The sequence below is a fragment of the Lotus japonicus genome, chromosome 5 (assembly GCF_012489685.1).
Source record: "Lotus japonicus ecotype B-129 chromosome 5, LjGifu_v1.2".
Lineage (NCBI taxonomy): Eukaryota > Viridiplantae > Streptophyta > Magnoliopsida > Fabales > Fabaceae > Lotus > Lotus japonicus.
Window position 1 is genome coordinate 40,779,061 of NC_080045.1, and position 71,519 is coordinate 40,850,579.

General features: G+C 36.7%; 5 protein-coding genes and 1 long non-coding RNA gene across 12 annotated transcripts; 3 read left to right on the forward strand and 3 right to left on the reverse strand.

The window, feature by feature from the left end:
- Positions 1–222: 222 nt before the first annotated feature.
- LOC130719549 (uncharacterized) lies at positions 223–957 on the reverse strand. Its single transcript, XM_057570169.1, has one exon. The coding sequence runs from the start codon at positions 955–957 to the stop codon at positions 223–225; it is 735 nt and encodes a 244-aa protein (XP_057426152.1).
- Positions 958–15,464: 14,507 nt separating this feature from the next.
- On the forward strand, positions 15,465–24,034 carry LOC130719551 (uncharacterized). Its single transcript, XM_057570170.1, has 3 exons — positions 15,465–15,651; positions 15,736–16,011; positions 23,987–24,034. The coding sequence occupies exons 1-3, from the start codon at positions 15,490–15,492 to the stop codon at positions 24,032–24,034; spliced, it is 486 nt and encodes a 161-aa protein (XP_057426153.1). The 5' UTR covers positions 15,465–15,489.
- A 690-nt stretch (positions 24,035–24,724) lies between these two features.
- On the forward strand, positions 24,725–27,571 carry LOC130721541 (uncharacterized). 3 transcript variants are annotated; one of them, XR_009013501.1, is made up of 7 exons: positions 24,725–24,886; positions 24,994–25,138; positions 25,472–25,511; positions 25,670–25,758; positions 25,852–25,918; positions 25,998–26,458; positions 26,635–27,571. It is a non-coding gene; the product is annotated as an uncharacterized LOC130721541 (long non-coding RNA). The 3 variants fall into 3 exon arrangements; XR_009013500.1 differs by having other exon boundaries at positions 24,999–25,138; positions 26,635–27,570; XR_009013502.1 differs by lacking the exon at positions 24,725–24,886 and having other exon boundaries at positions 25,124–25,138; positions 25,472–25,584.
- Positions 27,572–30,113: 2,542 nt separating this feature from the next.
- On the forward strand, positions 30,114–39,838 carry LOC130717628 (uncharacterized). Of its 5 annotated transcripts, XR_009012372.1 has the most exons (25): positions 30,118–30,372; positions 31,824–32,041; positions 32,144–32,249; positions 32,342–32,443; positions 32,706–32,765; positions 32,903–32,981; positions 33,096–33,243; positions 33,864–33,987; positions 34,101–34,281; positions 34,410–34,438; positions 34,599–34,747; positions 35,161–35,263; positions 35,416–35,511; positions 35,597–35,649; positions 35,734–35,860; positions 36,215–36,277; positions 36,383–36,442; positions 36,527–36,688; positions 37,399–37,472; positions 37,561–37,654; positions 37,821–37,957; positions 38,047–38,127; positions 38,725–38,830; positions 38,960–39,144; positions 39,486–39,838. XR_009012372.1 is itself a non-coding variant. In XM_057567940.1 (24 exons), exons 1-24 carry the CDS (start codon positions 30,196–30,198, stop codon positions 39,029–39,031), a joined length of 2,601 nt encoding a protein of 866 aa, XP_057423923.1. In that variant the 5' UTR covers positions 30,118–30,195; the 3' UTR covers positions 39,032–39,359. The 5 variants fall into 5 exon arrangements, 2 of the variants coding, with proteins under 2 accessions (XP_057423923.1, XP_057423924.1); XM_057567940.1 differs by lacking the exon at positions 39,486–39,838 and having other exon boundaries at positions 38,960–39,359; XR_009012374.1 differs by lacking the exons at positions 37,561–37,654; positions 37,821–37,957; positions 38,047–38,127; ... (1 more) ...; positions 38,960–39,144; positions 39,486–39,838 and adding an exon at positions 36,837–37,089 and having other exon boundaries at positions 30,114–30,372.
- Positions 39,839–42,205: 2,367 nt separating this feature from the next.
- Positions 42,206–45,623, reverse strand: LOC130717630 (heterogeneous nuclear ribonucleoprotein 1). The gene is made up of 2 exons (XM_057567942.1): positions 45,213–45,623; positions 42,206–43,785 (listed from the first exon to the last, which is right to left on the reverse strand). Exons 1-2 carry the CDS (start codon positions 45,432–45,434, stop codon positions 42,568–42,570), a joined length of 1,440 nt encoding a protein of 479 aa, XP_057423925.1. The 5' UTR covers positions 45,435–45,623; the 3' UTR covers positions 42,206–42,567.
- A 16,725-nt stretch (positions 45,624–62,348) lies between these two features.
- LOC130719552 (putative F-box/LRR-repeat protein 9) lies at positions 62,349–63,849 on the reverse strand. The gene is made up of 2 exons (XM_057570171.1): positions 63,512–63,849; positions 62,349–62,868 (listed from the first exon to the last, which is right to left on the reverse strand). Exons 1-2 carry the CDS (start codon positions 63,847–63,849, stop codon positions 62,349–62,351), a joined length of 858 nt encoding a protein of 285 aa, XP_057426154.1.
- Positions 63,850–71,519: the final 7,670 nt, after the last annotated feature.

Here is a 71,519-nt window from a genome sequence, read left to right on the forward strand (position 1 = left end):
AACCCTATGATCACATAAAATTTGGCAAAATCATGACAATATCTACATTAAGGCAGACCAGTGACTAGAAGGCAAAAGCATGACAAAAATCTAGAGAAATTATACAAAAGCATGACAAAGAAAGAAAAAAAAATTACCTTTTGTTGATCTGAGATAAAGACCCATCTTCTTGATCTTTCAAGGTCAATGTCATCCATCAACAGCTCCATAAACCACATCCAACTATCTTGTTTCATACTCAACCACAGCAAAGGCTAGTGGGAAGTACTGCTCATTGGCATCTCTAGCAACTGCAGCCAACAAGATTCCTCTATGTTTAGTCTTCAGATGGCATCCATCCAAGCCAATGAATGGCCTACACCCAGCTAGAAACCCTCTCTTACAACCATCCAAGCACATGTAAAATCTGCTGAATCTAGGAAACAAAGTGCTTCTTGGTGATTCAAAATTAATTTTGCATGTGTTTCCTGCAGCCCTCTTCCGCAATTCATTGCTAAATCTCCATAGAAGGGTATACTGCATTTCAATGGCTCCCTCAACCTCTTCAATTGCCAGCTGCTTACCCTTCCATGCTCTGTATCTGGTTATACCAGTGCCATGGTTAACTCTGAAGTCATCTGCTATTTCATTTGTGCTGATTTTATTCATTGTACTCACTTTATTCAACAGCTTGAGCTTCACCCACCTCACACTAGCTGACTTATTATCAAACACTCTTGCACAATTGTGCTCTCCAACTAGAGTTTTGATTCTGAAAGTCTCTTTATTGCCAACCTTGCTGCATAAGATGACAAATGGACAACCCTCACTTCTGCACTTTACCCTACACCTTAAGCTATCATTTTTCATGTATTTGAATTCTCTGCCATTAGTAACAAAGTGATCATGTAGAGCATCTTTGAACTGTAGCAGTGATGAAAAGTCCATTCCAAGGCTGAATTTGAAATCTAGGCCCATTTTTTCCTTAACAAACTTAGGGAATCTTCTTCTAGGAACATCTTGTGAGAGATATTTCCAAAATATATAAAACTGGATATGCATTCTATTATGAGTTATAATATTAGTGTTCAAAGTTATAGCAACATGTTGATTGTGGTATAGTGGATTTGTCACTAACCATGAACTTGCGTGTCCTTTGTTTGATTCCTCCTTGTGGCACTTTTTGGTTGTTTATTAATTTGAAACTAAAATTTTTAGCAAAAAGTCACACCTCTTGGATTCGAACTCACAACCTCCACCATGAGGGGAAGGGACGCGTTTGCCAGTTGGGCTACCACAACAGTTGTGACATTTTATGGACATTAATATTATATAACGGTTTTCTGGAAGTTGTTCCTCAAAGAGATATGTCTCTTCACCAAGGGATGTTAGTATCTCTATATAAAGAGATATTTGGGCAGAAAACTTGGACATAACATATGCACGAAATTGGTCTTCATTTTGGCCAATTTCTCTTCCATTTACTTCATACTAAATCATCCTCCACTTCACTAATGCATGAGTGAAGTGTGGGAATCATACTTCTGTAAACTATTATCAAAGATACGCTTGGTGTGTTAGTGCAAACCACATCAAGGAATTCAAAGTATCCTGAAGGGAATTCGCCGGTTTTCTCACTTGCATCCAATACACAGTAATTGGTGGGGGCGAATTGAACCTAAAGGTTAGTGCTTATGCACGCTTTGAATCTTCAAGTGCTTCCTTCGTCAACATCTTCATCAATCCAAGTGTTGCAGCATCTTCCCCAACAGATTATTTCCCAACAATCTTTAGGTTCAATTGTTCTTAATCAAGGGCTGCATCACTCAAAGTTATGGGGTTCAATTTTGTGAAATTGGACAAGTTTGATGGAGGCAATTTCAACCGATGGCAGAAGAAGATGCAATTCCTTCTTACAACCCTGAAAGTGGCGTATGTTCTGAACACCACAAGATCATTAGAGAAGGAAAATGAAACCATGACTGAAACAAGAGGAAGATCAAATGGGATCAATTACACTTATGAATAGAGGTTAGTACCCCACAACCATTGGTATTGTGTGAAGACTATGAATTCTTAAGATCTGATATATCTTCTACATGCTTTAATATGATTAAATTTACATGTGGTAGCAAAGCATGAGTTAGAGAATTTGTAGTTTTTCTTTAATGGTGATTTGATTCATGAATGATGTCTTAAAATTATTCTTCATGGTTTTAAAAACTTAACTATTAATTTTTCGTTGCATGAATATGATGATTTAAACAAATGATTGAGATTTTGTGATTGCTACAATCTAAATTATTGTTGTTCATGTTTGACTGCCTTGAGTTTCATGTATTATGCAAGTAATAAAGCATGTATGATATTTTTAAAATTAGAGTTAAGTATTTATATCATGAGAATCCTTATTTGTTATTTCCGTTTCATAAGGATGGTTCATTTATGTTCGTAAATATTTGATATTGAATGATAATAAATGGTGATCATATGCAAATTACTGGATTCAAGTAGGAATTAAGGCGTCATTGTTTGCATTGATTCACTGTATTTGTTGTTTGAATATTACCCGTTTCATTTTGTAAGAAACCATGACTGCTATGAGTATGGTTAATAACGTTTACTTTGAAACCTTCTACACAATGAACGATGGCAAGAATGGTATGGCCTCGCTAAAAGTGATGGGGGCGCGTGGGTTCGATCCACATAACGCACCTTTCCGTCTATTTTTTGAATTTGAAAATCATGTAGTTTCAAAATTTGAAAATGAATTAAAATGACAGCGAGATTCGAACTCGGCCCTACTGGGATAGGTGTGTGGACCGTCACCACTACACCAACTATTACATAGTGTTTAAATTACATTGAAATTATATATACTGCAATATCTGCGAAATATATTTTATATATATTTTGGTGAAAATAAAATAATGTTTTGCACATTGCATTATGTGGAATTACGGAAATTAGGATAAAATATAGTTTTATGTCTCTAATTGTTTATGAAACATTTATTTTTGAAATTATATTATGATTAATTTGGTAATCACTAGTGTGATCAAATTTGTATGTTTAATCAGTTCAAAAATTGTGTGATTATTATCCATTTACTCATAATTGTGATTTTATAAATGATATGAAAATATTGGTTTATGAGTAAATTGAATTTCATTATTATGAGACAGTTAATGATCGCTCAAATGTCGATTATTTATTCTTATATCTATATATCTAAAGATAGTAAATTGTTTATATGTGGATGATATGTTAATCTTTGGCACTGATTTAAATGAGGTAGAAAAGACTAAATCTTTCTAATCCAAAAGTTTTGATATGAAAGATTTAAGTGAAGTAGATGTGATTTTAGGAATTAAAATCATAAGAGATAGTGAGAGTATTGGTTTATCTCAATTTCACTATATTGAGAAAGTGCTTTAGAAATTTGATCATTTTGATTGCAAATTAGTTTCTACCCCCTAAAGGATGCCTTGTAGCACAACTTGAATATTCAAAGGCAATTGGATGTTTAATGTATGCCATGACCTGTACTAGACCTGATATGACATATGTTGTCGATAGGTTAAGTCGGTATACATGTAATCTAAGTAAAGACCATTGGCATGTTGTTAATAGAGTATTGAATTACTTGAAATGGACAATTAATTATAGTTTGACCTATAATGGTTATCCTTCAGTTTTGAAAGGATATACAGATGTCAGTTGGATAATTTATGTAAAAGATCATGCTTCCACTAGTGGATGGATCTTCAAGTGGATGTGCAGTTTCTTGGGGTTAAAAGAAACAAAATTGCATTGTTGACTCCACCATGGCTGCAGAGTTTATTGCTCTTGCTGCATGTAGTAAAGAGGTTGTATGACTAAGAAATTTATTGTATGAGATACTTATTTGACCAAAACTAATGAGACAAGTATCCATACATTGTGATAGTCAGTGCACACTATCAAAAAGCATACATCCAAGTATATAATGGAAAATCCAGACATATTGGTTTAAGACATAGCTATGTGAAGGATTTAATTTCAAATGGAGTAATCTCCATAGTGTTCGTAAGAACTAAGAAGAATCTTGCAGATCCTTTGACGAAAGGTCTGACAAAGGAAATGATGTTGAAGACATCATTGGGGATGAGTCTCAAGCCCATATCGAATTGATCACCAATAGTGGAAACTCAACTCACACTTAAGTAAAATTAAGTCTTGAGTTCAATGGTGAAAGTACACTATAAGAGTGATTGCAAGTACTTAATTATCGATACATCCCAAGGAATAGAAGTACTTGGACCATAAGAATAAAGTGGTAGGATGAAGGTTTCTTCTTAATGGACATATAACATATATTTGTTGGAATGCATAATTATGGGTGCATTTCTGATATAGTCTACCTATATGAGAATGAAGTGGGGCCGCTTCGTAGAGTTAAAGGGCTTGACTCTTAAATTCTCATGAAAAGGATATGTGACACAAGGCCTTATTGAATGTGTCAATTTTAAATTCTTTTGATAATACCGAGATTTCATGTGTAAGTTATGCACACTTATTCCATTGAATAGTTGGTTCAAAGCTTGTCTACCAATTTCTATTCGGGATGAGTGGAACCCATTTCTTACTAAGTAATGGTTCAAATCGTAAGATACCATTATCTGAAACCATGATATTTCCAGAAATATGGATTTAGATATATTTTGTAAACGGTGGGGGATTGTGAGAGATATTTCCAAAATATATAAAACTGGAAATATGCATTCTATTATGAGTTATAATATTAGTATTCAAAGTTATAGCAACATGTTGATTGTGGTATAGTGGATTTGTCACTAACCATGCACTTCCGTGTCCTTTGTTCGATTCCTCCTTGTGGCACTTTTTTGTTGTTTATTAATTTGAAACTAAAATTTTTAGCAAAAAGTCACACCTCTTGGATTCGAACTCACAACCTCCACCATGAGGGGAAGGGACGCGTCTGCCAGTTGGGCTACCACAACAATTGTGACAGTTTATGGACATTAATATTATATAACGGTTTTCTGGAAGTTGTTCCTCAAAGAGATATGTCTCTTCACCAAGGGATGTTAGTATCTCTATATAAAGAGATATTTGGGCAGAAAACTTGGACATAACATATGCACGAAATTGGTCTTCATTTTGGCCAATTTCTCTTCCATTTACTTCATACTAAATCATCCTCCACTTCACTAATGCATGAGTGAAGTGTGGGAATCATACTTCTGTAAACTATTATCAAAGATACGCTTGGTGTGTTAGTGCAAACCACATCAAGGAATTCAAAGTATCCTGAAGGGAATTCGCCGGTTTTCTCACTTGCATCCAATACACAGTAATTGGTGGGGGCGAATTGAACCTAAAGGTTAGTGCTTATGCACGCTTTGAATCTTCAAGTGCTTCCTTCGTCAACATCTTCATCAATCCAAGTGTTGCAGCATCTTCCCCAACAGATTATTTCCCAACACATCTTCCACCTCAGAATCAGTTGGCACACTCTCTAGATCCTCACTCTCATTACCTCCTTCAGAATCTGATTCATCCCCAAAAGCCAAACCCATACCTTCTTCACTTCTACTATTAAGCATCTGTTTGATATGCTCATTCAAAAGAGTCTCTGCCTCAGCAAAAGCTGTGTTGTCCAATACATCTTCATGCCCTAAGTCTCTTTCTTCATCACTATCCTGAAGCCTTTCTCTTTGCACAGAAACATCACTGTCAGAATTTTCACCATCTCCACCAAACATTGCATCAATAACTTCAGGAACATTGTTGTCAGGGCTTATGTTCTCAGGACCAACAACAACATCCACCTCAGGGACCTGCTTTGTACCAGGAACATTGTCATTTTCAGGACTTATGTTCTCAGGAGCAACATCTACCTGAGGAACATTGTTGTCAGGACTAGTGTTGACATTCACAGGCAGCTCAACTTCTGGAAGAGAATGAGTGTGTTCTACTTGCTGTTCTTCAAAAACATTCACAGGCAGCTCTAATTCTGGACCAGTAGGAGTGTGGTCTACTTGCTCAACTTGTTCATTTTCCATCTCATCATCGTCAGAGAGAACCACTAAGGAAGGCTTGCCCAAATTTTTTGCTTTAGTCACCACAGCTTGTATACAACTGGACCTTCTCACACATTTCATCTTTGTTGGTTGGACCTTCTTCATTTGTGCTGAAACCTTGTTATTTTGTGCTGGTACCTTGTTGTTTTGTGCTGAAACAGTGGGAACAGAGGGAAGCATGGCAATAGTGGGAACATTGCCAACACTAGGTTGCTCTTGTGATAGATTTTCTACAAACAACAAACCTTGACCAAGTGTGCTCGCATATTTAGTAAATTCAAGAGCATCAGCATCAGTTTTGTAATCACTGAAGACATGTCGTTCAACATCCTCAGCAGTGACCCACCATAACTTAAACTCCTTGTATCCCATCTCTTTCACAATGGCTACACTGTCAAAGTAGGGCCATATGTCTTCATCTTGATCAAGAAGCTCAGTTCGACCACCACCAAAGTAATGCAGGTAAGGGGCGGTCCCAAACAAACCACCATGACGAACAATCAGTGTAAACACCATCCTGCAACCCTAGAGAAGCCAAATAAACATTTATCCCTAAATAGCAACCCTAAACGAAAAAACCCACCCAAACAAACCATAAACCCTGAACCACACAAAACCAAAAGGCAACCCAAAGCCTCAAAGATAACAGCCAGTCGAACAAGCTTGTTCGTATTCGAAGAAGAGAGTGTGGGTACTTACTTAGTAATCGAAGACGAAGAGCCTTGTCCTAAACGGTGACCTTCTCGAACGAACAACACCAGCACAGCATAAGGAAGAAGCAGTGAGAGGAAGAATCAGCGAGAGGAAGAATCGGCGAGAGGAAGAAGATTGATTGCAGGGCTCGAAATGGAAGAAGAAGAAAGAACTAGGGTTCTTTACGGTTGATGAATTGGGAAATTGGGGTTTGATTTGGGAATTAGGAATAGTTGGGAAGTTGTTGAGTATGTTAATTGTGTGTAATTAGTTTAGGTTTAGAATTAGGTTCAGATTAAGTTTAATTAGGTTAATTATGTGTTTATTATATTAAGTTATATTAATTTTTAATTTTTTAAGTGCCACGTCACCTTTATTTAAACAGTCAGCATGCCACTTCATCCCTCGCCGGAGCTCCGAGCTCCGGCGAGGACTGGCTCCAAACATTTTTGAACAAGAGGGATTGATTCCACAAATTTTTCCGGTCAGGGACCTGGTTCAGACGGCGAAACAAAGACAGGGACTAATTTAAGAATTAAGCCTTAAATGTAAATTAACTAGTGTTTATTTACCCGTGCATATGTATATTGTATTTGATACATCAATTAATCATGAATGTAATTATGCGTGTTTGTTTAAATCTTAGATAATTAAGGCAAATCTTTTAAATTTTAATGGATTATAATCTCAACATTACATTTTTTTTGCGAGTTTAAATAGTAAAACTGAATTAAAGAGTTGCCTCATAAGAGAGGAATTTACCGCATTTGCGTCATGATTGTCAATGCCAGGATGCTTGTAACGGCTTTGAGGTAAAAGTCTATTCCTTGCACCAACTGCTTCCTCTTCAAAACAAAAACAAAGTTTGTACATTGATATGCTAGGGAACTCTTTTTTTTTACCTTCCCTTTTGAATAAAAAAACTGATTTTCTCAAAATTTGATCTCATTCAAAATAGGTTTGTCTTTTTTTTTTAACTAATTTAACTTAGAATTAAAATGGGCAAGATCTTTTTTTTTTGAAAAGGCAAGATCTTTTTTTCGATATAAGTCTACGTGATTACAACAATGAATGATTAAATGAGATAGAATCTTTTAATTTTGGTTTAAAGAACAATTTAATATTAAAGAGGTAGATATATATTAAAACAAAATCTGAAAATCACATTAAATATTGTAACATATTAAAACAAAATCACATTAAATATTAAATATTGTAACATAATCATTTCACATAAATGATAAAACGTATACATTTTTCAATCACTTAATTATATATGAAGTGTTGGAAATATTGCAATGAGAACACAATAAAATTACATTGGTATCAAACCAAATATTACAAATGTAACCACAATAGTTTGGGGTGTGTCACATGACACTGTCCTCAAGAGTCTATTCGCTCAAGATGCAATAACTCCCTAGGATACAACAAACTCTACTAACCAATTGATTAGGACTCAGAACTAAGAAGAACCACTGGAATATCAACTTCAGAACTTATGTGTTTTACTCTCTTGCTTTTTCTCTCCCTTTTCTGCAAAACACGTACATCCAATATATGCAGGAAAACTTCAACGTAACTCAATCATTTTTATGACCAAAATTCAAATAGTATAGGTAACTTACAATAGGCTTTATTTCTAATAATCAATGAAAAAAACGGTAAGAGGAATATTAAGAGCATTATAATATGCCAATGCATTAAATGGTTAGAATAGAAAACCTTTTACGTGTACATTATGAGTGGGAAGGTAACGTTTGGCACAAAGAAAACTAATGCAAGAACGGAGAGGGAAATATTGAATGGTAACATATTGACCATGTAATAAATATTTTAATTGTAAACATAAACAGGATATCAATCATAAATAGATAAATATTTTTAATTTAAATTGACTTTAAATCTTTTGAAATATTAATAAAATATACAACAAAAAGTTCATATGCAAACAAATAAATGTTCTCATGATTTAGCTGAAGCAAATAAGGGACCATAAAATTCTAAAGAAAATTCACCATTCCAGAAAAAAAAAATACAACCTAGTAATAGGTTTTGGCAATTCCAAATTAACACTAACCTATAAGTATTCAGTTGTAAAAGAATCCCACCAAAGCTATGAAAAAATCTAAATTGCAAGGTGAAATGAATCACACTACCTTTCCACATACCTCACATATTTGATAGTTCCCGAGGAGTACAGTAACGGTGAAATTCAATCAGCAGTTGACCACCCCATCCTACATTCGAGCCTTTTTATTTCTTTTAAAAATATAAATAGTTTAGGCCAACAAACAAAAGAAATCAACATGTTAAACTATAAATTTTGACACTTGCATACTCTAATAAAAATGTATTGAACAAACATCATAGAGAGGTCCTAATGGACACCCACCTTGCCTGAATACTCAAATAAAAAGTATTGAACAAACATCCTAGAGAGGTCCTAATGGACACCTACCTTGCTTGATGTTAAATCATCCATGTTATTTGGTTGGTTGCCTCACGGTTACTTACTCCCTTGTTACTCTTGTTCATATTGCGAAGTTTTCTCTGCAAAAGGAATTATACTCCGTGGAGCTATTTCTGTCACCTTATGTGTTAGGGAGGTGCTCAACATGAATATGAGACAGTATGAAATTTGGATAAACTTCTCAATAGATACTGATAGGAAAAAAATTGAAATTATTAGCCTTGTCCAACCCTTATTAATACACACCTTCACGCTCTCCAAGATCTCCATTGATCATGCTCCACCCACCTACACAAAACACAACAAACGAAAAAACGCACAATCTTTTTGGTAAAAAGAACAAAACTTTTTGAGTAAACAAACATGGGAGTTGCGACCATGGCTACTTACCCTGCTTGTGGGTAGAATTGAGTGAACTCAGTCTGGTGAGCCAATGAAAGTATCATCCTTCGACATGGAGATAAATCCAAGATAAAATAAGATAAAATAAGATAAAATCATGAAATAAACAACATAAATCCTAATCAAATCTAAAATTTAAAAAGGTACTAAATAAATATAGATAAAAACTATTAAAATATAGAAAATCACAATAAAAAACTCATAAAATCCTAAATTAATTAAAAATCTGAAAATTCAATAAAAATTAATTAATACTCTAAAAATAAATCAAATATAAATTAAGATAAAATAAAAAAATAAACAACCTAAATCCTTATCAAATCTAAGATTTAAAAAAATTATTTTTTTATGAGAATTAACCTGAGAATGACGCGTGGAATTTTTTTATGAGAATTAACGTGAGAATGACACGTCACTAAGAATTAACGTGAGAACGACACGTCACTAAATCAGTCTGATAGAAGTTCTTCTTTTCTAATATATATTGATATTGATTACAGTTTGACCATTAAAAACAGTTTTGACAAAAAAAAAGGCAAAATTAGAAAGAAAAAAAAAAGATTAACCGGTCCATCAAAAAACCGGTCGAGTCACCGGTTTATCCCCTGAATCGGTCGGTCCAAACCGGTTTATACCGGTTTGATTGCTTGACCGATCTGATTAATGGCTCGGACCGGTAAGGGGTCCGGTTCCAGGTTCAATCGGTTGAACCGGCCGGTCCGGTCCGAGTTTTATAACTATGCTTTTAACTGCAATTATCTTTTGAGGTGTGGAGAGGTGGAAGAAGAGAGAAATAAAAAGAAAGGAGAGAGAAAGTAAAGATGAGATAGGTGATTTGATTGATAAAAAAAAGAGAAATAAATAGAAATGAAAGTGGAAAAAAATGGAGAGGTGTGTATATATCATAACTACGGAGTACTAGAAACTGCGATTATTACAAATGTCAAAAGGATCAACCTAACTCAACCCGCCTTTCAACGGGCCAATGGCAGGTATGACCGGTATTGCCGCCTCTAAGTATAGCTAGTATATAGTTGGGCTCCTTAGCATCTAGTCAAAGGGTTTGATCCCAGTTCGGTATGTGTGGAGATTTTTTTTAAGAGATCTACTCAATTAATTTGATCTCTGAACATTGGGTGAATTAGTCTCGTGATTGTCAGTTGTGAGTACACTTTAGAATAAAAATTATTTAATGAAAATTTTAAATATTATTGAGTAAAAAAGTTCTAAATTTATTTTATGTTATTAGGTACATTAATATTTTTTTTTTGAGAAACGAGTACATCAATTATTAAATTCGTAAACATTAAAACAACTTTAAAAATAATTATTAAAAATAACTTGATAAAATTTAAATATAAAAATGGTCACTTTCAAAAAAAAATATAAAAATGGTCAAATACAATGATAAATTATATAATATTATTTATAAAATATATAGCTATTATATAATATTATTTATAAAATATATAACTATGGTGTATGATTAATATTTAAAAATATATTTGGATTAAAAGTTACAATAAATATAAATTTATGTTTTATAATATTTTTTCTATATATTTTATTTCTTTCACATCATTTACTTTATTTTCAAATTTTAAATTATTCAAAAAACATTGGTAGAAAATTATTCATCTTTGAATATGTAATATAAAATTTCAATGTTATATATCATAAATTTATTTTAATATTTAAATTTATTTATTTAATAAGGTATACATATAATGCTTGTTATGTAAATTCACCTGCCCCACACATGGGGCACGGGCATTAGTTTTAACACCCCTCAATTAATCCCCCACCCTCCTTTATGAACTAAAATGTCTCATATACCCTTTAAAATTTAATTTCATTCCAAACATATCCTTTTGCCTACCTTATCACTACCATCATTTTTGTTTGTCACACCACCCTTCCCTTTTAATCTCATCTCATAGTTTTCTTCATTGCCACTTTTCACACTTAATATATGTGAAAACATTTCATACTTTGTAAGTGTGAACTGAGGTATTTTCATTCTCTCTTCACCTTCTTCCTTTCGTTTTAAGTGTTCACACTCAGTGAGTGTGAAACATTTTCACACTCACTGAGTGTGAAAATGTTTCATAGTTAGTAAGTGTGAAAATTTTATTTTATCACTGTTGTTCGTATTTCACACTTTAGAGTGTGAATTTGGTTTGCAGTTCACACTTTGGAGTGGGAAGTAGTTGTTCCGTTCACACTCAAAAGTGTGAAATTTACTTGTTTGTGAATTTTTCATTTTGATTTTTACCATTTTCCATTTCAGGATAGCTAATCATGTCCCATGTGCTCATTGAGAAAGTCGATAATGTGGCTGAAGGGGATCATATCAAGGTGGATCATGTGAAAGAAGTAGATAATGAAGTGGATGATATGAAAGAATGGGGTCACATGTTGAAGGAGGATGAAGATTTAATGAATGCAATAGATGACATGAATGCATTATCTCATGTTGTTATGGTAGATTGTACAGAAGCCTTCACCACTGATAAAATATAACATATCTCATGTGCTTAATATGATATATACAATTTATTGACTTTATTAAATAATAAGCTAACCGTGTTTTTTGTTTGTAGAAATTCCAAAATCGGCATGAAAGTCTTTGATTGGGCTCAGTTGGTGGGGAAGAACAATGACATTGTTGTTATTATGATAAGGTCTGACTATGGAACCTTGAACGGGAAGGAAAGTTTGACATTAGGGTGTGAGCATGGTGGTAAATTCAAACCATACAAGGGAAAGTTTGACATTAGGGTGTGAGCTTGCATTTTTCGCACTCTTGAATGTGAAATTTAACTATAAAAAATGAAATATTTAAAATTAAAAATAAAATTCTTAACAGTTGGTTCCTTCACACTCTTGAGGGTGAAATTTGAAAATATTTCACACTCTTGAGTGTGAAATGAAAATATAAAAAAACAAAAAATTATTTTTAAAAATAAAATTATTAACAGTTCAATAACTCACACTCTTGAGTGTGAAATTTGAAAATGTTTCACACACTTGAGTGTGAAATTTAATTATAAAAAACGAAATATTTAAAATTAAAAATAAAATTCTTAAAAGTTGGTTCATTCACACTCTTGAGTGTGAAATTTGAAAAGATCTCACACTCTTGAGTGTGAAATGAAAATATAAAAAAACAAAAAAAAATTAAAAAAATTATTAACAGTTCAATAACTCACACTCTTGAGTGTGAAATTTGAAAATGTTTCACACACTTGAGTGTGAAATCTAATTCTAAAGAAACGAAAAAATTTAAAATTGAAAATAAAATCCTCAACCGTTGGCCCATTCACACTCCGATCCTGATCTTGAGTGCGAAACTGAATTGTGTTTCACACCCTTGAGTGTGAAACACAATTGTGTGAATCGAGTATGTTCATTCTCTCTTCACATTCTTCCTTTCGTTTTAAGCGTTTCACACTTAGTGGGTGTGAAATATTTTCACACTCATTGAGTGTGAAAAAAATGTTTCACAGTTAGTAGGTGTGAAAATACTATCACCCTTTGATTATCTCTTTATAAGAGAGGGTATTAAGGGAATTTAGAAAATAAAAGAGGGTGTGGGATTAATAAGGGGGTGTTAAAACTAATGCCCCACACATGTTAAACGAACCAGCACACTGTTTTCGTTTGGATGCACATGAAAGTGAAACAATTGCTTTTGGAGTACTTTTTTTTTTGCAGACAAATTTTGCTTTTGAAGTACTTTGCTGCCATTGATATTCAAAGTATGATTCCTTGAAGAATTAGCCAAAAAAACTCCAAGGAATTAATTGCAAGAAGCTATTCGCATTGGGCATTAGTTTTAACACCCCTCAATTAATCATCCACCCTCTATTTTTTAAGAAAATTCCTTTAATACCCACTTATATATTGCATTCATTAAATCTCCATCCTCCTTCAATATTTGACTCAATTCTTTCATAGCATCCACTTCATTATCTACTTATTTCACATTATCCACCTTGATATGATCCCCTCCAGCCACATTATCGACTTCCTCAATGAGCAAGAATCAAAAAAGAAAAATTTGCAAACAAATAAATTTCACACTTTAGAGTGTGAACGGAACAACTATTTCTCACTTCAAAGTGTGAACTACAAACCAAATTCACACTCTAAAGTGTGAAATACGAACAACAGTGATAAAACGAAATTTTCACACTTACTAACTGTGAAACATTTTCATTGTCACTTAGTGGGAAAATGTTTCACACTCAATGAGTGTGAAACACTTAAAACGAAAGAAAAAAGGTGAAGAGAGAATGAACATACATCGGTTCACACTTACAAAGTATGAAATGTTTTCACATATATTAAGTGTGAAAAGTGGGAACGAATAAAACCATGATATGAGAGTAAAAGTGAAAGGTGGTGTGACAAACAAAGATGATGGTGGCGATAAGGTAGGAAAAATGATATATTTGGAAAGAAATTAAATTTTAAGGGTATTTGAGACATTTTAGTGCATAAAAGAAGGTGAAGGATTAATTGAGGGGTGTTAAAACTAATGGCATTTCAGGTAATATTACTCATCAATTTGCGATTTTTGCTTTTCAACGTGGTGCTCCAGCGTATAAGATCAACATTGTTGCTTGATTAAATTTAATTATATGAAGTTTTTTGGAGGGGGAGATTTGATTGCCTCTAAATCCTGTCTCTTTGTCGATATTAAGGACATGTATTTTAGGTTTATTTTTTCAAGAAATTTTGATTGCCTCTATATGAAGTGTTGTTGCAGCCTTGTTGGGTTACAACTCTAACATTTTTTCGTCCATTATCTACATCTACTTAATGGGCTGTTTCAGCAGCACTATTCATAAGAGAAATTGCATCTTGGCCATTCATTCTTTATTTTTATCCTACGGTAGAGAAATTGCATCTTTTGTTACGATCGATCCAGCTCAAAATAGGGAACAGTCCGGCCATAACAAGAGAAAAGAGAAAATCATTGAATTCCAAAGATGAATATCAACCGAAATTCATTGAATAAAAAAATCATGCACAAAGGAGCTTCCTTTGCGAGATTGGAGACCGGATCGCGGCGGGTCTTGGCCGGAGCGTGGCCTTTGAGGCGGATCGGGTTGTTTGGTGGTGGACCGGGGCGTTTGGAGGCATTGGGACCGGAGATAGGAGCGTTTGGGGCCAGAGAGGTTGTGACCGAGAAGAAGAAGAGAGGAAGAAGAAGAAGAGATTCAAAAGAAGAACAGAGATGCAGCTCAGAGGAGAAGAGAAGAAAGGGTGGCTGCTAGGGTTTCTGGACCCTCTGTTTTTTTGTTTTGCAGCTGCTAGGGTTTCAGATGTTGTCGGCACAGCTCCCCTATTCACCCATCATCTAGGTTTTTCCTTTGCTTCTGAACGGCTCAATCAACTCTATTCCAGACGCGTTTTGGCATAGTGTATGTCAGAGAGATGGAGCGGCTTATGCGCAAGTACTTGATGCAGAATCAGTCAGCAGGTTTGAATTTTGATTGAAAATCACTAACAGTGTATGAGATGGAATTTTGTTTGATTTGTAGAAAGAGCTATCTTGCTCTCTAACTTCTTTGTTCAATCCCCTTGTCTAAATTGACTCATTGATTGATTGATTGATTGTACAAATAGTTAACCTATCCCTATTCCAATGACCATCTACTGGTAGAGTTATGGGTTCTTGATTTTTTATATTAAATCTCCATCCCAAGCCATCCATAAATACCACCATTGTTTTGTTATTTTTCCTCATCCTTGGTTGTTCCTTTGTTTGGGGTTGTAATATCCAAACTTATTTGTGCATTTTCATATTCTGTTGTGTTTTCTTGCTGGTTTTAATTGCTGGTTTTAATGGCTGGAGCATTGAATCCCCTTCGTTCCATATGCATTGGGATCGATCCTAAAAAAGATACTTGGAGAGTGAAGGTTCGGGTTCTTCATGTTTGGGATATGTTTCCAGTTGGTGAACCCTCAAAACCTTACGCTATCCATGTTGTGCTTATTGATGTAGAGGTTGTATATCATTACTGTCATTTGTTTGAAGTTAGTCATGTTATAGTTTCTACATGTATATGATGCTTGATTTCTGTTTTACAGGGTGTGAAAATTGAGGGCATCATTAAGAAAGGGATGCTAAAAAAGTTTAGAGGTGAACTGGTTGAGGGCAGTGTATACAGGATAACTTATTTTAATGTTATTTCAAACTCCGGTGCATTTCGTGCCACTGAGCATGGGTTCAAGATAGTATTTAATAGCCGGACAAAGGTTGTGCCTGATTCTGGTGAGACGATTCCAACTATTGGTTTATCATTGAAGCACTGTGCTGAAATTGGGATGACACTTGGTGAATCTGACTTTCTAATAGGTGATTTTGTATACTTATGTAAGACCTGGATTTACAGACAAGTTAATTTCCGACTCATGCGTAGAATCAGTGTAAGCGTGACAGGAGTTTGATGTTTGAGAAAGATTAATGAAGAAGAAAGTTCAGGAGTTGCTTGAGGAATGTTGCGTAGTTGTTTTAGGAATTAGTGCGAGTCGTCTGCACACCTGCCTTATGGCGAGCGTGTCAAGAATAAGCTAATTTCGCTTATAGAGCAACGTATTAAGTGAGATTTCAAATCCTTGGAAAATTTAAAGGTTCTCTTTATTTTTCCTTCGACCAGTGTTTCATTTCGGAACCCTGGACTGTACGCACGATAATATTCACTTTTCGGAAGTCCGACGACGCTAATTTCTTTGCTTCGAAACCCTAAATTCAAGCGCTGGATGAAGACTTTTTCTATTAGAGACTTCTAACGAAGTTTCCGTCCGCGTTGCCAGATTTGTTTCGACGTTTCCAATCTTTCTCCAGAACAAAGTTTTGTCGTCTGACCATCACAGCAAAAAGTAGTTTTTCGGGAAAGATTAACTTACACCGCTTTTGGGATTTTAGATATCGTTTTCCCCAAATGTCAGAGATTTGTTTTGAGTTCTGGAATTCTGTCGCCAGAATCTCTCTTAGAATTCATCGGTGAACGTGCTGCAAAAATCGGAATCGCGAAATTTTTATTTTCCCGCGATTTCACCTGCCTATAAATAGCTAAAAATTCAAAAATATCTCATTTTCTTTCCAAAGAGGGCCGCGAGTTAGGGAGAAGAGAGGGAGAAGATTTTTTCGCCGAAACTCGACCGATCTTCGCGCAGTTCATTCCTACTTCAAGGTACCGAGGTAACTAGCTTGATTCTTACCTCTGATCACTGTTTCTACTGCGTTTCTTTAGTCGTTTCTGTGCTCAAAGTTTCGAGCTTTTCGTAAAACTGTCCGTTTTTCTTGATTTTTCGCTTCGGATTTGTTCTCTACGTGCCCAAGAGGCTAAAACCTCCGTCAGTATTCGCCGATTGTGATCGAGTTGTCCAAGATCTGAAAAACTGTATAAAAACCCTTTTTGTCGCACATTTCGAAACTTTACTGTCGAAAAGTCGTAATCTGACTTCGTGCCTTTAGGATTAGTTCTTACGAATGTCGTGAGGATCATTGCTGTCAAATTTGTTTTCCGAACTGATAACTTTGAGGTTTTGAGCTTTTATTTTGGACCAAAATGCCCCTGAACAGCCGTATTTCGATCCGATTGTCCGAAAATTTTTCTGACAGTTTCTTTGCCTTAGTTTTACTCTAAAACTACCTTGTAAACAGATTTGATCGAAGAAAAAGAGCCGGAGCCCTTTTTCCTTTTTGGCCGAGAGCTTGTAGTGAGGGGGGGGGGAGTTTTCGTTTTCGAAAACTTGTCTTTTCGTACTCGATTGTTGTATTCTGAAGCTTTAATGCTTTGTCTATCGTTTATGAGTTGTATTGCGATCGAACTAATCGATTTTGTTTGGATTCTGCTTTGTTTTTCTCCGAGGTTCAGTTGAAGGAACTTTGGGAGTTTCAGAGCATTTGTGTGAAGGAGATTTTAACCACGAGACTGGAGCAGCTCGAGGTTAGGGCAACTTACTTATTAGCTATGACTGTATGATAGGCGTCGAGAAATTTGACTTATGCTTTGTGTTGATATGGATTATGATGATGAACTGATGTTATGATGTTGTCTATAACTTATGATGTTGAGATGTTGTTGAATGGTGCGTTCTGACGCGACTTCGGAGTGGGGATTCATTGATCTGGTGATCTTTGATATTTCGGGTTGGATTAACAGCCCTAGGCAAGTTCAAACTTGGGTTTTGAGACTTAGCCATTTGTTCGTATTCTTAGACTTTCCCCGGGAAACTTCTTTTGGTGGGTTTTTGGAAAACCTAGAATGAATAGAATTTTGAAAACTAGAGACTTTGGGAAACCTAGACTTTGAGAAATAAACTCATAACTTGACTAATTCAATTCGAAACATTTTTATTTACGAATAATCATATGAGAACTAAAGGGGGAAAATGATTGCGAAAGACGGGGAAAAGTCGTCAAGTCTTGAAGTTACTGGGAATTGGGGAAAGCCACTAAGGTGAGCTATGGTGATGATTGATAGTCACCGAGTACTTTAGTACTCTTATTGTTGGGGTTGTGTTGTATTGACCGACACTAACCCTGGGTTTCGACATTGGGTTTTGTTGTTGGAGTTGTGTTGTATTGACCGACACTAAACTCCCGAGTACTTTAGTCCTGTTGTTTGAGTTGTGTTGTATTGACCGACACTAACTCTAGGTCTTGTTGTTTGAGTTGTGTTGTATTGACCGACACTAACTCTAGGTTTTGGTTGTGGGAGTTGTGTTGTATTGATCGACACTAACTCCGAGTTGTGTTGTATTGACCGACACCAACTCTTGGGTTTTTGATATTGGGTTTTGGGCTAAACACTTGTGTTGTGAGGACGATTCGATGTTTGGCTAACCATATTGCATCATGCATTATTTGGTGAATAACGGGAATGGTTCACCAATGCATTATTTGGTGAATAACGGGAATGGTTCACCGATGCATATTCGATGAGGAACGGGAATGCTTCATCGATGGTGAATAACGGGAATGGTTGTAAGACCCAAGTTTTTAAGCTTAGAATAAGTGGAAGAGATTTCCATTTACGATTAGGCTTGACGTATCATGAAGGAAAAACCTGAACAAGAGTTTATCGAATGGAATAAATTTATGAAGGAGAAAGTTCAGGAAAAGTCTAAGGATTTCATCAAAGTCGATAAAAGGTATAGCACGATCGATATACGCTTAAACCTAGGGCAGAAACCCTAGTAAATAGCTAGTTTACACTTAAAGTCGCGATGGAAACTAATTCCAAAAATCTTCAGAGAAATGTTAGAACTTCTCTTTTTCCATATATCACAATCGTTTCGAGGCTAAACTCTAGAATCTACGAACGTCCGATTCCAATCATCGGAAGTTTGCCGAAACCAAAACCCTGGTATTTCAAAACCCTAGAATCACCCGACGATGAAGACTTTTTCTATTCAGAGCTTCAAATGAAGATTCTACACGCATACACCCATTTCTCTCGATGATTTCAATCTTTCTTCAGAAGGAAGTTTTCTATTCCGACATCCGATGCAAAAAGCAACTTATCGGGTAAAATAGTTTTACACCGACTTTGCATTAGTTACCAAAAATACAAGGAAACCTTTTCTTAGTTTTGGATTTATGTCGCCAAAACCTATCTTAGAATTCATGGAGAATGAAGCCGGAAAAATCAGATTCGCGAAACTTTCATTTTCCCGCGTTTTGCCAACCTCAATATATAACATTAAAAACAAGCCTCGAAAACAAAAAATCATACCGATATTTCTTTGAAGAATTAGAAGATTCAGCGGGGAGAATATCGTGTCTAGAATACCTTGGAATCAGTAGGAAGAATCGGAAATCACTCTCATATTTTTATCTTAACTCTATGAGCTAAATCCTCCGATATCTAAACAAATCTGTACCGGTTTACAAAATATCTTCTCAAAAATATCTTCACAAAATATCTTCTCAAAATATCTTTGATAAATATCTATCCATCCTTATCCAATCTTTACAAAATATCTTCCATTTCATTCCCTATATATATATATATATGTTGAAGCTTGAAACAAAAACCTCACAAAACACAAAAACTCACCCATTTTCTCTCTTGAAGCCACGAGTTGCTAGGAGGAGGAGGAGAAGAGATTTTGTTCATTTCTTGCTGGATCGTCGATTAAACAGTTGCTACTTCAAGGTTTCGAGGTATAGTCGCTTTCCTTACCTCTGATCGTCTTTTTCCATAGCTTTTCTCTATGTCCTTCTGTGCTCATAGTTTTGAGGTTTTTGCAAAACTATCCTGAATACTTCATTTTTGATTCTAAACATCTTCCTTACGTGCCCAAGAGCACTTCTGTCGGATTAGTTTTTCCGTTATGTCGCCGGAACTCCGCCGGAATCAATTTCTGCTTAAAATACCCATTTTTAAGCAAAGTCTCAACCTTTGGGCTGAAAACTATCGCCTTAGCTTAGTGCTAGTAGGATTAGTCGTCATAATCGTCGTTAGTGTCAACCCCATCTAATTTGTTTTTCGAAACTCTGATTTTGGAATTCTGAGCTGAAAATAATGACCAAAATACCCCTGCGACAGTTTTCGATTCGATATTTTTTCTGAGAGTTTCCTTGGCCTAGATATCGCCTAAGAATACCTAGGAATCGATTTAGATCGAAGAAAAAGTTCGGAAACCCTATTTTACATAGTGGCCGAAACCTATTGCTTAGAGTACCGTGTCCAAAAATAATTTTTGGGTCTCTATGACCTGAGCCATTGCGTAGCTCTTCCGATTGTCGAAATTTTGGCGCTGGTTTCGTGTCATTCCGAGTTCTGTAGCTCGAGTTATGCTCGTTTTAGCGAACGAGGTTCTGTCGTCTATTCATGCTTAAAAATTGTACTCTGAAGCTTCTTAAGCTTTGTCTAACGCTAGTTAGTGTTGTATTGACCGAATTGACTTGTTTTGATTGACCTTCGCTTCGTTTGCTCAAAGATTCGTTTGGAGGAACACTTGGAGCAGGAAAAGAGGATTGTGAAGGAGCCTTGCTTGAACACACTGGACGAGTTCGAGGTTAAGGCAACTTACTTGCTAGCTAATGCTTTGTAGGCGTCGATAAATTCGACTTGAATTATTGTCTATGCATATGAATTGTCTAGATTGAAAATGTTTTCTGAAGGCTTCGGCAGAGTGAACTGATTGAGACGTGTGTCTTCGTTTTCTGGGCTTCGGCCGACATGGGAGATTAGGATTTATCGCATTGATATGTTGATAATTGACTCGCATGCTTAATTGTTAAATGGTTAACTATAGGCTATGTGATTATTTGTTCACATGATATTTGGATTATATTGATTATATTGTGTCTTTCTATTACGCACTTGAATTGCTGACTATATTGAATATACCGTGCAATTGTGCGAATGAGTGAGGAACGTCAAGATAGTGGATAACGGGTAGTTATGCCAGACTCCTGACGAGTTTTTGGATAAAGTTTGATGGGACAGACCGAGGTTCGTACCCTATTATTGTTTTATGGATCGAGACCTTCTCAAAGGAAAATTGAGTTTGAAAATGATATTGGAAAAACCCCATTTGAATTCACGTAAGAACTTGGGTTGTTCTCAAGAAGGGCTTTTAATGAGGCATTGTGCCCGGCCAGCTTACCTGGGAACTTCTCGGGCCATTACTTGGGTGATGATGGACCTTTTGTTTTGAGACCTTCTCCAGAGAATCATTGGAATTATGGGATCTTTGAAACTAATAGGAGTAGAGACGAAACTTAAACAATTTCATAATGAACCTCCATAATGTATTAAACAACCTCAAAACCCTTAATATAATGATAAAAGACTCAGACGAAAGTTTAGGGCTTGAACATTAAGTTTTGAAAATGAGAAGTGTCGTCGGATCCAGGTTTCTGGGGAAACCATTGTGCGTTGGCCCTTTGCTCGATGAGCACGTTTTATTGGTTGGCCAATCCAAGGGATAAGCCGGGGAACTAGTCAGTTCTGAGTATGTTGATACTCTTTTACTCGTTGAGCAGTTCGTTTGGCCATCGAGATGGTGAGCCATGGTAAGTTGAAAGGTCACTGAGTGCGAGATGCATTCTTTTGCTCGTTGAGCAGTTTGGTTGGCCATCGAGACGGTGAGCCCAAGTGACTAGGAAAGTTACCAAATGCGATTAGCACTTCTTTGTTTACCTTAGGGTATTGTAGAGACAATGTACTCTAGCTAGACACGCGTACCTTGGTGAGGACGATTCGTTGTTTGGCTAACCATATTGCATTCATGCATACAATTCTTGGAAAGTGTGCTGCTTTCCAAAGGACGATCTCAGATCGGACTTCATCGGAGCGAGATGCTTCACAGGAGCGTGCAGCTTCATAGGAGCGAGATGCTTCACAGGAGTGTGCTGCTTCACAGGAGCGTGCAGCTTCATAGGAGCGAGATGCTTCACAGGAGTGTGCTGCTTCACAGGAGCGAGATGCTTCATAAAAGCGAGATGCTTCGGGTCATCGTGAGGGTGACATTTTATCCGGATCATATTTTGAGCATGACATTGCATTGACATACCATGCATTTAACTATATTCGTTGATATATTGCTTATCGAGTTTTCGAGATATAACTTATTGAACTGTTGAGATATTGAATATTGAATTGTTATTAGAAATCTGATAACATGTTATGTATATACCTTAGGGTAGACGATACAGAACTTATATGTATATATACAACCTATATATATATACCCCTTTATTCATCACATGTTGCTTGTATTATCTATTATATTCTGTGAGTTGACCCTAGCGCCTTGGCTTTGTGTGTATGGTTGTGTTTGGGCGGTCGGCCTGCTGCCAGACGTCCAACAGCTGATTCAAGATGGATCGTCGTTCGGGGAGGATCCTGAGCGCAATGACTACTACTGAGCCTTCGACGTGGACCCGGACTTCATGCATGATCGGATGAGGGTCGATGTTAGGAGTGTATTATATGGGGGGATTGTTTTCACAGCTCTGATTGTCATTTCCCGTTTTGGGGCTGACTTATCTCCTTGAAAACTGTATTCATAAAACTCATGGCTCTGACCATGGGATGCACTTATTCGCCTGCGGGCACTATCCCCAATTACTTTATGTTTATTATCTTTGGGTTGAGTCTTCATTATGTTAAGTCTTCTATTTGAAAAGAAAACGAAAAAAAATATTTACGCATTTTCCGCACTATTGATTTAAAGTCACTAAAGTGACACCACCGAAATCGGGGTGTTACAATGGTTCACCAATGCATCATTTGACAAAGAACGGGAATGCTTTGTCAAGGATGAGGAACGGGAATGCTTCATCCATAGTGAAGAACGGGAATGCTTCACTAGTGGCGAACGGGAACACGTCACAATTATCCGGATCATATTGAATTGCATTTCACGCATACATTCATCCTGACTGGACTTGTGTGTTGTTTGTATTACTGAAGTATTGTTAGAGCCTATAACATGCTAGGAGTATATTTCTATATATATATAAACATATATATATACCCCCTTATCACATGTTGTTTGTATATCTACTCTATTCCGTGAGTTGACCCTAGCGCCTTGGCTTTGGTTTCATGTTTGTGTTTGGGCGGTCGGCCTGCTGCCAGATGTCGATGGCGGACTGGTTTTCGATGGTCTCTCCCTCGGGGGAGATCAGGTATGAGTTGGTGGACCGTCATGCCCCCACCGCTTGGGTGATCGATGTTGTGGGTCATCGAGCGACGTACCGGGGAAGGGTCATGGAGGACCGGACTGACGAGTGTGGACGTCTGACGAAAGGAGTTCTACGACGCATGGAGCTGAGCTTCAACTTGCCAACTTCAGTTCGCTGTGGACTCGGTACTGGGAGGGTATGTTTAGGCAGGCGTCATATTTTGTGTAGAGCTCTGATTCATTTTGCTTTTGGGACAGGGTAGGTTCCCGACGCATGACTTTTTGTGTGGTTCTCTTACTGAGGGATCACAGTGAGTCAGTCGGACCATAGGGGTCTTTGCTTAGGCCATTTTGAGGTCGACTTTCTCCTTGTGGATTGTAAGTATAACTTTCTCACTTACAGTTCTGGTTCTGTATATATTTGCCTGCGGGCATATCACTTTGGAGTCACTGCGAGTGCGCGTGACGGGAGAGTGCAGCTGAGGCTGTACATGTGTATATATTTGTATATTGGTTAGTTAGTGTTGGGTTATGTTTTTATTTTCTATCGCTTTATTTAAAAAGAATCAAATAAAAAAAAATTACCTGTTTTCCGCGTAAAGTTTATTTTTGGTTACTAAGGTGACACCCGGAAATCAGGGTGTTACAACTTATATATTGTGTATTTTGTATTTATATGATCATGAAGGGTGAAGTCACGATGGATTATTTGCAATCAGCGAAGGAAAATGAATAAGCAGGAGCCCCTTAAACACCAGTCAAAAGTGATAGTATGTAGAATGGAGTCATTTATAGAAGCTCTTCCCTGTACATAAAACGCTAGGTGTATAAATTTGGTTCAAGCAAAAAGGTTACATATGTTTTAGGCAGGTTTAATGTTGATGCCAGTAACTGGCTAGCTACATGATTGATGAAAGAATGTTATTATCTTTATGTGCTTATGTATTTAATTTAGACGTTGATGTTACTGCTAGCTGTATATTTCATGATCTTGAGGATTTTCTTCTTCTTTGTTTTATTAATCTTTATGTCATATGCTTTGACCTACTGACTTTTTCCTCTCTATGTTGCCACAATAGTTTTAACAATAATATTGAAGGATGAATGGTGTTCTTTTAATTTTGTCTTTCTCGAGTAGATTAAAGGATGCATGGTCAAAAGAGGATACTCTGGAATCAAGAGATTTACCTGCAAACAGTATTCGTCATGTTTATTATGTATGCTCTATGGTTAATTTCGAAGTAGTATCAAAGGTACTTGGCAGATAAATTAGATTTTGAGAAATACATAATCTTTAAATTTAAATTTTCACATATTATAGGTTATGCTTTGTTGGTCATAGACACTGGCCTAATGGGTCCCAATTACTCCATTTCCGCAGCTTCTGTAGCAGCAAATTACTGCTTTTATGCAGCTGCTAATCATACCAGAAGAGGGGAATCAGATGTTATGGTGGTTGGTGGGGCTGAAGCTTCAATTATTAGTGTTGGAGGCTTTATTGCTTGCAGGGCTTTGTCTCAGAGGAATGAAGACCTCAAGAAGGCTTCAAGACCATGGTTTTGTCCTGGATGAAGGCTCTGGTGCGCTGGTAGAACCTCAAACCCAAATTTTCTTTAGTATATATATATATATATATATCTTTCATTTACCTAATGAAATTCCAATGCTAACGACTTTTGATTTTCTATCACTAAGAACAGGTAATGGAGAGCTTGGAGAGTGCAACAAAAAGGAGAGCCAAAATAATTGCAAAATATCTGGAGGGTGCCATAACGTGTGATGCTGGTCACATGACAAATCCAAGGTCTGATGGACTGCAGTTGGGGTTTCTCCTGTAGAGGTAAGAAATAAAAATCTAAAAGTTTTTCAGTCTCTTAGTATAAGTCACTTTAAAATATCAATGTGACATTAAATACTTTTTCCTAAGTTTACCCTTTTACATATAACTCTTATCACTAAATTTTGTTAGTTTTTTCATAGGAGGTAGTTTAAAAAAACTAACATCATTTTCTTATTTAAGACTATCAAATGTGTGCGAATTAGTTACGTGTAACTTATAAATAGGAACTGAGGAAGTAATAGCAAGCAACCAGGATCAAAATTGGCACATTCCTCTAAAAGAAGTTCAGATTCTCATGTTCATGTAAAAGCTGATGAATCCTGCTTTGTACAGGTGACCTATATCAATGCTCATGCCACTTCAACACTAGCAGGTGACTTGGCTGAGGTTCATGCAATCAAACAAGTTTGTATGGACACATCATAATCGAAAATGAATGCCACTAAGTTAAGAAATTTGTTACTTTTTTAAATATTTCAGAATAGCATCCTCTTTTTGACCTTGAATCTTGTGATTACATCCTGGTTTCAGTCAATGATTGGTCATGGTCTTGAGGCTTCTGGTGGTTTGTAAGCTAGGAAATAACAACTGGGTGGTTGCATCAAACTATTAATCAAGATGTACTTTCCTCAGCCTGAAACTCATCCTATTAATCAAATATGTTCTATTTTGTTGATTCCCTTTTATAGCTTAATTTACTCATTTTTCCTCAGAACTTGACGGATGATGTTACAATTGACACAGTCTCTAACGTCAAGAAGCAACCTGAAGTTAATGTTGGTGTGTACCATATCTATTTGTGATATTGTGGTAACAATGTAAAAACCAATGTTTCTGATCTTTAGTGTACTTTTTGCAGCTTTCTCAAATTCATTTGGGTTTGGTGGACCAAATTCAGCTATCTCCAACTATATCCATGGAAAACCCCTTTCTTTTATATATCTAATTAATGTTACTTTTATCTTTTGACTTTCTTTTTATAAATTTTTGTTTTTTGGCTCTGTTTTTATGCTTCTTGGGCTGCCAATTTTCTCAATTCAGAAGTCTTCCTCAAGGGCTGCCAATTTTCTTGATTGCTTTAATGATGTGCAGTTATGGATAAAGGAAATTTATTCATTCTCTTATATCTGAAATAATTCATTTGAATGCAAAGTTATGAATGAAAGAGATGTTGTTCTCCCATTTCTCATCTCCCCAATTTGTTAATTTAGTTTAACTTGACATTTTTTTATTGACTCTCTCTTCTTCTCTTTGGTTGCAGTTCTTGCTCAAGAATGATTAATGGTGTCTATTATCAAATTCCAAAAGTTATAAGTGGTGGTATTACATATTGAAGTTTTTTGCATCATTTTAGCTAGAATTTTGTCCTTACATGACATCTATTATTCCTTACATGCATTACTTCTCATTTTTATTTTATGGTTGCTGATGACTACTTTGATTCTCTCAAGTCTCTCTGAATCTCTTAAATTCTTAATTTGAAATTTCCTTTGTAGGATGGCTATGTGGATTATGTCATGGCGTTTGGAGGATCCAAGGATCTCTGGTTGTTTCTAGAGGAATTGGAGATAGGCACATGAAACAATGGGTGATAGCAGAACATGAGATCAGAGTTCTTCTTCTTCTTAGAATTGAGGCTCGACATGACTTTTTAATCTTAGATTCGGATGAATTATGGGGAAAGGTGCAGGACTTGAGCAATTCATTGTACTAACATCAATCGGTAGTTTCCTTTTGAAAGTTAAGAACATGCTTTATGCAACGAGGTTTTCATACAATATTTTTAGTGGTGGCAGCAAAAAATAAAATATTGCTTTTTGGAAGGGCCCCGCACACTATTCATACGAGACAATTTTTTATCAATCAGCAAAAAATAAAATAGTTTTTTTTTTATGTATGATGATTGATAAAAAAATAGTTTAATTTTGATGTTCCGACGACGGTGTAAAGTTTAGATTTCAAAGATTTGTCATGTTAGTCAATTTAATTAAATTAAAAATCTATATTTCTCATATTTAAGAAATTTAATTGGTTGACAGTGTGAAAAAAATCACACCGTTAGTGCATCAAACTTTTTCTCAAAAAATATCATGTTATTTGTGTTACTAATTATAAATAGTTTAGTTATGTTTGGTTCTACATTAAAATATCTCTTCACTTATCATTTTATCATTTGTGCATTTCCAATTGTAACATTATTGTTGTGTTATAATTATATTTCCAATTGGATCATTTGTGCATTTCCTCCATCAGTTCCTCATGTTAATCGTTTTTCTCTTCCACGGCACCAAGCTTCAGCGCCTCTCATCCTCTCACGGTACTTTTTCATCATCTCAGTGATTCTATTGGTATCCAACAACCACAAGTGCAGGTTTAATTCTATTTGTATCCAATAAGCCAAATCTTGTAACAGTGTTACGATTCACAAATGTCATACAAAGGTTCTATTAAAAATACAAATGTCACAAGTTTTCTATTATATAAATTATAACAATTTGAAATTGACATGGTTAAGATCTAAACAAATTGAAATTCAAGGATGAGCCATCTCTTTCGCTTTGCAGTGGATGTGGACTTTCAGATGGGGTGTGCGGCTAGGGCAAGGGGTCACATGGAGTTTATTACCTTTTAATCTCAGCCCTTCTATTTTAATATAATCCAACGGTTAAGAGTGAGAGTAGGTTTTTTAATTGACTCCTTGAGTTAATATATCCCTCCTCTATTAAAAAAGTGAAGCAATGCAAAATACATCTATTTTATATCTATTAAAGTTAATAATCTGTTTATCGTCACCAATGTATTTCGTGAGCTCGCTTGATCTGAACTTCCATGTGGTTGAGGTCAAGAGCTCATTTTCCTGTGATAGCATTAATATACACTGAAGTTAAAAAATAATTTAATATCACCTATCTTTTTATAGCTGCAAACATTATTAAAATAAATCTATTTATTTTATAAATTATTGAATTAAAAATTATAACTCATAGAATCGCTCGTCCGTGCATCGCACGGCAACGGGCTATAATCCTAGTTATTTGTTAATTTGTATGTTTTTATGAGTCGGGGCGTTCTACGCGCTTTTGGCCAACGGTTGAAATAACCGCCTTAGTGCTACAATTTGAGGCGGTTTTCGTGGAACTGCTGCAAAATGTCCGCCTCTAAATATTGTTTTTCTTGTAATGTCTAATGTGAAATAAACTTTTGATATCGATTGACTGAAAGTAAATTCACATCTATAAATAAGCACACGTGTTTGATTTTTAGTTTAAGACTACATTTACGATGACCGAATTTAAGAACTATACTTACAAGACATTAAATGGAAAAACAACTTGAAAACTCAATTAAAAGCCAAACATGCATTAAACAATGGACTCACCAACTTCTTTTTTTTTGATAAAGCCAAATGAATTATATTGAAATGAAGTACAAGGGGTACTTCAACCCAATACAAGAAAGAAAAAAGTACAACGTAAAAAAGTAAAGAAGCAAAAGATTACAAAAGATTACATGCCAACAGTTATGATCCAACTAATAACTCATCACCCACCACCTTCATGGAGATAAATTAAATAAATCATGCATCATTAAAACCTTACCAACTTAACCCGTGTTTGTTTTGATAGTTGGTCTAATGGTTTGTTTTGATATGTGTTACGTGTTGGATTGTTTAACGCATGATTAAGAGTTGAATTTTGTGAGTTGTTGGACTCAAACCTGCGGGGTTAGAATAAAATTTAATTTATTAAATAATTATGTTTAAATATAATTTTTTTGGTTACATGGGAAGAAAGTTTAAATATAATTTTAAAATACTTTATTTATAACTTGAATTATGTAAAAATATTAATTAAACTTTATGTGTGTCATTTAAAATGCTTAAATAAAATTACAATATATGGTATTATTTTTAGTTTTTTTTTTTGTTACAAGAGGTAGAATATATTATTTTTTGTTTTATAGTAGTTTTGAAAGTTTTGTAAATACCTGTAGATATTTTTTAAAAAAATATTTGATAAATTGGTTCCTACGGATATGGCGGGGCCTGAGCCCTGAAGCATCACTAGTCATTCCTCAAAGTTCACATGCAATCCTAGACTGCAATTAAAACACATGGGACAAGATAACAGTGCTGGATACTCGTTTCGAGGAATCCAGAATATGGATACCACATTTACCATGTGAATGTCGATTATTTTTGGAATTTAGTCCTATGTATTGGGCATGAATTGAACTCGAGAATTCTTCTCGAAGAGTAAATTTATATTGTCAACTGAGTTAATCCTCGTGTCCAGGTTCTCATCACCTTTGTAATTAATTGGAAAATTATTTTAGTATTTTCTTCTTTAGTTCCGTCATTAAGTGACAGTGAATGTTCAACGCTGGTGCCTTAGAGCATCTCCAATGATAGTATCTAATGTTAAATACATACTCATATGAGTATCTATTACCATTGGATTACATATTCAATTCCAACATGACAAATATGAGTATGTGAGAATAAATACTCTACACTAGACTTGAAAAATGAACTTGCATTTATTACAAGCACTTACGATTAATTAAAATGGAGAAAAATAATAAAATATATAAATGTGATGTTGATGGTGGGATCCACTATAGAAACTTTTAAGAGTTGTTGGGTTGGAGTAAAAAGTTAGTAAAGTGGTGTAGATAATGTGACATTGTAGGAAATTATAAAAAATGAAGTGTATATATTTTAGTGAGTATGATAAATGTAGATGTCTCTTACTTAATTGTTTGGTTTAAGTGAAGAGGTTTTTGGGGTTTTCAAGGTTAATTACAATTACTAATTGTAGCACAGTCTTGTCGTTTAAGCTAAACAGTAAACAAAAGAACATTAAAGTACTACTTGACAACTTGCTCTTCTCTTCCCTCACTTGCCTTGTCTGTGGACCTTTGAGTTCCACGTATGACGTGTCCATTTCAGTACCTCTTCTTAAAGGGTTTAATGAATTGGGTTCTGTCCACATTTTCAGAAAAAGACCAAGAACAAGAAAGGAAAAAAGAAGATAGTTGAAGCATTTCAAAGAAAGATGAAGAAAGTTGCAGTGATTGGTGGTGGGATTAGTGGGTTGGTTTCTGCTTATGTTTTGGCCAAAGATGGAGTGAATGTGGTGATTTATGAGAAGGAAGACTACTTGGGAGGACATGCAAAGACTGTCAATGTTGATGGGGTCGATGTGGACCTTGGCTTCATGGTCTTCAACCGGGTAATTAGCCACACAACCCCACTTGCTTTTCATTTCTCTGTTTCAATTGTTCAACTTCCACACACATTCATCAAGATTTTGCTTTTTCTCATTAAGATTGAGCTACAAGTTAATCCTAGCTTCAAAATCAGTGTTACATTATCCAAAACAGTAAAGGGGACTTAAGCTTTTAATTTGGATGTTTACATTTTTCTAAGTTAGCTAAGTTAGCATTTGTACTTTCTAGTTTTGGGTATGTTTAGCTATTTGTATTTCCTTGGGGAGCGCACATTCAAAAGCAGCTTGAATGTGTTTATTTCCAATTTATATCTTGTGTTATTTCCAATTTATACAAGCACAAGCTTAGCGTCACTGATTCCATCTTCATTGAACTTTATCTATTTGTCCACACCATTTCATGTTTTTAGAGAAACTTCTATAGTAATGCCTTCCAGAAAGCTTTCTAGTGTTAATCTTCAATGGAAAAACTATATCTTGTATTCTTGTGAGTGTGGTAGAAGAGCAGGAAAGTAAACCAAATATCCTACAACCTGTTAAAAGTGTACAAATTATTTGATATTTACTTTTAAAAGAATGAAAATTATTTCGTATAATATAACTGAAATTACTCATATCTTTAAAACACTGCCTAAAATTATCAAAACATTCTTAGATTAGAATACTAGTAAGAGTGTGTTTGAATATAATTAAGGTAAAATCGCTTATTTTTATAAGCTACAAGATCCAATCCACTAATAACTCCATAAGTATTATGTGGGCCCTACCTGTGGTCCTGGCATTGCAGTTCTCCCACACATATATAGGTAATGCCAGCTACACAGGTTTCGCTTAAAAAAACAAAAATCCAAAAGGTATCTACAGAGGAGCAAGATTAAAAGGGCATGAGAAATTTTCACTACAGCATTGAAATACATGTCTCTCCCATTAAACTGTCTATCAAGGGGAAAAAAAAATTAAAAAAAATATAAAAAATAAAATCAAAACACACTAAGCATGAGTCTGTACAGGTGTATAATGTCATTATTTTGAAAAAAAAATGTTTTGTTCATGCCACTTATTTTCCATATTTCACTACACCATCCCTGTATGGTGAAAAGGAGACAGAGACCCTTTTTACCATGTCAGTGTGGTGTCGAGTGTGATAGTATAAAAGGGGTGTGAAAAGAATTGAAATTTTACCGTGTAAGAGGTACCATAGAATTTCACAATTTGTACTAAATACTATACATGGATGTGAAGATAAGTATAGGTATTCAATGGACACATGGTATGCATGCACACATATATGTGTGTGTCTGTATGTATGTAAAAAATCATCACAATACATCATAAATCAAAGATAAAAATTAGTCTATTATATAATGTTTTTCAGTTTCTACCCTGAAACTGATTCATTTCAGCAATGTTACTGTTGTGAGGCTGTTAACAATGTAACATGGACTATTGAACAGGTCACATATCCAAACATGATGGAATTCTTTGAGAGTCTTGGAGTTGATATGGAATTATCAGACATGTCATTTTCTGTCAGCCTAGACAACGGCCGCGGCTGCGAATGGGGCAGCCGAAACGGTTTGTCAGGCTTGTTTGCTCAGAAGAGGAATGCACTGAATCCTTACTTTTGGCAAATGATTAGGGAAATTATCAAGTTCAAAGATGATGCTATAAGGCAAGTTGCTACCTGCTATAATAGCCTTCTTCCTTATGTCTTTGAATAACTGAATCCTGATAAATCTGTTGGTGTTCTCTTGGTTCCGATTTGGCAATGCAGCTATCTTGATATGCTCGAGAGTAACCCTCATATTGACCGCAATGAGCCTCTAGGGCAATTCCTCAAGTCAAGGGGTTACTCAGAATTATTTCAGAAAGCCTATCTTGTGAGTTCAATTATACCTTAGACTGCTCTATTTTATTTTCTTTCTTTCGAAGAATATGTTTGTAATGCTTAGTGTATATTTATAATCTGTAGATTCCAATTTGTGGTTCTATTTGGTCCTGCTCTTCTGAAGGGGTTAAGAGCTTTTCTGCTTTCTCTGTCCTCTCCTTCTGCCGCAATCACCATTTACTTCAGGTACTAGGACAACTTATTAGTGTACACCATTACAGCTGACTCTTCAAGATTTATGTATAGTATGTTTGGATCAGTTTCTCTTTCATCAGAATCAATTCTGAAACTGATAAGCTACTGACGGAAGTTTCTTTCCAGAATTGATTCTGGCTTCAGAATCAATTGTAGAAGATTTTTCAGACATGCACTAGTAGTGACGAATAATCTAGTTTTGTTATCCAAATATTTAAAGATTACTTCTTGATTCACTTGGTCCTCTTTGCAGCTCTTTGGTAGACCACAGTGGCTAACTGTTAAATGGCGTTCACAAGATTATGTTCACAAGGTGCTATTTAATTTATTGATTAAGTATTAATTAGACCCATGTCACTTGGGGAATTGTTTTCAGTGTGACTTACCAGAGATTTTCAGCATAAGCTATTAATTAATTGTTTTACATTAACTATTTATTATCAAAATCAGGTTAGAGAAGAGCTTGAGAGTAAAGGTAGTCAAATAATAACTAGTTGTGAGGTGGACTTGGTTTCCTCATCTGAAGAAGGTGAGTAAGAAATCCATCCCTTGTTAATCTTTTTCAATTCCTTCCATTTTATAAAGGGAAGGTGAATTCAATCTGATAGATCAAGTAATAAAGTTTCTAGAAAAACAATTGCAGGATGTGTTGTGCGCTGTAAAGACGGTTCTGAGCAATTGTATGATGGATGCATAATGGCTGTACATGCACCTGATGCTTTGAGATTATTAGGAGATGAAGCAACATTTGATGAGCGAAGAATTCTTGGCGCTTTTCAATATGCATACAGGTAATATAAAGCTTAAGCTTTTGGGATAACTGGTTTATGACATGGTATCAGACCCTCTATGACTAAGTGGTCTCGCGGGTTCGACCCTTGTTGTCTATTATTAAAATAAAAAAGGTATAATGTCAGCACAAGGTTGTGCATTGTCCATGCTTAAGACGATTCATGTGCCTTTGCTCAAGCTTAAGCTTTTGGGGTTGTTTGGTTCATGACACATACTAATAGTTCCTTTTCTTGGCCACCATCTATTAATAGAATAAGAACAGATTGTAATGGTTATATTTACATTTAAACGTAGTAATCAGATGCATGGATGGTATCTTTTGATTTATAATTTCTGTAGTGCTGCTTGTAGACTTGATCACTTGACATTGGATCCACATCAGAGATAAACTTCTTATCACACCAAAGGATGCTAAAATTCTTAATTTTATATTCTCCTAGACCTAGAGCAAAAAAACCAAGTTTTATATTCCTGGATTCCTTTTGGTTTGTACTGTGTGTTCTTCATGTCTTCTTGTATGTTAATGACAAAAATTGAAGATGCTATAATCAAGAATCTTAGTTTGTCTATATTCGAGTTAAATCCAAATGCACAATTATTCTTTGATCTGTATTGGCAGTGATATTTATCTACACAATGATAAAAATTTAATGCCCAAAAACCCAGCAGCATGGAGTGCATGGAATTTCCTTGGAAGTAAAGACAACAAAATTTGTGTAACATACTGGCTAAATATTCTTCAGGTTGGTAAAAATTTCCATATGAATGCATTGATCATAAGAGAATTCTTCGTTATTTTTAACTACAGTCAGCAAAGGATATACTTTTTGGTCAATATTTATTTGCTAATTTGCAGAATCTGGAAGAAACAAGTCTACCCTTTCTTGTAACTCTTAATCCAGATCATGTACCAGAAAATAGTCTTCTTAAGTGGTCAACTGGTCACCCTGTCCCATCAGTTGCTGCATTCAAAGCTTCACAAGAGCTAGACCATATTCAAGGGAAAAGAAGAATTTGGTTTTCTGGTGCCTATCAAGGTGTGTATGTATGTTGTGTGTATAATTACTTGTGTATTTATTTTTCTTACAGAACAAACTCTATTATTTTTATTAATTTGTGCGAATTTCAAATATACTCTCGGTCTGAATATCTTTTTGCTTTTCAGGCTATGGATTTCATGAAGATGGATTAAAGGTAGTTAAATTTATGTTTGTAGTTAAAAAGGAAATGTGATTAATTTCTTCGAAGAGTTTCCTTATGCTGGAAATATATGTTGGCAATTAATTTTCTTTCAAATATGTCACTAACCTGTTGAAAGGAAGCAAAAAACTGAACTGCAAGATTGAACTTTCAGGCTGGCATGGTTGCAGCTCATGACATTCTTGGAAGACATTGTGCCCTTCTGACCAACCCAAAACACATGGTACCTTCTTGGAAGGAACTGGGAGCCCGCGTGTTCGTGACTAGATTCCTGAGTTTCTTTATTACTACTGGTTGTTTAACGTGAGTTCAAATATCACTTCTCCAAAAGTTGGCATTCCTTCAACAAGGATGCATTAAAAATTGGATTTAGAAATAAATTAAAAAATATGAACTAATTGGAAATTTTGAAGCCATTCGAACACATAATCTTGTAATTTGGAAAATTGTGGAAAGCTTGTCTTTTATTTGTATGCCTGAAGACCAAAGAATTGAAGCAGGGTGATCCTAAAAGTAATAAAGGATCTATTGGAGTTGCTATTTTTTATAAAACAATAATAATTAGATTCTTTGACATCATGTTTTTCATTGATCTTAGCCTAACTTTTTATTTCAAATCTTGGCATTAACCACACCACATCAAACATAAACCATCTTTTATGGATTAGACATGTAAAAAATTATCTAGTGACTGGTACATTTTACCTTGAATACAGCTTATTGGAGGAGGGAGGAACTATGTTTACCTTTGAGGGAACTGGGAAGAAGTGTTTCCTTAAATGTGTTTTGAGAGTCCACAGTCCCCAATTTTATTGGAAGGTATGTACTTCAAAACTTTGCATGAACTAGAATAATTGATTTATGTCATTCTACCTGCAGAAGAGACAATATATGCTTATTTTTGTCATGAACCTCTAATATTAAGTAGTTTGCAAGGAAATCAAACTTAATCATTTCTACATTTTTCTCAGGTTATGACTCATGCAGATTTAGGCCTAGCTGATGCATATATCAACGGGGACTTTTCATTTGTAGATAAAGATGAAGGCCTCTTGAATTTCTTTTTGGTAATCATACTCATCTTTATTTTAATGGAGTAGCCTCTTTGGGACTTTGTTCTTACTTCTATGCACCTTGGTATTTTTACTGCAGATTCTCATAGCAAATAGAGATTTAAATGCATCCAACACAAAATTGAAGAATAGGTAAGTTGATATGATGAATGAATCCTAAACTAAAGTATTAATTGTCTTTAACTTGCATATCAAACTTTCCTCATTTTCTTATAGACGGGGTTGGTGGACGCCAGTTTTCTTTACAGCTGGTTTGACATCTGCAAGGTTCTTTATGGATCATGTCTCAAGGAAAAATACTCTCACACAGGCTCGCAGGAACATCTCTAGGCATTATGATCTGGTATGAAAACTAAGAACTACAAAGGTTCCTAGATGTAGCGAACAAATTGCAGCAAATACATATTATCCATCAATTTTGTGTGAGCACATAACAAGTTTTGCACAATCAGAAAAATGTGAAATAAAATAATCTTTACCTAACAAGACAGTTCACAATTTACAGTTTATAGATTGTGAATATCACTGTGTCAGCTAGCTTTATTGTTTGACCAAAAGCTTTATAATTTTTGCGTTATCATTTCATTCCTCATGGGACCATCTCTGTCTATCTCAAGTATCTTTTCCTTCCATGATTTTTTTCAGTGTTGACAATAAGCCAACACAAGCTTACACTACTTTTTTGTTCTATTTGCAGAGCAATGAACTCTTTGCACTTTTCCTAGATGAAAGTATGACATATTCATGTGCAGTGTTCAAGGCAAGGACAACCGATATCTGATTTTTTAAGTCCAAATTTCAAGTAAAAGATGCTTGCCCTTCAATTTCTGCAGTAGCTGGTTAACATTTTTCCTTTATTTGATAGAATGAAGATGAAGACTTGAAAGATGCACAAATGAGGAAAATATCTCTTCTGATTGAAAAAGTGAGCTCTTTGGTTGCTATTTTATTAATACTTAGTTGCTATCTTGCAAAAGATCTAATATGATTTTCCCTTAAATGAATCAAGGCTAGAATAGAGAAGAAACATGAAATTCTTGAGATTGGATGTGGATGGGGAAGTTTAGCCATTGAAGTTGTCAAGAAAACTGGTTGCAAATACACTGGTATCACTTTGTCCAAAGAGCAACTCAAAGTTGCAGAAAAAAGAGTTAAAGATGAAGGGCTTCAGGTATTAAACAAGCTAATTTTTAATTTTATCATGAATTTCCTAAGGCTTAAATACTCTAGGGGTCCCTGAAATTGTACCTCGTATCAAAATAAGTCCCTGAAATTTTTTTTTTCCGATTCCGGATCCCTGGAATTGTTTTTTTAATCAGAATGAGTCCCTACGCCGGAGAAGACGGTGGTTGACGACGGCGGTCATGGCGGCGCTACGACCAGGGTGTTGGGCCGGCTTCGTCTCGTCCTCAGGAACTCAGTGGTGGTGGTCTCGTGGGCTGGGTCGTCACAGTTGAAGAGAAAAGGCCAGTCGCAAGTTGATTTCTTCTCGCCGGAATTTATGGAGCTTCTCGGTTTCTTCGTTTTAGCTTTGTTTCTTGCGATTTCTTCGCCCAGATCAGATATATGAAGGTCTAGGAGTGTTTTAAACATGTTATTTCATGGTTTGTGGAAACAATGAGGAGGCAACCACTGTCTTCTCCGGCGTAGGGACTTATTTTGATCAAACAAATTTTTCTAGGGACCCGGAATCGGAAATTTTTTTTTCAGGGACTTATTTTGATACGGGGTACAATTTCAGGGACCTACAGAGTATTTAAGCCATTTCCTAACATAAAATTTGACAGATTCTTTATAAATTGAATATAAAATCTAAATTAAATGTGAACTTCAAATATTTTGAGTGAACTTATGCTAAATGTTATGAATTCATGATTCCAGGACCATATCAAGTTCATTCTGTGTGACTATCGCCAATTACCAAAGACACGCAAATACGATAGGATTATATCTTGGTGAGCTACTTTTCACTTCAATTTTGCAGACTCATGTACAAATATCAGAATTTCCAACATATACATAACCTGTATAATCATATTTCAGTGAAATGATAGAAGCTGTTGGCCATGAATACATGGAAGAATTCTTTGGTTGTTGTGAATCAGTATTGGCAGATGATGGACTTCTTGTTCTCCAGGTATTTGATAGCTCATTGAAATTTTATATTTCCTTCGATCTATTGGAATGTTTTTAAACTTTCTATGTAAATTTTAGATTGTAAATGAAATAGTCATACTAAGTATTTTCTTTGTGTTGTTTAAATTGCTGCTAACTATTGAAAGTTGTTTTATCTTGTTCTATAGTTCATATCGATCCCGGATGAGCGTTATGATGAATACCGGCGAAGTTCTGATTTTATAAAAGAATATATTTTTCCAGGAGGTTGCCTACCCTCTCTAAGTAGGATAACATCAGCCATGGTAGCCACATCCAGGCTCTGGTACAAGTTCTATATGTAACTGCTGAGTTCTATCAATGAGCATTCCCTTCATTCTTCTTTCTTACTCAGCTGAATATTCTTAAATGCAGTGTGGAGCACACTGAAAACATAGGAATCCATTACTACCAAACGCTAAGATTGTGGAGAAAGAACTTCATGGAAAGACAAAGGTACCTTATTAAAACCTTGATTTTTCCACATCTACTACTTTCTCTTCCTTTCCACCACTCTTTCTCTCCCATTATATCATTAATCACATCTTACTATCTAAGAGCTCATTTCAATACGGGCATATTGGAGCTTCTCTACTAGAAAATTCACTAAATAAGCTCCAACAAGTGCTCTTTGGTTTCCATCCCAACATGTAGTTAGTGCATTTTTGGAAACTCTTTGCAATTGATTTTCAAGTCATAATCAATTTTGCGAGGAGTAGCTCCCGGGTTTCAAAATTAATACTGTTAAAAAAAAAAGCTGATCCAAACATGCTATGAGTAGCTTGTGGGTTCCATAACTAATTTTGATGAAGGAGAAGCCGATCCCAACATGTTATGAGCAGCTTCTAATCGCAATATTAATTTAGAGGAAAAAGAAGCTAATACAAACATGCTATTATACTCTTTTGCCCATCTTAAAAATGGCGGTATATGCCCCAATCGGGTGTCTACCTACCATTATCCCATTATTCATTGATTGAAATATACTTCACTATTTTGAATTCAAATTATTAGTTACACTAACTAATTGAAATTTTATTTTTGTGCTGTCAGGGAAATTTTGGCCCTAGGATTCAATGAAAAATTCATCAGAACATGGGAATACTATTTTGATTACTGTGGTGCAGGTTTTAAGTCACGTACACTTGGGAATTATCAGGTATATCTACACAGTTATTCTTACAATCTTGGAGCATTAAGCCTGATCCTTTTTAAATTGACCTAGATTTCTTGCAAAGTGTTGCAATTGTAACAAGTTTATAATGAGTTTCATGTACCCTGTATGTAGGTGGTGTTCTCAAGGCCTGGTAACGCTACCGCATTCAGCGATCCATACAAAAACTGGCCCCAAACTTGTTGATCTGTCTCCTTTCTTGATGATTCCAAAGAATCCCTGTCATTTTTTATCTCTTATACATTGTTGAATTAGAGCAGCTGAATTGTGCTGCTTCCTAGTGCAAACAAACTACAAGGGTGAGATTTTATTGGTCATTGAAAATTGATAATTTTTTGTGGAATAAGCTTTTACGTAATTCTTTTCAACAAATAATTTTAGATTATACTAATAGTGCCTTTGTAAAAGTTTATTTCAGTTTATCTTATAGCATAAGCACTTAGGTAAGTGTTTGCCTAAGTTTATGAACTAGCTCATGATCTATCTAGAAGCTCTTTCAAGCGTATTTTCTTAACACTCATTATTTTATCAATAAATACTTGTATGTTATAAGTTATTTTCATGTAAACATATGAATAAGCGCTTATATGATAACTGGAAAAAGTTAGGATTTGATGCCCTAAATCTCCTTCACAACCAGCTTTTCCACCACATGCATCTCCACCACCACTAGTTGCAACAAAACTCCCACCACCGCCCGATGAATCGGCCCTTAGAATCGAAGAGCTCGCCACTGCAAATGAAGTCCATTTGAAGAAGATCTTGGTCATTATGGTGATCTCACACATCACGTTGTTGGCATGGGTCATTTTGGCAAGCTCGAAGCAAGGAGTGACTGATGTGGCGCTCCCATTGATATTCAACGATGGTGTTTATCTTGTTGGTTACCAATCGATGTTCATTTTTGCATTTTGGGTTGATGCTTATCTTGTTGGTTACCCAAAACTTTTGAGCTTATCAAAATAAAAAACCAAAACTTTTGAACTTTGCTAATCTAATTTGTTTGTGTTAGGTTTTCTTAACCTTCCCTCAATATTCTAGGTATCTAGGTTTAAAGAACAAATTACCAAGTTTGTGTTTGTAAACTTGTTTGAAACCATAGTGAAGTTAAAACCATGATGGATAAAAGCAAAAGCGGGTTCATGTGAGTTTAAGGAATGCGGGGATGCAAATATGAAACTAAATTTCATCCTTGTCAGGTTCAATGAAAGTCGTTGGGAACCATGTCCACCTAATTTAACATTTTTTATGTAATTTTTATGAGGCGGGTATTAGCACCCTCAAACTCATCTTCATCCCTGCAGTTAAGGTTCATATTTGATGTTCCCCAGACAAGGTCAAAGTTGGAGAAACATACGAATTCGGGTTTGATTATCAAGATGACCCCAATAGTTTCGCCCAAGAATGTTTTTCGTTGAATTTTTTTCTTGCTTGAGAACTTAACCCTCCAACCCTGCACTCAAGAATAAAGAAGCACTAGTAACACATGCATATTTTAACTTTAATAAAAGAATTAAAATAAATTTTTTGTTGATTTCTTCCCACTCATAGTCTCTTTTATCTCAATTTCACTTATTTTTTCTTCATATCTCTTTATTTCCTTAAACATTATACTCGTCATATATCTCACTTCTCTTTATTCTATTTCTATCTCTCACCTTTAGGCGGAGATGGAATGCAGTATTTTATTCCCTAAGAATTTTGCGGTTGCAACAAAGTCTTCAAATATAGGGAAACAATCCATTTTTGAAGAAATAGTGCATGTTCTTTCTCCCAAACGAGTAGCATTGCTAACATATCACTATCAAAGCCAATCACGGTCGACTAAATCTTCATCAATTTTTATCGCAAGCAAAATACACAAACAACACCAGCATAGCGGAATTAACTTATGTCAATTGTAAGTAAAACGAGGATGCATTTGACAAATATAGAGTAAATTATAATATTTTCCAAGAAAAAAATTGGTTGAAAAATTTCCTCTGCTTGTTTGCAAAATAACATCAAGATCTTGTACAGCCTATAACCATGTAAAGTAGACGCATAGCCCTGTAGCTTTTGGTCATGATACACGTGATTCTACAAGTGCAAGAAGTGCAGGACGCAGAATCAAACATGAACTACAGAGGTTTTTTTTTTGACAAACTACACATAGAGCTAATGAAATACGCAGAGCCACAAAACATGAAATATCAAAGGCAAACAAAATTCTCAAATAGTAAATATAGGAACAAAACTTGTTGAGCATATATAAGCCCAACAAGCAAATAACTAATTAGCATCTTCAAATCAATAGTAGTATATATTAGCTTTTTCCTATGCCAAAGTAGCAACAGATAATAACACATAATTGGCTTAGGATATACCTGGAAAAGAGGAATTTTGAAGATAAGTGAAGCAAGAATAAGTATAAAATGAAGGAAAGAAAATGTTAATTAGCATAAAATGTAATGTTCTGATCCCTTCTGTGTAACACTGAAATTCTTTTAATTCAAAAATGAAAATTTATTCTACCTTTCCTTTCACTCCAAAACCATCCATCCAATCACATACTAGACCTTCAAATTACCACCAGATAATGACTGCAACAATATCAAGTGGGGCCAGTTGCCACATAAAGCAAAGGCCAATTTAAACCCTTGAGGGGTCAAACAGAAAATACTTGCCAAAAAAAATACTAATACAACATCTTTAGGGGTGACACAAAAGCAAAAACTGAAGAACAACCATAAGTGCTAGGAATGAAGATATGATGAGAAGTTTCTACTTATAAAAATCTTACCAAATCACAGAAAATGTTTTGGACATGGAATTATTCAGAGAATGAATTTTCAAACAAATGCCAAAATCTAGTGTATCAATCAACTGGACACATAAATTAGGCAAAAATTCTAATGAAGCACAGCCAACAGATTTAGTCAACGTGCCGCATACCACCCCTCACAACTTCTGTCAGCCACCACAAACCAGATTGAAGGTTATGAGATTTTATCAGTTGAAAAGCCAGGAATCTCCAAATTTGATGATGCGTTGGCCCAGAGAAACACAATACCACTGAACAAAGTTCATCCCATAGCCATGAGTGGACACTTGGCTCCACTTCAATACTCGTGCACTTCTTCTCCTCCTGTACAACACAAGTGCAAATACAGGGGGAAAATGATTATGCCATCCTCAAAGTTTTTACTATTACTACCATTATCGCTACCCATTACGAAGTGATCAACCCAAGTGTCCACTGCTATCAGTAACTACCTTGACTATATCTTTGTCTAAGCAAAAATATTTCCTACTGCCAAACTGTAATCACAAGAGAGTAGAAGGGAAAAAATGAAAACAGCATGAAAAAGACAACAAAGATAAATAATAGCATCAAACCATCATATAGGTTAAGTATAATACTATAGCTGAAATGCTACAAGAACTGAGAACTCCAGATCAACTAAAACCAAAAGCACGCAATTTAAAACTACACGCAGAAATGAATACTAAATAGAAAGTATCATCTAGTATCTCTTCAACCATACTACTTATTATAAACTAGGAAAGCAGAAACTGCAAACTAGTGGGATTCAAGGAACCCAACCAGTCCCATTGTGCATTGACATCGAACATAGAGTCGTTCCTTTGCTGGAAGAATTCATTATGAGCTCATGATATAAGATTAAAGGCAGGGATCCTCCGGTTAGTTCAAGATCCAGCAAGAGATATAACTACCAAAATTACTGTTGTTGGGCTTGTCGAGACTGAGCACCGCCATAGCCTCCACCATAACCAACTTGCCCACCATGGGAGCCATTTCCCTGAGGAGTCCCATAATTTCCAGTTGCTTGAGCTTGTTCAGATCTCCAAGCTGCATTTCCATAACCTGAATTTCCATTTGCATCCCCATAGCCACTACCCATATAACTACCACTGCCACCACTACCTTGTAGCTCACTCCCACCAGGACCACTGGCATTACTATTTGGGGTACTCCCAGTGCGCCCTCCAACAGCACCATACACACCTGGATTTCCATAAGAACTATCACTTCCCCCATACCCACCGTACCCACCATATCCATAAGCTTGATTCCCATATCCAGTAGCTCCACTAGGGGATTGACCTGCAGTTGCTGAACCAGGGCCACCACCACCAGATCCAGCACCACCAGTTGGAGCGCCCCAAGGAGCAGTATTCCCATAGCCCATAGACCCATAACCAGAGGCAGCCTGAGCAGGCCATGAACTCCTGGGGCCACCTGGTGGAGCACCAGCATAAGCAGCATTAGGGACATTTGGGTTCCCATAAGTTGCAGCAGCAGGTCCACCATACCCAGCAGTGGCGCCACCATAACTTCCATATGCACCATAACCAATACCATTGTTAGCTGAACCATACCCATATCCAGGAGCACTATAGGCAGAAGAACCATAAGGTGGGAATCCACCGGCAGCACTTTGAGGCTGCATATACCTACTAGAATCCATACGACCATCATATGCATTTTGGCTGCCACCAGAAGCCCCATACCCTTGATACCCACCAATTCCAGCACCACCACCTCCAGCACCACCCATCATACGGCCACTTGCACCAGGATTAGCATCCTTGGGAAGTGCACGCTTTACCTCTACCTGTTTACCATTTAAATCATGAAATGACTTGTGCAAAACCCTATCAACCGCATCCTCATTATCAAATGAAATAAAGCCAAATCCTCGTGGTCGCCCAGTATTCTGATCATACATCACTACTACATCAGTTACATGTCCATAAGACTCAAAGTACTGACGGAATTTTTCTTCAGTCAGGGTCGGGGGCAACCCTCCAACAAATATCTTTTTGGTCCTAACATTACCACCATTTCCAGAATTCATACCAGAATTAGGATTTCCAGCTCTGGAAGTGACAGAAATCTGTTGATCCTCTCTTGAGAATGCCCTCTTGGCATCAACCTGATTAATAAAAGTTTAAAATATAAGTTGCTAGGTAAGCTTATAATTGATAATGGGAAGACAAGCAAACACAAGATAACAATGTAATACCTATATCCCACAATTATTGACATTATCAAAACTAAGATTTTAGGCTAAGACATTAAGACATATTTCAGATATCTATATCCAAAAACCATAACCATTTAAACCAAAAAAAACATGAGGAAAAATACATAAGAAACACAACTCACACTGCATTAAAGCAAAGGCATCCTTATCCACGAAAAAATAAATCATAATCCCTAAATACAAGCATATCTTTGCACTCAAGCTTAAGCATGTTGTTGAATGAAATGGATCACATGCTGGAACTTCAAAAGAGTTCTGCTACTTTATATTTCAAGATTTCGATGAAGATGTTCAAATACTAAATAACACCATTACTATGATAGTATGATCTTTATAAACATATAAAAGTATAGTGGCCTTAATATGTTACAAGTGCAGTATCCCTCAGATGAAAACATTAAAATGATATTCATTCCAAATGGGAATGCAAAACCAATACTATGAGACAGTTATTGAGAAGACATGAAAAGAGCAACACATAACAAAATTAGATACTTAAACTTTTATTATATATTTTCTATTCTTGAATCCTTAACAAGTGTCTAGGGACACTATTGAGCATTAATACATTCCAAATTGGCAGATGATGTGCCTACAACAACAAAAATAACAGATAATCTTTTCCTTGAGTAATAAAGCAACTTTTAGTTTTCACAGCAAACAAAGAGGGGAAGATGCATCTATTCAATTCAATTGCACATTGATCCACTCACAACGCTCAACAGTTAATCAAAGCTAGTAGCATGACTATTATTTGTTTTGTAACAAATTTGTCCACAAACACAACACTCAAATCCGTCATCTTTTGCCAGTGTTTTTGGTAAAGCATATATTAGTTTAAGTCCAGCAAACTAAGCCATGAACAAAATGATTAGACCCGCGTTACAAAAATCAGTAACCCTAAAATAAGTGTGTACCAATGATAACAAACGATCCAGAGAAGCACCACTTAAAATTGAAAAACAAAAATCCCACAAAGCAAACAGAGCATATAACAACACATTAACCAATTCTCAGAATAAACCATGGAAATGATTAAAACCCTAAACAATAATCCATCATTCATTCAACAAAACAGAAGCCACGATTCACTTCGTTCCCCAAAAAATTGGGGGAAACCCACCTGAAATTCAGAAACAGCAGCAACTACAACCACACTAAAATTATCAAAAACAAATCTTTATCAAAAAAAAAAGAACACACCAAATAAAACCCTAACCCAGGGCCAAAAGGGGTAGCGAAAAATGAAGTGAAAACAACAACAAAAAAATTCAAAATTCCAGCGAAATAAAAGGAGAAAATGGAAGAGGAATAACCGTTCTCCCATCGATAACGTGCTTGTCTTCAAGAACAGCATCGAGAACAGCAGGATCTGAAAACACGACGAACCCAAATCCTCTAGGTTTTCCAGTGTTCTTCTCCCTCATGACAGAAGTGTTCAAAACATCACCATAGTTGCTGAAATGCTCTTTGAGCTTGTCCTCATTCGTGTCCCATGAAATCCCACCGATGAAAAGCTTGCCCTGATCCGAATCCATTTCCCTTTCTCTCTCTGAACCAATCTCGCTCTCTCTCACACACACTCGATACGAATTGGTGATTGCAGAGCAGAGAGGTGGGGATTTGGGGAAGGGTGAAGCGAAGACGAAGAAGAAGAAGAAGAGAGGGAAAAGGGTTTGGTGGTGTTGTGGCTGTGAGAGAGAAGGGAAACAAATGAGAGTGTTGCGGTTTTGTTCTGTCAGCAAAAATGTAGTATGCTCTTTTGACGGCTCAGATTTGTTTGATTGGATTTATTTTTACGTATTACATTTTTTAATTAATGACTTATGATGCGTAGACCGCTTAGAGCAACTCCAACGCTGGTTTCTTAACCCAGCTGGAGTTGCTAAGATCCGTTTCTTATTTTGTGGCTGCATTGGAGTTTGCTTACTTGGCACTTTTGGTTTCTTAGCAACAGTGCAGAGTTCCTTCCACAAGGAGAAGGAACTCTGCTTTTTGGTTTCTTAGATTAAAAAAATGATATTTTCTCTCACTTTGCATCAACGGATTTCAGAGGGAAAGAAACAGAATGAACATCAACACACAGCTAATGAAATGTTCAGAGGGAAAGAAACAGAATGTGGAATCAACACACACAGCATGAACATATACCACAATTCCATAAATTTTATTCAACAAAATAAGAAAATAATTACAAAGCTAATGAAATGTTGTGAAGATGAATTTTTTACATAGAAAAAATAAAAACCAAAAAACACAGCAGCTGAAAGGGTCGGTGGAGCTCCGATCCAGTTGTTTTTTGCTCCAATCTGGAAGGGAAATGAGAGAAGTTCAATAGAAGAGTACAGGAACTGACGAAAATCAACAAAATCAACATAAACTTGCCTCAAATCGGCTTGCATGTGTGAAAAGAAAGCTCTTTTGAGAGATATCAGGCCTTGAGCGCATGGAAGAGGGGCGGTGGAGGCTGATTCGTGGGTGGATCGTGGCGTGGTAGGAGACAGTGAGTGGGTGACCGAGAAAGGAGGAAGGAGACAGTGAGTGGGTGAGCGAGAAAGGAGGAAGGAGGCGGCTAGGTGGAGAGGGAGAGAGCTTGAGGAAGAGAGCGTGGAAGGGAGGCTGCTAGGGTTAGGAGGAAGGGGATGGGTGAGGAGGCTGCTGGGTTAGGAGGAAGAGAGCGTGGAAGGGGGAGGCTGCTGGGTTAGGAGGAAGAGAGCGTGGAAGGGATTGGAAGGGAGGCTGCTAGGGTTAGAATGAAGGGGATGGGAGAAAAGAAAATGTATTTATAGTGGGTGACCGGCTGAGCCGGTCATCCCACCGTTGTAGACCGGCTGGAGCCGGTTTTATGCCCGTTTGGGCTTTTTTTTTTTGAATTTTTTTGAATTGACCGGTTTGACCGGTTTTCTTACCGTTTTTCAATTTTCAGCATCTTTACCTTATATATAGTCTCAGCAATAACAAGAACAACAACAAGTATTGTATTCATTGGCCCAAACCAGTATTTAACCTTCAATTCCCAGCTTCTTTACTCTCACAATTTCTCTCTTGTCCAAAAATTCTCAAATTTCTCAAAATGTCTAATCCTTATGAGCAATATTATCCACTGCTCGACAATGAAACACCTCCTACCAATGAAGGTTTGCAACCTTCGCCTATGTTTCCGCCACAAAACCAACCTCCGCAGATGATTCACCCGCAAAGCCAACCTATGATGGTGTTCCAACAACAAAACCAACATTCGCAGATGATTCGCCCGCAAAGCCAACCTATGCCGATGTTCCAACAACAAAACCCACATCCGCAAATGTATCAACCACAAAGCCAACATCCGCAGATGTGTCACCCTCAAAACGAACCTCCTCACACCGGTGGTAATGTTCAAAATCCTTCGTATCAAATGTTTCCACAATCGTTCTACCATCAAAACCAACCTCAGGGTCAAATGGGACCATATCCACCACAAATGCCTTATCCAAACAATCCACAATATTGCATGTATCCACCACAATACCAAGCACCTCCTACTGGTAGCAGCAGTAGTTCAAAAGTCTCAAGTACACAATGTGAGGCTATGCCCGATGAGCCTGAATTTTCTACTCAACGGGGTCTAGATGATATTGATCTTGAAGAATCCGGAAAGAAACGCACCAAATGGAGTGGTAAAGATAATATACTTCTTCTTCAATCATGGCTCAACGTTTCTACCGATCGGGTCGTGGGAAATGAGCAAAAGTCAGATTTGTTATGGAATAAGATTCGAGCCCAATATGAGGAGTACCGCGACGATGCCTCTCCTTCGAGGACATGGTTATCCCTGAAATCTCATTTTAATAAATTGAATGCTGATCTTCAAAAATTTGTCGGTTGCCACACTAAAGCCGTCAATCATTGGAAAAGTGGACACTCAGATAAGGACATCATGGCTACGGCGCATCAATTATATCATGTAGATACGGGTAAAGATTTCAAACATGAGAATGAATGGCGGTTGGTGAAGGATGAACCAAAGTGGAAGGGAACATTTATGACAACCAGTTCAACGAGGCAGAAGAAGTCAGAAGATGGGGTGTATGCAACATCGTCTGACCGGAGTGCATCAATTGAGGGCGACGAATATGAGGCCACACAACCAGCAACCCGCCCGTTGGGAAAAAAGAACCAGAAAAGGAAGGCCAAAGTAGGAGACACAGCTTCAAGTGATCTCGATTATGTTCCTAACTCCGAGATGATAGCCATCGGGAAAGCTAAACTGGGATTCCTTGCGAGTTTTGAGAAGCTCAAGACTGAAGAACTGGAGGTGAAAAAGGAAAAAAACAAACTTCAAAAGGCGCGGTTATTGAAGGAATACAAAGATATCCTTATGGAGGACACATCACAAATGAACGAGGTGCAGTTAGCAACGCATCAGCGCCTAGTTGAATTCGCGATGAAAGAACTAGGAATGTCTTAATTCTTGTTGTTGTCTTTCTTAGCGTGTGCCAATGTTGTGATTTTAGCATTTCTACTTATTGATTCTGCATTAGTGTTGTAATTTTAGCATTTCTACTTATGTGTATTGCATCAGTGTTGTAATTTTAGCATTTCTACTTATGTGTATTGCATCAGTGTTGTAATTTTAGCATTTCTACTTATGTATTCTGCATTAATGTTGTACTTTCAGTATTCGAATTTTTCTTAATGTGTACTGCGTTTCTACTTATGTGTTCTATATAGTCGTTGGGGAATATAGTCGTTCGAGAATATAGCCGTTGGGGAATATAGCCGTTGGAGAATATAGCCGTTGGGGAATATAGCCGTTGGGGAATATAGCCGTTGTAGAATATAGCCGTTGGGGAATATAGCCGTTGGAGAATATAGCCGTTGTTGTTTCTCTTATTTATACATGTCATATTTCATTCATCTCAACATTCAAGAGTTGTTTTGTCCTCTCATATTGTCTTCCTCCTATCCAATTACACTGATAGTTTCTCATTGTGTCATAGAATGGATCCAAACAATATGGCCGACTTGGACATTTACGACGTTGTCATTGACGAACTTATCAATGACACGACTATAGAAGATATGATGCAGGAGGAGATGGAGTTTTATCAACGACGTGCCAACACCGTTAGGCCCAAGCGAACAAGAAAGGTGATAGAGAGAGATCGTGAAGCTGGGAACGAGCGCTTGTGGAATGACTACTTCTCCGAAAATCCTGTGTACACGGAAGAGCTTTTCCGACGAAGGTTTCGAATGCGAAAGCATGTGTTCCTCAGAATTGTAGGGGCCCTTGGGTCTCATGACCCGTACTTTTTAATGTCTGTCGATGCAGTTGGAAGACAAGGCCTGTCACCATTACAAAAGTGCACCGCCGCTATTCGTATGTTGGCGTACGGATCACCTGCTGACAGTGTTGACGAGTACGTTCGAATTGGTGAAAGTACTGCAATTGAGTGCTTAAAGAATTTTGTGGAAGGTGTGTGTGCAGTATTTGGTGAAACATACTTGAGGCGCCCGAACCAGGAAGACATTACCCGCTTACTTCAATGGGGCGAGTCTCGTGGATTTCCAGGTATGTTGGGTTCTATTGATTGTATGCATTGGGAATGGAAGAATTGTCCAGTTGCGTGGAAAGGTCAATTCACCCGAGGTGATCATGGAAAGCCCACAATCATGCTTGAAGCAGTGGCATCACAAGACTTGTGGATTTGGCATGCATTTTTTGGCATTGCAGGTTCTAACAATGACATTAATGTGCTAAATCAATCTCCGGTTTTCAATGAGGTTTTGAGTGGAAATGCTCCCATGGTGAACTTTAGCGTGAATGGAACAATGTATAACATGGGATACTATCTAGCAGACGATATATATCCCCCGTGGGCTACATTTGTGAAGACCATCCCAATGCCGCAAGGAGAAAAAAGGCAAAAATTTGCGAAAAGACAAGAAGGAGCAAGAAAGGACGTTGAACGTGCATTCGGCGTTCTCCAATCTCGGTTTGCAATAGTTCGTGGTCCATCACGCTTTTGGCATCCGAATGAGATGAAGTCAATAATGTATGCTTGCATCATATTGCACAACATGATTGTTGAAGATGAGCGCAACACGTACCGAGGTAATTTTGTTTATGATCAGGTCAATAATGACATATTGGATGCTGAAGTAGTAAGTGGTCCTATTCCCGCTTTTAGAAATATCTTGGAAAGAAGAGCACATCAAATTGATAGGTCAATTCATCACCAGCTTCAAGCAGACTTGGTGGAGCATATTTGACAGCTTCCCGAAAACGAGAATAATGAAAATTAACCTTCAAGTGTTATTATGTATTTCATTTCAAATGTATTGTTGCTTATTTTTCATTGTCATGTATTTTCTTTCGTCTTTATTTCTATCATTCAATAAAATTGTTTTTGCTAGAAATAACACAATGTACTTTTTTATTTTTGTTTCAAGTTAACATGCCGATATTTAAATTTAATTGTTTTAAATATTAAGTAAAATTAAATTTAAATTAAATTCGTATTAATTTTAATTAAATTATTTTTAAGTTGAAGTATTGATTTAGTATTAAATTTTAAATCTAAATTGAGTGAAAATAAATATTATTAATTTATGTTGTATGGTGGGACACGGGTGGGACCCTTCAAATAGTAATTTAAGAAACCATGGGTTGGAGCAAAATCTGCTTCAGTTTCTTAGGAGTTTCTTAAGTCTGATGTGGCAGACAGGGCCCACAGGAATAGTGCTGAATAGTGTGTTAAGAAACCAGATAAGAAATTGTGGGTTGGAGTTGCTCTTATAGTGACAGACACTTTTGGAAACCTATAACATGTGCGAAGATCAACGGTGGAGAGATAGTTAGGTGATGTCGCTTCTCTGATTGCATCAAGTGAGGGATATTGTTAGGTGTTTGTTACTATTAGGATTTTATGTATCATTTTTCTTAATTTATTTGAAGGTGCACTTTGGGATTTTAAAAAAACACACACATAACTTATAGTCCTTTAAAATTTATATGAACATTCACATTTCTTTTTTCTTTTCTTTTTTACAATAAATTTAATTTAAGGTGAGGAATGGTGCTCGGTCTAAGGTAGGAAAAGTTGTCGGGTTCAAATAGCACATACTAGACTTACATTTCCTTTCCATTACTTGTAGGGGGACTAGTAGGGGTTTGAACTTGCAACCTATCTGGTCTAGTATGAAATCATGTTATGCTTCAGTGGATCAACTTTTGTCCACATTTAGTTACTAATGAGGATGAATTTGAAGAATTGGCTTGAAATTTTGATTTATGTTTCCATGACACCTCTCCACTTTACAGTTTTCGACACGTTGGCTTTAACGTGGATCCACGTTCAGTCCAACCAAAATCCAAACGCATTATAAAACTACAACGTTAGCACACCATCCCCATCTTATGGATGATTGTCATTCTTTTTCTTTAATTAGCACAACAATTTACAAGTAAATCAACACAAAATACTCACTCTTTATATTTATGCTTTAAAGAAATCTGTTGTCTCGATACGGTATTTCTTAACACACCAAATAATAGTAGAGTATGTGTGTGACAGGGTTGTGAATTAATCAAATTAATTGACTCCAACGAGTGAGAATGACAATTTAAGCATATATAGTCTATCTTCCAAGTCATTGTGAGTCTATGTTATGATAACTAGTAACTCCACATGAAGATTTATCTAATACTCCATAATAGCCAAAAGCAACTCAAATGCAACTCACCCAAAGAGTTCCTGAAACAACCACCAACTTGGAAGTCTAAAACCTAGTCATTCAAGTTGAAAAACTCTACAAGGTAAAGTGTAACATCCCAACTTCCGGATGTCACTTAGTAACTCAAAAATAAAAATAAAGCGGAAAATGCAGATAATTTTTTTTTTCTTTTTAAAACAAAAGACTTTTCCAAAATAGAGACTCAACTCAAAAGCGCACAGTATAAACTAATATACAATAAGTGCACAGTCCCCACTATAACCATAAGTAGCAGAAAATGACAGAAACTAAGCCCAAAGGCAATACGTACAGATCCAGTGATTAGAGTGACAAAGTTATAAGTACATGTCCTCAAAAGTGGGAGAGTCAGCCCATAACGGTCTCCTCCAGACTTCCTACATCCGACTACTCCCTGTGATTCCCATTACAAATAACCACACAAAAAGTACTGTGTCGGGGACCTACCTTGTCCCAAAATACAAATGACGAATCAGAGCTAAGACAACGGCACCCAATATCAATTGACTCTAACCACCCATACCCTACACCACTATCATCGACCCTCGTTCAATCACGGCATGGAGTTTGGGTCCTCGTCAAAGGCTCAGTAGTAGTCATTATGCTACGGATCCTTCCCGAGCGATGAATCATCTCGAACCATCTGACGATCGTCTGGCAGTTTGCCGACCGCCCAAACACAAACAGAAAAATAAGACAGGTGCGAGGGTCAACTCACATAATAGTGTAGATAATACAAACAACATGTAAGGATAAGCGGGTATATACATATATAGGTTCTTCATTGCCTATCCTAGTGTAGATAAGTAGCATGTTATCAAATCACCAATAACAATTCAATCTTCAACACATCAATAAATATAGTTAGGTGCATGATATGTCATGCATTGTTGTGTTCAAAATGTTCTGGACAAATGGGATGGACACCATCGAGTCAGTCTTAACACTGACCTAGTGTTTTACCATTTCCGCTCGAGTGTCACTTACAATCCCTGACATAGTCAGATCAGCCCTTACCCCTCCAGGTTTAACCTTTTCCGCCCGCTATGCCGATGAGACACTCTTGGTATTCTTCAGTGAAGGCCCGATCTTTCGACCGTCTCAACCTTCGTGAAGCCCGATCTTTCGATTGTCTAAACCCCGAATGTATGAATGATGCAATATGGTTAGCCAAACATCGTATCGTACTCACAATGCAAGTGTCTAGCTAAGAATATTGGCTCTAAGCAAGACCCAAAGGTGAATGTCGACTCCTCAATAGAAGCTTCAACAAGTAAGAGTATTGATCGCACTCAGTAACTTCTCTCGTCACTATGGCTCATCCTCGTGATATCCAAACAAGTTACTCAACGAGCGAAAGGAAGTACTACCCGCACTTAATGACTTTTCTAGTTTTATTGGCTCATCCTCTTAACGGCCAAACAAATAGCTCTACGAGCAAAAGGAAGTACTACCCGCACTCAGTTTTCCTCAACTCTCGGCACATCGACTTTTCCCGATTTTCAAACTCATTTGCAACTCCTAAGTTTCCTTAAAGGGTTCTCATAGATTATTAAAAAATTTCCAAGTTGAATTAGTTCATTATGAAATTTATTGTCAAAATACGAGTTCCATTTATCTCTTAGTTTCAAGATTCTAACTACTCAAAGATTACCAAAATCCCCCCAGTGTCATCCCCGGGAAAAGTCTAGGACCTCAATAGGGCTAAGGCTCAGACCCCTTGTCAGAGCCTGTCCAGGATTTCCTCTCAAAACCCTGTCATTAACATGACATGAACTAGAGCTCCCCACACTCCGCAATAGCGTAGACATGCACTATCTCAAGTCAGCATAACTCAATAGAACATATGCAAGAATATCATAAAGCTCAACATGAACAATAGCATAAAACCAGTTCAACATTTAACATAGCAACATTCGAAACATCAACAATAACCTATGGCCGAAGCCTTAGAAAACAGAGACACAAGTCTCAAGATTTAACAATGGCCGAAGCCTCAGAAAACATTTTTCAGTTCAGCTCAATAATCGTAATCATAAGCAATAGTAATAAGCAATAAGCAAGTCAAAGTTATTGACGCCTAGATCATTAACTAGCAAGTAAGTTTCCCTCACCTCTATGTTGTCCACATTTGAGGCGTAAGTTTTCCTTGCTTGCTTCCAAATTTCCCAAGTCTAAACCTCAAACAAAAAGATAACATTGTTTAGTCACTATAAGTCAATTCGATCCAAACAATGCTAACTAACGTCAGAAAAAACTTTAAAAGCTTCAGAATACGGCAACTAAACACGAAAGGAGGAGTTCCTCGAATGGGTGAGTTTTGACTCGATTCAGGTTTGGTACAAAACACTTTGCTTAGAGAACTTCAAACTGTGTACCCTCTTGGGCGAATTTTGACACGTGAAATCAACCCATAAAATTCTAATATTCTTACTACATGATAAAAAACAAGCCTCTGAAAACCCTAGTGAAAATTCAAGTCCAAATTCCAAGTAAGGAATTCAGAACAAAACATACAATGACCGAAGGTCACGCCCACGTGCTGTAGGACCTTTGCTCGTCAAAACGCGTATAACTCGAGCTACGGAACTCGGAATGACACGAAACCAAAGCCAACATTTCAGCGACTTAAAGGGCTACAGTAAGCTTAAGGCCAACCATGCCCAGATTTGATTTTTCTCCCAGTCCTAATACATACAAGTCTCGGCCACTACCCAAAATAGGGTTTTCCGAACTTTTTCTTCAATCTAATTTAATTCATAGGTAATCTTAGGTCATAATTAGGGTTATCAAAAGCTCGGAAAATTTCCCGACTTGAAATGCAAATAGGGGCAGTTTGGTCAAGATTTAAGGCTCAAAAACTCAAAGTTGAAATTTTGAAAAAGTAAACCGATAGGGTTGTAAACAATGCATATTATAGCAACTAAACCAAAGGGCAATAGGTTAGGTCGATACTTTTTGACCCAAAAAGTAAACTCGATGTGAAATGGATTTTTGAGTCAGATTTTAAGATCTGCGGTGCTTGGGTGAAAATCTAAGTGCACCGACGGTGAATATGGAATGTATAGAAGGTGTAGAAGATGATTGAAAGAAGAAATCAAATAATAATTACATTTTTACAAAAAGCTCAAAACTTTGAGCATAGAAAGACATGGAGAAAAACATCAGAAAGAAGAAACGGAGGTAAAAATTGAGAAGGCTACCTCGCTGGCGATCAAATGCAACATAAATCGGGACGATCGGGCAAGAAATGAGAAAAATATCTCCTCCCTCTCTCTCTATGGCCGCAGGTTCTATGGAGGAAATGAGAAGAATTTTGTGTTTTTCCCCTTTTATAGGGGAAGGAAAATGAGAAAAGATTTTCCCGGGTCTGGTTGTTTTGATACTTTCATCTGCTGATTTGAAGTGAGTATTTGGCGACAGAATGCCAAGACTCAAAACAAGGTTCTTTTAATTGAAGAAAACGTTGCAAACGCAGTATAGATCAAAATACGCCGAAAAACTACTTTTTGCAATTGGCGTCGGATTAAGAAACTTCTTTTTGGAAAAAGATCACAAACGTCGATAGAAATGAGGAGCACAGATGGAAACTTCGTTAGAAGCTCCGAATAGGAAAACTCTTTATTTAGAGTCTTAATTAAAGTCCCCGAGAAGATAAAGTCTAGCTTCGTCTGACTTTCGGGAAGCAAAACCTATCGTGCGTACGGTCCAGAGTTCCGTATCGAGACACTGGTCATGGGAAAATACCCTGAGGTTCTTATTTTTCTAACGATTTATAATTTTATTAAACAGTGCTCTAGGAGCGGAAATAGTCTTTTTCGGACACTCTTGACCTTAGCCGGGTGTGGAAATGGCTCGTGCTATCACTTAAACTGACTACAGTACTATCCTTAGTCATTTCTTGAACTTTCTTCTTCATTAAGTTAACCAAATCAGAAAACACTTGTTCAGGTTCCCCTCACGCTACATCGAAACCTAAGTGTGAGTTGGAAAATTAATTTATTTAATCTAGGTCTAAAAACTTGAGTCTTACATAAAGAATTTTCACACCACTAATTGTTCTAAAGTTGTATTAATTGAATTATTATTCCTGATCCGGAAGTCACCTTTTCCTTTCCTTGGGCAGTACCTCCCAAGATTGATCCGTTTGGATAACATCTCAAACCTTAGGAGATATTAATACAACTTAAGTTGTACAAGCTTTACACTTTTTCATCATAATGTCTTTCTGGCGGTGTGGTTAAGTGGCATGTTTCGTTGACGCAGTGAAGCAAACAACGGTACAAGTATGGATAGCTTTCGCAAAGGGGGAGCATGGTAATGTGGTGGTGACTCACACTTGAGGGGAGAAATTTTGAAAATTCAAGTGAGTTTGAGTCCCTCATTGGTTAAGAATGAGTGATGTGATGACTTTATAAGATATGTGACTCATAATCTCAATTTCTTAAGGTTTTGGGTTAAGATGTGGTGTCTAAATCTCTTGGTGGTATTCGGTTTGGCCCATTGGTGCATGGTCTCATGTCATGGACTCCCCATGTCTCCCTACAACCTAGTCGTTAGCGACATCGACAAAGATTAAGCTGAAAAACTCTCCAAGGTAAAGAAGTTTCACACCACTAGAACATCTCAAACCTTAGGAGATATTACAGTTAAAGCTTTACAAGCTTTATACTTTTTTATTATTATTATTTCATTTACAATGAATACATAAATTTGTTTCACTCAACAACTTAAAAAATATATTACTTTTTATTACATATTTGATTACACATGTCTTTAAGTTTTGACTCCTAATATGAATTAAATCTTTGTTGGGAGCTATTCCGAGGTATGGCCATTCAAACGCGTGCATCCCACCAGTTCATAATGAACGAAGTCTCTCTAATTTCCGAAGAGCACCTGCTGAATGATGATTGAGTACGTACGATAGTCAAAGCCATAGGTGGAAACCTGACCCGAGGCACAACCCTCAGACATGTGCGGTCCGCTTACTTAAAAAGCATAAGGGTTAACTCCCACCAGGTTACATCTGCTCAGCCTAGACATGAGAGTTTCACTTATGTAATGAAATAAGTAGACTTAGCGCCTTAGGTTAAACATGTTTCCTAGGAACAATGCTCAAATGTGTGTTGTCCACCCACTCAATTATAATCACTAAGGGCGGTCCACTTTCTTATTTTTGTATAGTGTTGTTGTCCTCATCAAAAAAAATTCCAAGTTAGGAGCAAACCTTCTTTGCTACTTCTTCAGCTATTTCTAATTTTATTGAATTACGAATTTTGTTGGAATTTTTTTTTTGATTTAATATCTTTATCAATTTATTATATTTATAATATAACATCTCCTTAACATACCGAAACACAATATAGAGTTAAACATCATTCTAGTTATAGACATCATTCCATTTTGTTTACGTTTATTTTTATTAACAATGAATCACTTTATTAAGGACAACCCCATGATAATAGTTTTAGGGTTAAATATGTTCCAAGTCCTTGACATATATGATCGAATACAAATAGGTTCTTTGAAATTTTTTTATTACTTTTGGTCCTTGCAAATTTTTGTTACCTCAAATAAGGACAAGCAACGTCATGGCGCACACATTTACAATTTACGTGTACTTTTCACATCACTTTTGGTACTTCTAAAATTTCTTTAATTACTTTTGGTCATTTTGCTTTTTCCTCCTCCTCTTCATTTTTCTCCTACCAACCAACCTCCACAACAACATCCTAGCTCCCACTCAACCACTACCCATCCTCCACCTCCCTCTTCCCCTACCTCCGCAACCATTTCCCCCACCTCTCACTAAGCAATTTTCACACTTGATAAAAAAAATATTCCTACAAAAAGAGAATGGGGCAAGCTGGGTTCCATAGATTGGTCTCACACAAAAAATATAGGAACAGTTAAAATTTAAATTCAATTTTTTCATGCATCTATCTTCCCGAGCTTCGATAATAAGGCTACCCATGAAGATAGTTAAAAATACATGTTAATGTTACAAAACCACCCAACGATCATTTTGTGATATGGACTCAGCTGAAAAATGCTTATTCCATGATAAACAAAGAGGAAATTAGTAAAATGCATTAAAATAATTTTAATAATTTTTTCATAAATAAAAATGAAAAAACCTTAAGCAAACATAAATGATGGAAGAATGAGGGGGAGGTAGGCGAAGGTCGGGAAAGGGGTTGTTGTAACACCCCGATTTCCGGGTGTCACTTTAGTAACCCAAAAATAAATTTTACGCAGAAAACAGGTATTTTTTTTTTCGTTCGATTCTTTTTCTTTTTAAACAAAGCGATAGAAAGTAAAGACATAACCCAACACTAAGACTAACCGATGTACATCATATAAACATGTACAGCCTCAGCTGCACTCCAACGTCACGCGCACTCGCAGTGACTCCAAAGTAGTGTGCCCGTAGGCAAATATATACGGATCCAGAAATGTGAGTGAGAAAGTTATAATTACAATCCACTAGGAGAAAGTCGGCCTCAAAATGGCCTAAGCAAAGACCCCTATAGTCCGACTGACTCTCTGTGATCCCTCAGTAAGAGAACCACACAAAAAGCCATGCGTCGGGAACCTACCTTGTCCCAAAAACAAAACGAATCAGAGCTCTACACAAAATATGACGCCTGCCTAAACCTACCCTCCCAGTACCACTCAAAGCTCCTCCTCCTCCTCCTCGTCGCTCGGCGAGTAGCTGTCAACGTCGCTGTCGGAGTCAGAGTCCACCGTGATCATCTCAGTATCCAAGTCCACGACCTCCTTCCTAACTGTCCTGCGAACAACCCTAGTCGAGCCCATCTCAACATCTACCTCCTCAGATAGGACATCCTCCTCCACCACACGAACCAGGGGTTCCACGCGGTAGCCGCTCGGTGGAGTAAACGGAAAACGGCGAGAGGCAGATGGAACAACATGCTCCCTCTTCGGCTCCACGAGCCTCGAGGACGACGCAACGTCGTTAGGATCGACAGCAGTAGCAGGAAGTGGCGCGACAGGTGCATCCACATCAGCCTCGATCTCGGATGGGTCCTCCTCGTCCGATGAAGATGAAGGTGGTGCAGGTGGTCCTCGGCCAGTGCCCGGTCCACAACGAACTGAAGGTAGCAAGTTGAAGCTCAGCTCCATGCGTCGTAGAACTCCCTTCGTCAGACGTCCACGCTCGTCAGTACGGTCCTCCATGACCCTTCCCCGATACGTCGCCCGATGATCCACAGGATCGATCACCCAAGCGGTGGGGGCATGTTAGTCAACCAGCTCAAACCTGATCCCCCCCGAGGGAGAGACCATCGAAAACCAATCCGCCATCGACATCTGGCAGCAGGCCGACCGCCCAAACATAAACATGAAACCAAAGCCAAGGCGCTAGGGTCAACTCACGGAATAGAGTAATTATACAGAAAACATGTGATTAGGGGATATATATAAATATTATTATATATATGTAAATATATTCCTAGCATGTTATCGGCTCTAACAATAATTCGATAATTCAAACAGCATACAATTCCAGTCAGGATGAATGTATGCGTGAAATGCAATTCAATATGATCCGGATAGTTGTTTGGGATGGGCACCAACGAGTCTGCCCTACACCGGCCTAGTGTCAACGACTCTACTCGCGTGTCGCTTACAACCCATGCATAGTCAGATCAGTCCCAACCACCCTAGGTCGTACCACTCTGCCCGCTATGCCGAAGATACACCCAAGTGTTCTTCGATGAAGGCCGTCCTAACCTTCGTGAAGCCGTCCCAACTTCACCGAGGCCCAATCTTTCGATCGTACCAACCTCGAATGTATGCATGATGCAATATGGTTAGCCAAACATCGAATCGTCCTCACAACGCAAGTGTTTAGCTTAAACCTCAATTTCAAAACTCAAGAGTTTAATGTCGACCCTACGACATAAACTCCAACAACAAGAGTACCAATGTACTCGGTGACCTCCTCTTGTCACCGTGGCTCACCCCTGTGGTGTCCACCAATTCCCGGTAACTTGAAGACTTGTCGACTTTTCCCCGTCTTTCGCAATCATTTTCCCTTTTAGATTCCCTATGGTTTATTCGTTAATGAAAAAGTTTCGAATTGAATTAATCAGGTTATGAGTTTGATTCTTGAAGACTAAGTTCTCCAAGGTCTTTAGTTTCCAAGGTCCTATTCTTTCCAAGTTTGCTAAAAATCCCACCCAAATGTAACCCCGGGGAAAGTCTAAGTATACAAACGATAGCTAGGTCTCAAACCTCGGGTTTGGACTTGCCTAGGATTGTTCATCCAACCCGAAATATTAAAAGGAATCAATTCAGTGATTCTTCGCTCCGAAATCACGTCAAGGCGCACAGTTTAATACAATACCAACATCATAAGTTATGAAAACAACATAACACCAATTCATCATCATATCCAATATCAAAGTAATAAACAAGTCGAAGTTATCGACGCCTATCATGCAATCTTAGCTAATAGGTAAGTTGCCCTAACCTCGAGTTGCTCCAGCCTCGTGGTATAGGTTTTCCTCACAGTATAGCTCCGTAGTACCCAAAGTTCCTTCAACTGAACCTTGGAGAAAATAAAGCAGAAATCAACACAAAATTGATTAGCTCGATCACAACACAGCTAATTAACGATAGACAAAGCGTATGAAGCTTCAGAGTACAACAATCGAGCACGAGAGGACGAGTTATCGCGAAAAACGAATGCCCCCCCCCTCTCTTAAAACATGCTCTCGGCCACTTAGGAGAAAAGGGTTCCGGCGCTTTTTCTTCGATCTAATTTAATTCCTAGGTAGTTTTAGGGTAAAACTAGGGTAAAGAAATTGTCAGAAAAATTTTAGAACGACCGGGTCGAATTGCGACTAGTTAGAGGCATTTTGGTCCAAAATTAAAGCTCAAAAACTCAAAGTTGAAACTTCAGAAAACGAATTTGATGGGGATGTTCACAACGGAATTTGTAGCAACTAATCCTAAAGGCACTAAGTCGGATTGTGGCTTTTCGACGATAAAGTTTCAATATGTGCGCAAAAGGGTTTTTACACAGTTTTTCAGATCTTTGACGACTCGATCGAAATCGGCGCACAACGGCGAGTGTTCTAGGTTTTTGGGTAAGTATAGAAGATAGTTCAAAAGAAAAATCGGGAAAATCGAACAGTTTTACGAAAAGCTCGAAACTTTGAGCTTAGAAAGAGATAAAGAAACGCGATAAAAAGAATGATCAGAGGTAAGAATCATGTAGGTTACCTCTGTGCCGTGAAATAGAGACAAACAGCTCGAAGATCGGTCAAGAAATGACGAAGTTCTTCTCCTCTCCTTTCTCCTCCAAACTCGCGACCTCAAGGTGGTGAATGGGAGATATTTTGTGATTTTTTTACTATTTATAGGAGAGTGAAATCGCGGGAAAATGAATATTTCGCGATTCCGATTTTTGCAGCACGTTCATCGGTGAATTCTAAGCGAGATTCTGGCGACAGAATTCCAGAACTCAAAACAGGTTTCTTGAATTTGAGAAAAACGATCCAAAAGCGGTGTAAGTTAATTTGCCTCGAAAAACTACTTTTTGCTGTGAAAGTCGGATGACAAAACTTCGTTCTGAAGAAAGATTGGAAACGTCGAAAGAAATCTGGCAACGCGGATGGAAACTTCGTTAGAAGCTCCGAATAGAAAAGTCTTCATTCATCGTTGGAATTTAGGGTTTTTAAAAAAAAGAATTTAGCGTCGTCGGACTTCCGAGAAGTGAAACCTATCGTGCGTACAGTCCAGAGTTCCGAAATGAAACACTGGTCGAAGGAAAAATAAAGAGAACTTCTTATTTTTCCAAGGATTTGGAATTTCGCTTAGACAATGCTTTAAGAGCGGAATTAGTCTATTCTGGACTCTCGCCATAAGGCGGGTGTGCAGACGACTCGCACTAACTCCTAAAACGACTATGGTACTATCCTCAAGCAATTCCTGAACTTTCTTCTTCATTAAACTTTCCCAAACAGCAAACTCCTGTCATGCTTACACCGATTGTACGCGTGAGTCGGAAAATAAACATTTAATCCAGTTCTGCAAATCCGGGTCTTACAGTTGTGAATGTAGGGAAAGGAAGAAGGTCGGTGGGGGTCGGGTTAGAGTTGGGTACAAGTGGTTGTGAAGGTTAGGTTGGGGGAGGAAGAGGGAGGAAAGGTAGGAACAATATTGATTCAATAAATTTTAGAAAGATCAAAAGTCATGTAAAAGTCCACGTTGACTAGGCATGCGAGTACATGACATCACTTGTACATATTTGAATTAAAAAATATTTGTCAAGGACCAAAATTCATAAAAAAAATTCTAATGACCTATTTGAATTCGACAGAATATATCAGGGACTTGGAACATATTTAACTCATATTTTTAAAATGAATGAAAAAATAATTATTTTCAATATGGTTCCTGAGAAAGAATAAAAAAAAGAAACTTCAAACAGTAACATACCACATTGAAGCCAATGAGATTCAAAAGAAAAATAAAACTTAAATCATCATAATAAAACATCTAGCTACTCATAAGTATGAAATTATATCTCAACTTAAGTTAACTATTACAAAAATGAAAATATTATGTCATTCAAAAGAAATATCAAGTCTCTTTCAAGAAAGACCTAAAATGTCTTATGGATCGGTACTAGGTGATCCACACTTCTGATTTGAACATATAATCAACACTTAACAACAAAGCTAAATATTGAAACAGACCATATCATGATATGCTTCTTCAACATCATAGTCAAATTCAAAATGTGCATCCTCATTATAATCATCGCCACTTAAGTCTTTTGAAGAATGTAACTCTCTGATTTGCTTATAACACCTTTCCCCCAAACTTCCACTCAAGTCAATATTCAAACAAGCCTTGAGATTCAGAGATTCAAGATAAAGACAACCGTCAAGAATGGAAACCAAGCCATCATTTGTGAGCCAGTTTCCCATAAGTTGGAGATGACGTAGGTTAGGCATGTTTCTTGCAATAGCAAATGCATCACCATTACACTTGAAGCCTTTGTATGGGCACATATTAAATTTCAACACTTTCAATAGTGGGCAACATTGGCCCATAACTGCAAAAGTATCATTAGATACGTTATTAAATGAAATTTCAAATTCCTCCAACAATGGAAGCTTGATTACAGCCTCTCGCAATCCTTTATTTGAAACTGCCCAACATTTTATAAGCCTCATTCGTCGTAGGTGACTTCCGCTGTAAAATTTGAAAAAAGAAAAAAAAAACAAATAAATGCTAACATGATTAAACTAAACTATGATACCAAATGCATAATTATAATAATGATTGAGTTGTCACTAAAATTTATACATGCTATATTTTTCAAAATAAATAAATAAAACTATAAATGATCATTTTCCAATCACTAAAAAATAAAGCAAAGTATGGTAGCAGACATAGAAAATAAAATGTATTATTTTTGGAAGTTATCTCTCTCAGTGTGAAAAATCGCTTATTGGGATTCCATTAGAAATTTAAAAGAGCTAGCCACACCAGATGTGAAAGTTTAGACTCAAACAAGATTGTCCTTTGTAGATGATACATGTGCTAGATTAAAAAAATATTTTTTGGTATTTAAAAATAGGCAATGTTTAGTACACGCTTCATGAAGTGTATAAACATCCCAAATAAGAAAAGTGAGAAATTAAGATAAAAAAGATAAATGATCATTGAGAGGTGTATGAATTGTGTCTCTACTTTTTAAGTTTTTAAAAATGAGGTGTATGAGTTGTGTCTCTACTATTTCAATCTTTAAAAATGAGAATCGATAAAACTATCATAATTCATCCTACACATAAAAAATGGATGCGAGCCAAATGAAAATGATGACAAGCCTTACCTGTTAGCGATGCATTTCAGGATTTCGTCGGTGGCAAAATATTCAATACTAATATCTTCTAAATGACCACAACTTTGTTCAATGGCATAGCAGCAAAGATTCACTAATGTTGACTGTGGATAGTAAGGGGGTTTGGTCAAGTCAACGGTGCGCCACATGAGAGGGTCCTTGGAGATGTTCCACCATAGAGAGCACACTTGGCGCGCACTTGTCAAAACTTCAAACGCACCAAGTTTGTGAAATATATTTGTAGTCACTTCTTTAGGAAGTTCAAGCCAGTTTGGCTTCTCAGTGCTCTCCTCATATGCATCTTTCACTACTCTTGAACAAGAAGCCATCCTGCAAACAAAATGATTGATAACTCTATTTATAAACAATAATAGTAGCACTTGATGAGTAACGTTCTTATCATTGTATTATGATAAAACATATGCTTTAATTGATGAGTACTTGTTAGAATATGAAAAAGATATCTTCTAATATATTAATAATATCATAGACTATCTTCTCATATCTTGATTTTATTCTAGGTAGTTAAATTATTGCTTAAATTGATTTGTTTCCCTATTTAATTATGATTAGGAGTCTACCCATTACTATAAATATGTGTAAGAATTTTATCTTTTAATCAATCAATTATGCACAATGTAAACCCTAGCACAATTCCACTTATCTTCTCTCTCTTTTCTTCGCATTGCTTCACTCAACATGATACCCAGAGTAGGTTTGATCTTGAAACCAATTTCATGGATCCAACTTTGGAGTGTAGGTTCGATCACTTCTCTCCTAAAAACTAAATGTCTTTTTCTATCTGTCTCTTCAACTCTTTTTGTTTCCCTAACAATGGCTTCCTAGAACCATGGTGTTAGTTTAGTGGTGCTAGATGACACTCGTGCTCAACACAAGGCCATGGTCCTTCTTTCTTCTTTCTCTCACTTCCTCTACTCACGACAGCGCAATGTTTGTGTCGAACCCTCCTTCTCATGACGGCGTAAGGCCACACCCTTTTCCCAACGACGACGCAAGGTTCATTGCAGAGGTGGCATTTCCTTGATAATGGCATAAGGTGGTGTCTCATCCCATGGGTTCCGACAACTTCAACTTTGAAAAACCCCCACCATATACTCTATAATATTTGTTATGGAGTCCTGAAGCTTAAAAAAAGGTTGATTGTCTTTGTGTTGGTAATAGAGGTGTGGTGTCTTTGAATTGTGTTGTTCTTGATGGAGACACAGATTGGTGGTTCACAATGGCAATGAGTTCTATTCTTTTCTCTTTGGTTTCTCCTATTCTCTATGGGTATGGAAATGACAATGGTAGCAATGACAAAGGCAATGCAGACCGATTAATTTTTACTTTTTTCTAAAGGTTATATTTGTAAGAAGTTTAAAGCTAAGTTAGTTTAAATTTGAGGGGAGTTTAGAATATGAAGATACCTTGTAGTATCTTAGAGTGTCTTATCATATCGTGATCTTATTTTAGATAGTTTAGATTACTTCTTAAATATACTTGTTTTCTTGTTTAATTAGAATTAAGTGTCTACGCATTACTTAAAATTTAGGATTGAATTTGCACGAAAAAGGTTATCGTGATACCATCACAAGCTCATTTCTCTCACTCCCAAATATCACCACCACGCCACAACCTCCACACCGCTTTTTCAACCCATAACGACAATCTTCAAACCGCAACCAATTCCTCTTCAAGTCATATATGCTTCAAGCACAAGAGTAAGATTAGAGAGTATGGACAACAAGGGTTTTAACATTCTCTTTTCTCCCCTTTGTGTGAAGGTTTCCCCTCCTGAAAAGAGAAAGGTTTCTTGTTTATCTGATTGCTTCTATGTTTTTAGGTGAAAATCTTGTTGAAGGATGCTTTTGGTTTGGGTACAGCCGCAGGTTTGGGTAGGATGATGATTAGGTGATGGTTGAAGGCTTCAAGTGAGGGTTGAGAAATGGTGGTTATCATGGTGGGTGAAGCGGGGGAGGTTTTCACTAATGGAGGTCGAAGGAGGAGGAAGAGAAGGTGAGGTGATGGGTTATTGATAGATTTAAAGGAGGTTGCGTAAATATGGATGGTGGAGGTTGAGAGTGTCGATTTTGTGGTGATGAGTTATTGTTGAATTTGAAGAAGGTTTGTTAGATCTGGATGGTGGATGAATTGGGGTGAGGAAGATGAAGGAGCGAGGAGCATGTTAGAAGCAGTAGAGTGGGAGCGAGAGAGAAGATTTATTTGGTACAAAATGCACCTTGGGGCACTTGTGGAGCAAAATAAAAAAAGGTCCATCCTAGTCTCCACTATATCAAAGATTACTTTTAGCAAAACATTAACATAGGTTTTAATTGAAAAAAGTCCAATGAATCAAAAACATTTAAAACAAAAAAAAAAAAAACTTATGTATAAATGCACCGCCAATTTACCTAATGAGATTCTTGGAAGTTATTCGAAGAGCATTAATTGCAGCATTGACTAGGCTACTAGCAGTGATGTAAATTATACTTTACATATTATCTAAATGAAATCAAACATGATAATAATGAAAATTAAAAAAACAGAAATGGAAAAAAGGAAACAAAACTCGTACCTGATAGCGTTGAAGATGAAGTCGCCGATTGTGATGATAAAGAAGATGTAATTAAATATCTCTACGAATGTTGTATCCACCGAAGCAATGCAAAGTATAGGGTTACTTTTAGGGTTTCTGGACAAAGGGCGATAGGGAGAGATCAAGAAGATGAGGGGGAGAGAGAGAGAGAGAGAGAGAGAGAGAGAATGATGTAAAAATTCAACCTTACATATTATCTAAATGAAATCAAACATGAGAATAATGAAAATGAAAAAACAGAAATGGAAAAAAGGAAACAAAACTCGTACCTGATTGCGTTGAAGATGAAGTCGCTGATTGCGATGATAGAGAAAATGTAATTAAAGATCGCTAAGAATGTTGTATCCACTGAAGCAATGCAAAGTTCAGGGTTACATTTAGGGTTTCTGGACAAAGGGCGATAGGGAGAGATCAAGGAGATGAGGAAAAGTTAGAGAGAGAGAGAGAGACAGAGAGTGTGATGTAAAAATTATACCTTACAAATTATCTAAATGAAATCAAACATGAGAATAATGAAAATGAAGAAAACAGAAATGGAAAAAAGGAAACAAAACTCGTACCTAATTGCGTTGAAGATGAATTCGCCGATTGCGATGATAGAGAAAATGTAATTAAAGATCGCTATGAATGTTGTATCCACCGAAGCAATGCAAAGTTCAAGGTTACATTTAGGGTTTCTGGACAAAAGGCGATAGGGAGAGATCAGGAAGATGAGGGAAAGTTATAGAGAGAGAGAGAGAGAGAGAGAGAGAGAGAGAGAGAGGAGGAGGAGGAGGAGGAGGAGGAGGAGGAGGAGGAGGATGAGGATGAGGATGAGGATGAGGAGGTGAGAAAGGGGGAGGATATAGAGAAAGAAATGGGTTTTAGAGTGAATGGGAAAGTAAGTGACGCGGCATATGTATTTTATAACTTGTCTTGATCCAAGTTGGCATTTTCTAAAATTAAAGGTTGTGTCTATCCTAGAAAAGTAACTGACAAGATATGGCAAGACCACAATTTAAGCTCATTTAGTACTTTCAGCTGAGTGTGGGATTAAGCATCGGTCAAGCTGAGGCAAAACTAAAATTAGTATTAATCAGGGTGGACAAAAATGAAGAAATACACGAAGCTAAACCATAAACTCATGATCAAATTGCGTTAAATACTTAGTATAAATAACTTTTTACCCATAAAGATCCTACCTACTTGACTCGAATAAATTATTTCAGTCGAGGATACATGTTAAAAAAATTGTGTAAGAAATGTGTTTTTCTCACTTGACAATTTTTAGTTTCTCTATTCTCTCTAGTTCTAGTGCTAGTAGTGTATGTAATAAGAAAGTCTTATAAAAATGTGAGCTTTTAGTAACATTTTAATTAATTCAAGTTTTTCTAAGCCTATTTAAATGATTTTATGCATATGCATTATATTATAGTAAAAAAATACTACACTGAAATCCAATAATTGTTTGTCATGTTATAAAATAAATTTTAAATTTAGGCTTAAAGGGTCCAAAGGCCCCTGAGATTATAAAGGGAATTAGTTCCAGGACCTAGAAATTTTTTTCATCAAATTGGGTCCCTAAAAATATTTTTTTAATTCAATTAAGGACAAAGGCCGTAAGACTTCAATTTTATCCTAGTCATCAATTCCACGTGGCATTTTTATTTTTATTTTTTAAATTGAAAAATTATAAAACTTTACTTTTTAATTCCAACTCATTTATTTAAGCTAAAAAAAATAAAAAACTTAATAAAATCTATAATTTAAATAAAATCTCTAATCTAATAATTCCTTAACTAAATAATAACCTAATCTAATAATAATAAACCCCTGATTCTAATCTGTAAAACAAACCTAATATAACTTTGACTGATATTCTCATCTTCTTCATCCATCGTTTTTTTTTTCTCATCTCCTCCTCCTCCTTCTTTCTCTCATCATCTCCTCCTCCTCCTCCTCCTCCTCCTTCTACTTAACTCATCCCAGAAATCTTAACCCAATAATCCCTGAATCAGGATCTTCAATCCAAAACCCAAACTAAGAAACCTCAATAAGAAAACTCCAAACTCAAGTTAGAATCAAGCTTCTATCAGGCTCCTTTCTTTGTTCTGGTCTAGGATTCAAAGAGATGGGAGGAAGATCTTCAACAAAGTACCTTCCTTTACCCCAACCTCCACCCCCACCCCACTGAAGGTGTGAAAAACGACTAGAAGGGGGGGGTTTGAATAACGTTTTCAAGATAAAGCTTGCACCTTAAAGATTTTGACAAATCTTTCGAGAACTTAAGTGCTAAAGATAAGAGATAGAAAAGCACACAAGGATTTTATCCTGGTTCACTTGATAAATCACTCAAGCTAATCCAGTCCACCCGTTAAGGTGATTTCTTCCTTCTTAGAATGAAGGCAATCCACTAATCAGGTAAAGTGTTACAACTGCACTTGAAACCTACAAGTGACTAACAATTACACTGACTTAGCTCACACTAAGATTCACTCTCTTAGTCTTCTCTAGGATCCGATCAACCTTGATCTCCTAAAGGAATCACCACTAAGATACACAGATCCTAGTCTTCTTAAAAATACTGACCTACCCGGTCCCTTAAGGTAAATCAAACAACTGTTTGAGGTTGGTGTTTACAAAGGTTTGCTTCTAAATAAGCTAGGTGTAAACCAAATAAGAACAGATGAAGAAAGTGGAGGCTTGAATCTTTTCTTGTATTGCAGCTCTTGGTTTCTCTCTCTTAGCTTTCTTCTTTTCTTCAGCCTTAAATAGTCCAAGGTGCAAAGGATATTTCTGTTGAGAGAATATGACCGTTGGAGGGCATTTCTGGAACATCCAGAACCTGCTGTGGCTGAACCTTGGTAGGTAGGCTTGTCAGAATAGTACACTGCTCTTGTACTCCTTGATAGTGACATTTGCCTTTAACCATTGACTTCTGATCTGACGACGCTTCAGAACTTCTGGACCTTCAGAGCTTCTGGACCTTCAGAGCCTCTGATCTTCAGATCTTCTGATCTTCAGATCTTCTGAGCTTCAGATCTTCTGGTCTTCAGATCTTCTGATGTTCAGATCTTCTGTTCTTCAGATCTTCTGATCTTCTGATGTTCAGATCTTCTGATTTTCAGATCTTCTGTTCTTTTGATCTTCTGTTCTTCAGATCTTCTGATGAATATATCTTCTGGTATCAGAATCAGAACCTGTTTGTCAAAATACTCAAGACAAACGTTAGAGTATCATAATTGTTCATCCACAAATAAATACTTGTTATCATCAAAACATAGAGTTGTACCACATGACCAAATCTTGATCTTACAATCTCCCCCTTTTTGATGATGACAAAACCATGTATTTTGATGAACAACTCTAAACAAATAAACTGAATACACTCAGAGTTTAAGGTATCAGAGTTAAGACTTATCCTGATGTGTATAGTTTATCTTGCTCCTTCTGAATCCAAGACTCGAGCTTGATTCTGAGCTAAGCTCCCCCTGAATCTAATACTTAATATCAACCACGTTAGAAGTATCTAGATTCTGAGCTATATTGAAGTATGTGATCAGAGTTAATTGAGTCATAAGATGTATCATAGCATTGAAAGAGATGACATCAATCAGAATGTATCGTTAGAGCATAGAAATTGATCACATGAGGGAGTTGTCAAGATACTATTAATTCTCCCCCTTTTTGTCATAAGCAAAAAGAATGAAGGTGGGAAAAAATTAGTAAGAGCATAAAACAAAATACTCCCCCTCAGAAGGAATACCAAGTGACACTTGGCTTCTGATTAGTGTATCTTCTGATGAGAGCAGAAGAGTCAAAGTCCAGAGGTTCTGGTGACATCTCCATTCTGGACAAAATTCCATCTTCAGATGCTTCAGAGTGAGAAGCTATGAACCTACTCTTCTTCTGATGACGCAAGTCAGAAGTTGTAGTAGCATCTTCTAATGTTGTTGCTTCTGGTTTGTCAAGTTCTGAGTCTTTGTTTCTTTCTGAAACGGTCATGCTCATCTCTGCAAGCTTTTTCGGCTAGCTTTGACTTTGTCAGAGTCAAGCTTATCATTAATTCTAACATGAATAGCGTTCAGAATATCAACAAAGGGGTTCTTATCAAAAACCAATGATTCCTTGACCAAATCATACTCTACTGATGCCTCCAAGATCAACTTCACCTTCAGGTTCAAGTTTTGGATCTTGGGACATATGCCTTTCTCCCGTCATGTGTTGCCTGCATCCACTGTCCAGGTTCCATGGTTGGAGTTTCGATGGACCTATTGAAGATATCTGCAACATATATAATCTTATCCCTAGGTACCCACTTTCTGGGTCCTTTCTTGTTAGTTAGCCCAGAAGTTCTGACAACTTTGGGTCTTTCAGCAGGATAATATAAAGAAATTTGAGCATGATATTTTGACATAGAGAAAGTTCCTTTCTTAAGAGATGATGCAGCAACTTCAGAAGATTTAGAATAACCAATGCCATATATTCCATTTCTGCTTACGCCATAGATCATTGAAGCCATTAAGCTTCTGTCTACGCTTTTAGCCAGGAATCTTTGAAAAGATTTTTCATACTTAGATTCATGCTTACTATCAGAGGCATCGCAGGCAATAACTTCTTCTAACTTAGCAATTTGATTCTTAAGCACAGAGTTAGAATTCACTAAAGCATGGTTATCATTTTTCAAATCAGAAATGATTTTCTCATGTTCAGAAGGAGTCTTAGAAACAGCAGATAGGTTCTTTTTCAGCTTCTTATGCTTAGACAATAAAGAATTATATTTATCCATGATATCAGACAAAGCATGTTTCAGTTCAGAGGTTGAGAAAGAAGCGAATACCTCATTTTCTTCGTCTGAGTTAGGATCTCCTTCTAATTCTGAGTCAGAGTCAACAGCATCCTTTGACTCTGCTCCTTTGTCTTTGACAATAGCCATGAGTCATTGGACTTCACCATCAGAGTCAACATCCTCTGACTCTGATTCGTCAAAAGTCACCATCAGACTTTCCTTTGTTTTGTAGTGCTTCTTTGACTTTTTGTCCTTTTATGAGCCTTTGTATTTGCTCTGCCTGTGCTTCCAGATGCAGTTGAGCTTTCTGGATATCAGAGTCAGCTCATCTTCATCAGAATCTTCTGATCCTTCTTCAGATTCTTCTGCTTCAGCTTGGAGAGCTTTTGACTTCTCAGTTTTGGATTTCAAAGCTATAGACTTCTTCCTCAGATCCTGCATTTCTGAGCGCTTCAGTTCATGGCATTTCAGTATGCTGATGAGTTCTTCTAAACTCATATGCTCAACATCTCTTGTAAGCTCTATTGAAGTCACTAAAGACATCCAACTTTCAGGAAGACTTCGAGTGACCCTTATGACATGATCTTTTGTAGTGTAGCTTTTGTTGAGAGGTCTTATTCCAGCTACCAGCAACT

Bases quoted from the DNA above. Each gene is read 5' to 3' on its own strand.
- LOC130717628 (XM_057567940.1), top strand. From the start codon at position 30,196: ATGAAGAAAGTTGCAGTGATTGGTGGTGGGATTAGTGGGTTGGTTTCT. The intron at 32,766-32,902 runs GTGCTATTTAAT...TATCAAAATCAG, and splicing joins CACAAGATTATGTTCACAAG to GTTAGAGAAGAGCTTGAGAG. The intron at 33,244-33,863 runs GTAATATAAAGC...CTGTATTGGCAG, and splicing joins GCTTTTCAATATGCATACAG to TGATATTTATCTACACAATG.
- LOC130719552 (XM_057570171.1), bottom strand. From the start codon at position 63,849: ATGGCTTCTTGTTCAAGAGTAGTGAAAGATGCATATGAGGAGAGCACT. The intron at 62,869-63,511 runs GTAAGGCTTGTC...CAAATTTTACAG, and splicing joins CTGAAATGCATCGCTAACAG to CGGAAGTCACCTACGACGAA.
- LOC130719549 (XM_057570169.1), bottom strand. From the start codon at position 957: ATGGGCCTAGATTTCAAATTCAGCCTTGGAATGGACTTTTCATCACTG.
- LOC130719551 (XM_057570170.1), top strand. From the start codon at position 15,490: ATGGCTGGAGCATTGAATCCCCTTCGTTCCATATGCATTGGGATCGAT. The intron at 15,652-15,735 runs GTTGTATATCAT...TCTGTTTTACAG, and splicing joins TTGTGCTTATTGATGTAGAG to GGTGTGAAAATTGAGGGCAT. The intron at 16,012-23,986 runs GTATACTTATGT...ATGATCATGAAG, and splicing joins ACTTTCTAATAGGTGATTTT to GGTGAAGTCACGATGGATTA.
- LOC130717630 (XM_057567942.1), bottom strand. From the start codon at position 45,434: ATGGATTCGGATCAGGGCAAGCTTTTCATCGGTGGGATTTCATGGGAC. The intron at 43,786-45,212 runs GTTATTCCTCTT...TTTATTAATCAG, and splicing joins ACGTTATCGATGGGAGAACG to GTTGATGCCAAGAGGGCATT.